This window comes from Ananas comosus, linkage group 20 (genome assembly GCF_001540865.1).
Source record: "Ananas comosus cultivar F153 linkage group 20, ASM154086v1, whole genome shotgun sequence".
NCBI classification, from domain to species: domain Eukaryota; kingdom Viridiplantae; phylum Streptophyta; class Magnoliopsida; order Poales; family Bromeliaceae; genus Ananas; species Ananas comosus.
In genome coordinates, this window is record NC_033640.1 from 3,499,194 (window position 1) to 3,571,282 (window position 72,089).

At 39.0% G+C, this 72,089-nt stretch overlaps 2 protein-coding genes and 2 long non-coding RNA genes across 7 annotated transcripts; 1 reads left to right on the forward strand and 3 right to left on the reverse strand.

Annotated features, from left to right (window-relative positions):
• LOC109725462 lies at nt 15,538-23,505 on the reverse strand. 2 transcript variants are annotated; one of them, XM_020254656.1, is made up of 4 exons: nt 23,164-23,505; nt 16,519-17,063; nt 16,209-16,431; nt 15,538-16,105 (listed from the first exon to the last, which is right to left on the reverse strand). In XM_020254656.1, the coding sequence occupies exons 2-4, from the start codon at nt 17,050-17,052 to the stop codon at nt 16,020-16,022; spliced, it is 843 nt and encodes a 280-aa protein (XP_020110245.1). In that variant the 5' UTR covers nt 17,053-17,063; nt 23,164-23,505; the 3' UTR covers nt 15,538-16,019. The 2 variants fall into 2 exon arrangements, with proteins under 2 accessions (XP_020110245.1, XP_020110243.1); XM_020254654.1 differs by lacking the exon at nt 23,164-23,505 and adding an exon at nt 17,418-17,574.
• Nucleotides 33,968-41,948, forward strand: LOC109725978. The gene is made up of 5 exons (XM_020255392.1): nt 33,968-34,108; nt 38,439-38,692; nt 39,237-39,448; nt 40,470-40,734; nt 41,479-41,948. Exons 1-5 carry the CDS (start codon nt 34,027-34,029, stop codon nt 41,770-41,772), a joined length of 1,107 nt encoding a protein of 368 aa, XP_020110981.1. The 5' UTR covers nt 33,968-34,026; the 3' UTR covers nt 41,773-41,948.
• Nucleotides 57,283-58,414, reverse strand: LOC109725955. 3 transcript variants are annotated; one of them, XR_002220386.1, is made up of 5 exons: nt 58,244-58,414; nt 58,071-58,164; nt 57,733-57,813; nt 57,550-57,644; nt 57,283-57,467 (listed from the first exon to the last, which is right to left on the reverse strand). It is a non-coding gene; the product is annotated as an uncharacterized LOC109725955 (long non-coding RNA). The 3 variants fall into 3 exon arrangements; XR_002220385.1 differs by having other exon boundaries at nt 57,550-57,647; XR_002220387.1 differs by having other exon boundaries at nt 57,550-57,647; nt 57,733-57,816.
• Nucleotides 67,229-67,513, reverse strand: LOC109726080. The gene is made up of 2 exons (XR_002220414.1): nt 67,464-67,513; nt 67,229-67,371 (listed from the first exon to the last, which is right to left on the reverse strand). It is a non-coding gene; the product is annotated as an uncharacterized LOC109726080 (long non-coding RNA).

Here is a 72,089-nt window from a genome sequence, read left to right on the forward strand (position 1 = left end):
TTATACATAAAAATTGTGAAACTTATTAAAAACTAATTGAAAATATAAAGATATTATTAAAATATAGCAAAACTAAGTGAAAATATTAATTTTAAAAATAAATAAACTATAAGTAGTATATATAAAAAAGATAAATAAATTGTAGTGTTATTATCTATGCAAATAATTAATTTTTTAAATTAATCAAAAAGTAATTGTAAACATAAAGGAGAAAAAATAAATAAAATAAATCTAACGCAGAAGTAATAAAAAAACTTGCAGAACTTTGTAAAATTTAAAACAGCTAAGAAGTAGAAGGAGTCGCATAACTGGAAGCAGAAAGAAAATTGAATATTAATTAAAAGGAGCTGATGCTTCACCATAAAATTGGTAGCAGTAACAATAATTATAATATATTTTTTTTTACTTTGTATTATCATACTCACATTTACTTTTGTATAGTCTCAATAATTTTGAAAGTTAATCCAATGTGGCGAAGGGAGATGAAACCATAATGAATTAAAACCATTTTTCAGTCTGTAGGTGGATCAACCGATGGAAATGAAGCAGCACTAATGGAAAGAGCGAGGAAGGAAGAAGGATTGGCGTCGCACCTTCAATTTTTGTTTATTAGAAAAGTCATGCTGGCTGTTGAAGCGACGACAAAGAAAGAAGCGAGCTGGCGAACCGGTTCAAAGCTGAGAAAAGGATCCAGATTTTTAGATATCTCAAAAACCGGTTCAAAGCTGTGACCTTCTGTAATCTTTTGGCTCAGAGAAAAGTATGTGGAAGTTCTTCTAAGAAGCGGAGATGTCGTAGGATGCAGAGCAAAAGATAGCGTATGACCATTATATAGGCATTGAGAGATATGGGAGAAGCCGGACAACCCTTCGGCGCTAATGGAAACGGCGTGAAGGGAAACAGGATCGATGTCGTATGTGGCCCAATTTTTCATCCATAGAAGAGGAACGACGGTTTTTGAAGATATGGAAGTTCTTCTTAGAAGCGGAGATGTCGCTGGATGCAGAACAAAAGATAGCGGATGACCATTATATAGGCACTGAGAGGTATGAGAAAAGATGGACAACCCTTCGGCGCTAATGAAAACGGCGCGAAGGGAAGCAGGATTGATGTCGCATGTGGCCCAATATTTCGTCCATAGAAGAGAAACAATGGTTTTCGAAGCGACGACAAAGAAGGGAACGAACCGGCGAACCGATCCGATGCGGCGTTGGAAAACGAAGCGATAATGAATCGAGACCATTTTAGAGTCGAGAGAGGAATCATTCAATGGGAATGAAGCTGCGCCAATGGAAACGGTAGGGAGGGTGTACTGTTCCAAAGGTTTGGATAGGATTGGCTACAATATTGGTGACTGGTCGACACATCTCGAGAGTGTTGGACTGAGTCGGTGTCGTTTCTGCACGAAATGGATGCAAAAATGGACTTGACGCACTCAAATAAGCAAAGCTGGAGTTTTGCCAGTTTCGGGCACGCAGAACTGGTTTGGGTCGCCCAGAACTCGAGTGCTGATTCGGATCCTAGTTTTGGGCGCCCGGTTGTGGGTCCAAAAATTTACCTCGTAAATATATCGTTTGAGCTGACATGTGGCAGGTGGTAGGTGGGGTCCGCCGGACCAGGATATGGGTGTAGTACGCCGTGGGCGGAGGAACCGAAGGGGAGAAATTGTGTAGCCTGGAGGTTTCGGACGCCCAGAAAGAGGTTTTGGGCGCCCGAAAGTGGCCGTTTCTGCAGGGTTATCAGGTTAGCAGCTTTTATTCCTGGGGCTTACTGGACCATTCTAACTCCCTATAAATAGATAGAACTCGACCCCTGTGAGCTCTTTTCCTCCCTTCTTCACAATGAACCCTTATTTTGTATTTCAGCCCCTGTAAACTTCCAAATTACTCCATTTCCACAATTTGAAGCTAGAGGACTGCAGTTTCAGCAGAATTCCAGCAGCGACCTTCGGCGTTTTGGCTCGTGTGTGACGTAGGAGGCTCCGTTTGCCACGAAATTTGGTTTGTTGGTTAGGAGATTTCTTGAAGATTTCGTGGAACCCTGTTTGATAGAAATTGATTGAGGTTTGTATAGTCAATTTCGTGTTTTACTGAGCTGCTGGTATTTTGGTCCTGAAATTGAGTTTTCTTTGATTGTTTATGGGCCAATTCTTGGAGAGAGCTAGATTTTCGACCAGAGGAAGTTGCTCCACCTTCCCCTACTAGTTTTGTGAATGTTCTTCACCAGAATTGTGGATTTGGGGATTGATAGGTGAGTTTTGATATTGTAGTTGTTGGATTTAAGCTTAAGTGCTAAAATTTGAGGGTGTTGATGCAATTTTAATATTTTTGTGTTTAGATCTTTGGAGGATATTGGGTTTTGGACCTGAGGGTGATACTCCATCATAGTTCACTGGTGTTGGGACCTTTTCTCACCTGATTTGGAGATCAGAAGGTGAAATCGACATTGAGATTGATGTGAATTTGAGCTTTAGTGCTGAATTTTGGATTATTGATGGATTTTGTTGTTTAAATCCTTAGAGAGGCTTGTTGCTGGTTGTGGCTGAGCTTGGTAGGGATTCCGGCGACTACCCGCTGCCGTGGATTAGTGCTAGAGGTGGGATAATATTATGCTTACGTATTTTGCGGAATTCCTCCTAAGTCCAGTTGTTGTCGACGTGTATTTCCTGTTTTGAATAACATGTTTAGTAGCTCGATTCATTGATTTGTTGCATTCTAAAATCTAAATTAGAACTTAGAATATTAGTTAAATAACACATGTTGGATTTGGATTTGACTTAGGAGAAAATTGGCGCTTTTACACTGTCATATGTTAAAACTACAAGATTTAGTTCTAGGAGCCGTAGTTGTTTGTATCACCACAGTTTGTGGGCGATGGATACCCAAGATAGTGTAGAATGTATTTACGCTCGTGCTGGGATGCCGAGCTTATTTTTACAGCAGTGTTTAGGCTGTTCCAGAATCCAGACTGTCGGGTGCCGTTGAGGTTGACGGTAGACCCAGATTGCTGTTTTTGCATTAGATTGTGCCGAGGGTACGTGAGTTTGGCTGTTAGACCAGTTGGACCCTGTTTACTTGACTATAGCTTATGAGAGTCTGATTGAGCTCGACAGAGACACGCTTGCATACTCGGTTGGGTAGCGCCGATGAGTGCCACTCCGGAGTCGGGCTTTGTGCGTTTGCGTTGGTGTCGTTTTGTCCTGGTTGGACTTGCTCTCCACTGACGACTAGTGATGTGGCTGTTATTGTAGCTTCGACAGGCAGGACGGGTGTATTCACAGTCCCTAGTGAGATTGGGTCAGAGACTGCATTATTATATAGATAGTAGTGTTGGATCATGATAGTATAGTGGCATGTAGCTGTAGATTGTTTCCAGTTCCTTTACTATCATTGAGCATATCATTTGTAGACTTAGTGGGTGAGTCGTTGAGGTCGGTAGCGGTACCCACTGAGGACTACTTTTTGCAGTAGTTCTCACGCCCAGTTGTGGATCTTTTGCAGAGCCTTCGGTTGCGGCTGCTGCTATTGCTCATACGGATTGTGGAAAGGGTGTTGCGAGTTAGAGCCCTTCCTGACGAGTCCCTGAGCTAGAGGAGTACCAGCTTCAGGTAGTTGTAGTTTTTGGTTTTTTACATACTGATGTTGTACCTCGTTGGAGCGAGTATTTTGTACCCGAATGTTATGTATGTATTGAACCACTGTTATGATATATGTTTTATTTTTCTAGCTGCTCTATACTACTAGTTGTAGTGTTGTATGATTACAGGTACAGCTTCGCTTCGTATACAGGAAAAATTTCTTTGTATACGGCGGATTTGTCGGCGTGCTCGGGGAAACGAGTAATCCGGGGCGTGACAAAGGGAAGCAAAATCGATGTCGCACTTCGCCCTATTTTCCGTTCATAGAAGAAAACGATGGCTTCCGAAGCGACAAAGCGAACCGGCAACGATGGCTTCTGGCAAACCGCTTCAGAAGTGGACCCATCTTTTCAAGATAAGGATCGGTTCCGAAGAGTATTTGCTCTCTAAACCCTAAAACCAATAGGTGGGCCCCACATACCATATTAATATTTAAAAAGAAACAAAAAAATGACAGGTAGGTCCCACATGCTTGAAGATAAGGATCCGGTTTAGAATAAGATATTTTCTCTAAACCCTAACATAACAGGTAGGTCCCACATGCCCTAAATTAAGCCAAACATACTATAATTGACAGATAGGTCCTACATGCACAAATTAAGGAAAACTTGTAAGGTAGACTTAAAATTGCGGGGATTAATATAGGGTATAGATAGTTTTACTTGTTTGAAGTGGGTCGCGGCGAGAGGAAGTTTTGCCTGTTTGAAGAAATTAAGCAAAACTTGTCAAGTGGACTTAAAATTACGGGGATTAATATAGGATATAGATAGGTTTACTTGTTTGATGTGGGTCACGGCGAGAGGAAGTTTTACCTGTTTGATGTGGGTCACCGCTGGTTTGGTCGGGGGAGGGAGACGAGGGTACTGCTGTTAACAGGCTAGGGTTTTGCAAAAACACTTTCTGCTCGCTCAAGTTTTGGTGCATAGAATTTGGTGCGTTGTTAATGCAGTTGAGATTAACTGCCCTATCGCAGACTTGGACTCGAAATCGAAATCGAAAAGGCAAAAACAAATCGGAACCAGCCTGAAACATAAGTATTCCCTGCGTTAAACCTCGACGAAAGCACTTCTCAACATATATGAGGGCTTGAAGCAGCTTCTCCCCTCCAAGCTAAGCTATCTCCAAATAATAGCCTCACAGGTCAACTTTGCTATAGAAGTTAGCTGGGATTCCAAGAAATACTTTAGAGAAAAAGGGAAGAAAGGGAGTAGAAGGAGCCTCTCTAATGCTAGGATTAGCAGATAAATCAAATAGGGTCGAAACGTATCCAGAAGAGTTGCAACAATTGCAACAGAAGTTCCCAAATAATTCAAAATCAGCGATATGGCCGATTCAGCAAAAGCTTCATGGACTAAAGCAGATAAGAAACGCAAATTCAAGGCAAATTTGTGAATAAAGAATCCCCAAGTTACATACCATGGGGATATAAATGAAATTCCAACACCCTCGAGTTTCATCAACAACAGTTTAATACCAACAGAAAGTTAAAATCAAAATTCTAAAATCTTAAGAATAAACAAAGTGTAGGAGAGCTGAAGTTGAGCTGCTTCTCTCATTCCTGTAACTTTGCCTTCCTCTCTAAGAACTCTTTATCCTCGTCCACTTCAGGAGCTCGCCTGCTTTCTCGGGCACGTCTGCTGCCGCCGATGCCGACGCCGTTTTGGGACTCGAAAACGGCGGTAGAGGCGGCGGTGTAGAGGGGGAAGAAGAAGACGACGGAGGAGGACAGGGGCGGCCCAGTGGATCTCCGCCGTCGATAGCGACGGGGACGGTGGAGAGGAGGCGAGGGGAGAAAAGAGTACTCATTGTCAAGGGCTAGGGTTTCCAACTCGTCCATGGTCGGCGACGGCTGTGGCGATGGAGGATCGAAGTAGACGTGGTTCACCGCCGCCATCATCGTTATCTCTCTGCGAATAAGTTAGAATAACGATGAAGGATCAAAGTAGACCGTGGTTCACCGCCGCCATCATTCTCTACGAATAAGTTAGGAGAAGAAACTCCGAAATATATTAATGGACAATAAAGGGGTTTGTTCAAAAGTAATTCTATAAAATTTAAAGTAGTGTTATCCATACATTTTATTTTCGAAATATAAATTGTACGCTAATAGGCTTTAATTGGGATTTTACCAATCATTAGTCTCGACACTTGGGAGCAGTTGTCACGACTTAGAAATTTTCTTCGAGATTTTCCTTTGCAATCACCCAAACTCTAAAGCGGATATTTGTCGGAGGTTTTGCCTGGAATCTTCTAGAAGCTTCTCTTCGTTCCTCGAGACTGATGGCGCAGGAACCGAAGAGTCACTTAGAGTTTCTATGAGTCACTTAGAGTTTCTATGCTCATTTATTAGGACTCTTGGGAGACCGCGTGACCTCTCCTTTTGGCTTATAGTTTTGTGCCACTTGGCATCTTATCATTTGCTTTATGGGCGGCGAGTGGCCTTTAAATAGTTGTGGCCTCCACCCCTCTCATTTCAGAATCCTCATTTGTATTCTCAAGTTCAAAGTAATAGAAGAGCTTTCTTCATCTCTCTCTCTTGTATTTAGTCTAGGGCAAGTAGGTCCTAACTTATTAAGTAGAGAGGTAGGCTTGCTCACTTCACGAAGGAAGGCGAGTGCCGCACGGATTTTGCGAACCAAACCGTTAAGTCCGTGACAGTTGGTATCAGAGCCGGTTCGAGAAGGAGCCATGTCGTCATCCGATGCCGGAGTTGTCAACGCTGGGGGTGATCCCCCAAAGCAACCCTCCAAGCGGAACAACCCTCCAAGCGGAGCAAGGGCAAGGACACGCGAATCACGAAGGATTCCGCGTCGGTGGAGGACTGCCTTGCACTGTTGGAGGACATACTATCCAAGGTGGGTGAAAGGTACACCGAAATGGCCGATACCTTTAACTCCTTTAATGATGATGTATGTAGCATGGAGGAGAGCGTCGTCACTGCCATGGCGACCTTTCGAGGCGAGCTCGAGAAGCTTCAGAGCAACATCGTCCGTCGTGACGAGGAGCGGACGAGCTTGATCGAGGAGCTCGTTACTCGAGTCGACGAGGTCGAGGACCTCAAGACGAGAGTGACTATCCTTGAGAAGGCGGTGGCTCGAGGCGTCGAGACGCAGATGGAGCACACCCCAAAGGTCCGCGTCCCTGAACCCCAATGCTTCAAGGGGACGCGCGACGAGAAGGAGATAGACAATTTTCTTTGGCACATGGAGCGCTATCTCAAGGCGCTGCGGATGGAGGACGAGGATGACAAGGTCCAAACCGCTTCCATGTATCTCATCGACGAAGCGATGCTGTGGTGGCGACGGCGTTCTACAGAGGCTGAGAAGGGCCAATGCGAACTAAATACTTGGGAGGACTTCGTGCGCGAACTGAAGGCACAGTTCTACCCCGAGCACGTCGAGTACTTGGCGCGGAGGCAGCTTCGACGGCTCAAGCACACAGGATCCCTCAAGGAGTATGTCAAGGAGTACTTCAAGCTGATGCTTGCCATCACTAGCATGGCTGAGGAGGACAGACTATTCTTCTTCCTCGACGGTCTCCAACCATGGGCTAACAAGGAGCTCGTAGCGAGAGACGTCAAGGACGTAAGCTCCGCTATTGCTCAGGCAGAGAAGCTATTGGAGTATGACAAGCCGGACTTCTCTCGTGGCAAACCACCTAAGGCGGGCAAGGCCAAGGGTGGGGGAGACCACTGCGAGCAGTGTGATCACAAGGGCCAAGAGCGAAAGGGCCCTCCGCAGAAGAAGAAGACGATCTCTTGCTATGTTTGCCGAGGCGATCACTGGGCGAGAGATTTCCAAAAGAAGAAAACTGTCAACACCATCCAAGCCGAGGAGGGCCAGGATCAAGCGGAGACAAAGATGGGCACGCTGTGACTCATTAGCGCGATCTAGGGGCAAGCGAACAGCAGCAAGTCACTCAAGAAAGAGCTTCTGTTCGTGGATGTCACCCTCAACGGGAGGGCCACCCGAGCGCTCGTGGACACTGGAGCGACCCACAACTTCATCACCGAGTCTGAGGCCAAACGGCTGGGCCTCGCACTCAAGAAGGACACGAGCAAGATCAAGGTTGTCAACTCGGTGGCACAGCCTGTCGCGGGAGTAGCCAAAGGGGTGACGATCGCTGTAGGACCCTGGTCGGGTACAGCGAACTTCACCGCCGCGACCATCGACGACTTCAAAGTCATTCTCGGCATCGACTTTCTCGCTTCATCGAAGGTGGTCCCGATGCCGCACCTCGGGGCCTTGAGCATCATGGAGGAGGCAGCCTCGTGCATGGTCTTGGCGAGCCGCAGTGAGCCAGCGGCAACCCATGCCCTCTTCGCTCTGCAACTGCGGAAGGGGGTGAAGCGCGGCGAAATCACTTACCTTGCGGCCATCAGCGAGGTGAGCGGAAAGGACCTCGAGGAGAAGGGCCCTCCAGCGGTGATCGATGCAGTCCTGGGGGAGTTCAAGGACGTCATGCCCTAGGAGTTGCCCAGGAGACTTCCATCCAGGCGGGCGGTAGACCATGCGATCAAGCTCGAGCCAGGAGCAAAGCCACCAGCAAAGGCAGCATACCGCATGGCCCTGCCAGAGCTCGAGGAGTTGCAACGTCAACTGAAGGACCTCCTCGATGCGGGTTTCATCAGGCCGTCGAAAGCACCCTACGGAGCACCAGTCTTGTTCCAAAGAAAGAGCGACGAAAGCCTGCGGCTTTGTATTGACTACAGAGCGCTCAACAAAGTAACGGTAAAGAACAAATACCCTATTCCCTTAGTTGCTGATTTGTTTGACCAGCTTGGCGGAGCGAAATTATTCACCAAATTGAACCTTCGCTCGGGGTACTACCAAGTCAGGATCGCGGAGGGCGATGAGGAGAAAACGGCTTGCGTGACGAGGTATGGAGCCTACAAGTTCCTCGTCATGCCATTCGACCTGACGAATGCGCCGGCGACCTTCTGCACCCTGATGAACAAGCTATTCCACCCCTACCTCGATCGCTTCGTAGTAGTGTACCTCGACGACATAGTCGTGTACAGCAACACTTTGGAGGAGCACGTCGAGCACCTGCGGACGATCTTCCAAGTGCTGCGGGAGAACCAACTCTACGTCAAGAGGGAGAAGTGCTCCTTTGCGAAGGAGGAGGTGCACTTCCTTGGCCATTGGATCGGCCGAGGACAACTTTACATGGACTAACAGAAAGTGTGGGCGATCTGCGAGTGGGAGGCGCCCACGACGGTGTCCGACTGTGATCCGTTCTCGGACTCGTCAACTACTACCGCCGTTTCATCGTGGGCTACTCCGTTCGAGCAGCCCCATTGACGGATTTGCTGAAGAAGACCCAGTCATGGGACTGGACCCCTCGGTGCGCGGAGGCATTCGAGGACTTGAAACAGGCGATGACGGAGGATCCGGTGTTGCGTCTTCCCGACTGCAGCCATCCATTCGAGGTACATACTGACGCCTCGGACTTTGCTATTGGTGGTGTTCTCGTGCAGGATGGACACCCCATCGCCTACAAGAGCCGCAAGCTCAATGACACTGAGTGGCGGTATATGGTGCAAGAGAAGGAGATGACCGCCGTGGTGCACTGTCTCAGGACTTGACGGCACTATCTCCTTGGAAGCAAGTTTGTTGTGTGGACGGACAATGTCGCGACGAGCTACTTCCTAACTCAGAAGAAGCTGTCACCCAAGCAGGCGAGGTGGCAGGACTTTCTGGTGGAGTTCGACATGGAGTTCATGTACAAACCCGGGAAGGAGAACCAAGTGGCTGACGCACTCAGCCCCATGGCTGAGTTGGCAGCGGTGTGCTAGCTCCAAGGCGCGATAAGGGAACAAATCCGCGAAGGGACTTGCGAAGACCCTGTGGCCCAAGGACTCGTCCGACTTGTCAAGGAGGGCAAGGCGCAACGGTTCTAGCTTAGCGATGGGCTACTCCTCACCAAGGGGCGTCGCGTCTATGTGCCCAGGTGGAGCAATCTTCGTCGCGAGCTCATGAAGGAGTGTCATGACTCCAATTGGGCTGGACATCCGGGACAGAAGCGGACCATGGCGCTACTCGAGGCCGCCTACTATTGGCCTCGTATGCACGATGACGTGGAGGCATACGTGCGGACCTGTCTTGTGTGCCAGCAAGACAAGGTGGAGCGCCAGAAGCCTGGGGGCCTCCTCGAGCCCTTACCTACACCGACGCGTCCGTGGGAGAGCATTTCCATGGACTTCATCTCTGCCTTGCCCAAGGTGGGGACGTTGGGGTCCATCCTCATGGTGGTGGACCGATTCTCCAAGTACGGGACTTTCATTACAGCACTAGCGGATTGCACGGCGGAAGAAGCGGCGCGACTCTTCGTCAGCAATGTGGTGAAGCTTTGGGGCGTCCCCGAAAGCATTGTGAGTGACCGAGACCTTAGGTTCACAGGCAAGTTCTGGACAGAGGTGTTCCGGATCTTGGGGTCGGAGTTGCTCTTCTCACTAGCTTCTACCCGTAGACAGACAGCCAGACGGAGCGGGTGAATGCCTTACTGGAGGAGTACCTGCGGCACTATGTCAGTGCCAACCAGAAGGATTGGATGCATTATCTGAACGTGGCCCAGTTCTCCTACAATTTGCGGCGGAGTGAGTCAACAAACCTTAGCTCGTTCGAGCTTGCAACGGGGAGGCAACCACTCACTCTGCATTCTGTTACTGCGGGCGAGTAGGGCCGTAGCCCAATGGTTCTTCAATTCATTTCTCACTTGTAGGAGAAGGGGGACATTGCGAGAGCCTATCTCGAGAAGGCTGCCCGCCGAATGAAAAAGTAGGCCGATATAAAACGGCGACCCTTGGAGTTTGCTGAGGGAGATCGTGTTCTGATCAAACTGCAACCACAACAGTTCAAGACTTTTCGCAAAGTGCACCGTGGGCTTTTGCGAAAGTACGAAGGGCCTTTCACCATTATGAAGAGAGCGGGCAAGACAGCCTACAAACTGCAACTCTACGCCAACTTGAAAATCCATCATGTCTTTCATGCTAGTTGCCTGCGGCCCTACCATGAAGACGCTGAGGACCCAAGCAGTGGCGTGTCGCAGCACGCTCCCGCCACCATGACCACTGCCATCGACAAGGAGGTTGAAGCCTTACTGGACACTCGCACCATTCAACATCGCGGAGTCCCGAGGAGCGTCAAGTACCTTGTCAAGTGGAAGGATCTCCCGCATGGCGAAGCAAGCTAGGAGAAGGCCGACACTCTCTGGAAGTATCAGAAGCTGATCGATGACTTCCAACACCAGCGCGCGATGAGGGCGTCTGCGCAATAGGTGGGGGAGGTTGTCACGACTTAGAAATTTTCTCTGAGATTTTTCTTTGCATTCACCCAAACTCCAAAACGGATATCTGTCGAAGGTTTTGCCTGGAATCTTCTAGAAGCTTCTCTTCGTTCCTCGAGACTGATGGCGCAGGAACCGAAGAGTCACTTAGAGTTTCTGTGAGTCACTTAGAGTTTCTATGCTCATTTATTAGGACTCTTGGGAGACCGCGTGGCCTCCCCTTTGGCTTATAGTTTTGTGCCACTTGGCATCTTATCATTTGCTTTATGGGCGGTGAGTGGTCTTTAAATAGTTGTGGCCTCCACCCCTCTCATTTCAGAATCCTTATTTGTATTCTCAAGTTCAAAGTAATAGAAGAGCTTTCTTCATCTCTCTCTTTTGTATTTAGTCTAGGGCGAGTAGATCCTAACTTATCAAGTAGAGAGGCAAACTTGCTCACTTTGCGAAGAAAGGCGAGCGACGCACGGATTTTGCGAACCAAACCGTTAAGTCAGTGACAAGTGGTATTCTAAACCAAATTTTTTCTTAACTTAAGAATTATATAAATTTTATATTTTTCTGCTAAAAATATCAGTTTAAAATAAAAAATTTATATATTTAAGGAAAAAAAATTAAAAAGGTTGAAAAATTAGAGGGCTTACCTGCCCTCATCTACACCAACGCCTTGATCTGATTATAAAACAAAGAAAAACAAGATTATAAAACAAAGAACAAATATGGGTGGCCCAACTATGTCCTTTGGGTCAATATACGCTGCAGGGCCGAGACTTAAAATCCAACTTGACAGGCCTGCACGCATCAAATATTGATACTAAACTACTTACATAACCACAACTGCTGCTTACAAAAAAAAAAAAGAAGCAACAGTAGCATATATTGAAATTAGAAGAAGCAAATATAGTTTATCAAACTTCAAATGACTTCAAAGACCGAATGTCTACTTGAAACTGACATGTAGTGTCATAATATAACATAAACTAAATACCATAATAAAACATAAACCAAAATATTCTAAAATGAAAAACATCACACTAAGGTACCGTTTGGTTCGGGTATAAGATAGAACTGCTAGTTCCAGGGATAGGTATAAATATTGGAACTAGCTAGAACTAGTGTATTTTTGTGTTTGGTTGAGTATTAGATTTGTACCAGGTATAAGAAAAATAGTGTTTGGATGTATAAGATAGAATAAGAGGAATAAAGTATGAAAGGGATTAAAAATAGGTAACAAAAATTAATTAAATAAATAATGAATTACAATATTGTTAAAAAACATTACTAATTATTTAATGAATATTTTTTTGTCAACTTGCGCTCGTTAGAATTAAATTATACTTCTCGAAAAAATAATTTTAAACTTTCATACTGCAATAAGATTTATAACAAACTAACCAAATTAATAACTATAGTAAAATAAAGAAACATTCAAACCTTTTCATACACATGTTATATACAATTTGTTACAAACACTGTCTTTCCACCTTTTACATACATTTCAATCCATATTGCAAACAACATATTAATAATTTATCCAGAAAATACCAAGTAATATTTGCCTGCGAATATAGTCGAGAAATACAAGTTCGCAAATTTAAATATAAGATCATTCAAAAGTAACATGTATTATAATATTTNTGATAAAACTTTGAGAGCCAAATTATTAAGATTAAAAGTTCATATTGTGGAAATATTAAATTGTTAAAAAAATACTATTTATATATTCTAAAAATAATGTGTATTATAGAGTCGGATTATAATATTTTTAATAGTACCAAGTACTTTGGTGTTATCAAATTTTTTATTGACTTTAATTTTTTAATTATTTTTATCTGTTAGATCATAGTCATAAAAAATTACTATTATCCTAACCGCACGTTTCTTTATCGAAGGGCCAAAAATCTAATAGCACCAACTGTTTGGTGCTATTAGAAGCATTTCAATCTAATTCATATATAACGCTTTCATTCTAAGATTTAAAAATCTTTTGAGTTTTTAGGTTTTTTAAACAAAGTTGATAAAATAACGGCAAATAATGAGAGCCCTGAATTACCGCTCAAAGTAACCAATGATTGATTGGGTACCTTCTGGGGTACCCGTAGTATCGCCCAAAGAAGGGCCAATCCAACTTAAAAAAAAAAAAGAATTTGAAACAGAGATAACAATATATCGCGCACCCATGTGAGTGAGTAAGATTGCGGCATAGGAGGAGACGCACTTTCTTTTACCGCCCCATCGGATATTTCAGAGCACACATACATCACTTTTAAAAAAACCCTTTATTCACTATTCAGTATTCACCTTTCCCCTTCGCCATGGCTCCCTCTCTCCCCTCCTTCTTCTTCATCCTCCTCCTACGAACCCTAACAATGGCGTACGCCGCCACCTCCCCCGACGACATCGAAGCCCTAAGATCCTTCGTGGCCGCGGTGGAGCCCGCCTCCGTCCCCGCGGGGTCGTGCCTCAGCACCTGGGACTTGGCCCGCGACCCCTGCGACTCCGCGTTCGGCCCCTTCTTCACCTGCGGCCTCCTCTGCTCCGACCCCTCCCCCGCAGCCCCCCTCCGCCGCGTCACCGCCGTCGCCCTCGCCGGCTCCGCCTACTCCGGCGACGCCGCCGCGGCGGTCGCGGCCCTCCTCTCCCTCCCCTTCCTCTCCTCCCTCGACCTCTCCGACAAGCCGCTTCTCCGGGCCCCTCCCCGCCTCCCCCGACCGCTCTACCGCTACCCCCTCGCCTCCTCCGCCTCTCACCTCATCGCAACCCTCTCCGGCCCATCCCCTCCTCCTCTTCCCCCTTGTCGCCTGCCTCGCCGCTTGCGGGAGCTCTACCTCCGACGGGAACCCTCCTTCGCGCCCGATCCCCGCGAGCTCCATCGCTCCCTCCGCGCCCTCGCTACCGACCTCGATCTCCGATCCAACAACCTCTCGGGCCGTCTATCTCTCTCTCTGCCCCGTCCGGGGCTCCTCACTTGTCAGGCGAGCGACACTTCGAACGCGCTCTGGGCCCTTTCCGGCCCGGTGCGGCTCTCCCCGCGTCCGCTCCTCCCGCTCGCTCCGCGGCAACACGCCTCCGCGGCGGCTGACGGGCGCGTCCCTAGGGCGCTGCCCGCGTCAGTATCGCGTGCTGGCCTGGCCGGGAAGCGCTGGAGGCGGCGCCCCGGCGCGGCGTTCGCGCCGACACCGCCTGGAGCAAGCTTGAACGCTGGCGTCCGAAACCGGGCTGGGGGGGTCGAGGTGAGGAGCCCGACGGGCGTGGTCGACGAGCCGGCTGTGGCGGTGGAGCTGGGCGGAATACCGAACGGGGCGCGCTGCGGGCTTCTTTGGGATGATGCCGCGGCTGGCGGGCGGTGGTGCTGGAGGGGAACCGTTCGCGGGTCATCCCGCCGGCAGTACGCGCTGCGGTGCGGGCCTCTGGTCTGCGGGACATGGGCCCGTTCGGCAGCGGCGATGCTGGCGGGAAATACGCTGATTGGGACCGATACCGAGCCCGAATGGAGGGGTGAAGGATGGGATGCCGATGGGACGCTGGCGACAACTGGCATCCTCCGCTGCCGCCCCGCAGTGTACTTCTTCTCTCCAGGGCCTGCCCTCAGAAGCCGCGCCGCCACGTGTTCAGCGCCTTCAACCCCGCCAACCCCCTCACTTAAACTAAACTTCACTTTAATTTTTTGATTTATCGATGATGATGATGTGATTAGAGTGTGCTGTAAAAGACATATCATAAATATATATTAGATAATATAGGGAAAAAGAAAATGTAGGAAAAGAAAGGACTTGCAGGGCACGGTGTGTAAAACAAAAAAAATAACGATCCGCTGAATGTTGCGAAGAATGGTACGGACTGTAAAGAGTTTTTTTTTTAAAAAAATTAATGTAATAAATTAATTGTGTTTTTAAGGATATCGGAGCTTGAACTTGGGAAAGAAGAAGAGCTCAGTGGAAGGAAAGTACTTAATTAGGCGATATCAGCATTCCCTAGGTACCGTTTGGTTCGGGTATAAGATAGAACTGCTAGTTCCAGGGATAGGTATAAATGTTGGAACTAGCTAGAACTAGTGTATTTTTGTGTTTGGTTGAGTATTAGATTTGTACCAGGTATAAGAAAAATAGTGTTTGGATGTATAAGATAGAATAAGAGGAATAAAGTATGAAAGGAATTAAAAATAGGTAACAAAAATTAATTAAATAAATAATGAATTACAATATTGTTAAAAAACATTACTAATTATTTAATGAATATTTTTTTGTCAACTTGCGCTCGTTAGAATTAAATTATACTTCTCGAAAAAATAAATTTAAACTTTTATACTGCAATAAGATTTATAACAAACTTACCAAATTAATAACTATAGTAAAATAAAGAAACATTCAAACCTTTTCATACACATGTTATATACCATTTGTTACAAACACTGTCTTTCCACCTTTTACATACATTTCAATCCATATTGCATACAACATATTAATAATCATATAAGAATATTTCTAACCATCTTATTAAATATTTAACACAATATAGACTATGCTACAAACTTTACGAAACATTGACGATAAAACAATACAAAAGACAAACCATCCGTTAGCATACATTACAAAAGCGTAGCAGACATTAATAAGTATGCAATAAAAGCAAAATATGTCTACATATTTTATATAAACACATATAATTAGCACACATGAAAGCAAACTCATTTAATACAATCCAATGCAAACGACACTCCCAGATAATTAACTTCTACTATTCCATAACTGGTCTGTAATACTAGTGCGAATATCGTCGCCCCGATGTGACTCCGATGTGGCGGCAAAGCCGAAATCCCCAAGGTCTTCTTCGTCATCTTCAGGAGACGGTGGGTCAAGCTCTTCAGTAAAATATCTATCAGCTCCGTGATGTCGACGAATAAAGTTGTGTATGACACAACATGCCATAGCAATAAGACATTGAACTTTATAGGGAATGGAGTTGCAATATTTAGAATCTTGAAACGCTTCTTCAATATGCCGAAAGTCTTCTCTACTACATTTCGTAGTTGAGCATGCCGATGATTATACAAGTCTCGCGGATTGCGATGTGTGCGGCCACGGGTATTACCCTCAAATTAACTAATATGGTATCTCTCTCCGCGATATGGCGCAAGAAATTTATCAGTATTAGCATATCCAGAATCTACCAAGTAATATTTGCCTGCGAATATAGTCGAGAAATGCAAGTTCGCAAATTTAAATATAAGATCATTCAAAAGTAACATGCATTATAATATTTTAACAAGTAAATAACCGAATTATACCTTCGGGAATAGTAAACCCTCCACTTTCGCATGCCGATCTTAATACTCTCATATCAGCTGCTGAACCTTCCCATCCTGTGCATACAAATAGAAATATATGATCAAAGGATACAGCAGCCATCATATTCTGTGATGTAAATCCTTTGCGACACCTAAATCGTGGTTGCTTGCTCTTTCGGACAACCACGGGAATATGCGTACCGTCCAATGCACCTATTGCATTCTACAAATCACCAAAGCTCATATTATACAATTAATGCAAAATATAAAGTAACATATAAGGCTGGAAAATATATTAGTTATACTCAACCTTGAAAGGATGGAAATTCGGATTATCCCTAATTCTTGGATGTACTGTAGTATAACTCGGTGGCAGGGTTACATAATCATCTTTCAGCATAACAATTCCGCGAAGAACATTATTAAAATGTCGACTAATAGTTTCACCAGAATGTTGAAAAGTTTCTGCCAGTACCCTATTTGCAACTCCATGGCCTACGCAGAAAAGAAAAATTGCTAACTGTTCGTCAGCTGTCATATTTCTTGTGCTAGTTATCAGCCCTCTTCCAACAAGCTCATCACGAAGCGCAATGAATATAGTGGTCGTCATTCGAAAATGATTATACCCTCGATCAGGATGACCATTCAAAATATCACAAATGAATTGATGGCCAGTGAATGGCCTGGTACGACATTGTCGCTTTTGAGATGTATTACTATATGTCAAGTATCCTTGATTAATGAGCACTACAAATACTTGCTCCCAATAAGCATCCTCTTCGTCTAATATTGTCATCATATTGCTTATCACAGGTGAAGAAAACATAGTTGAATATAATGACATTGTGAGTACGGCTGCAAAAACATAATATTTAGTACCTCAGTTATGACATCATGTGAAAGATAAGCATTACATAATAGTAAAATCACGACTAAATCGTACGAGTACATAAAGTCAACAACAACATAAGATAAATGCAACGAGTAATGCAGGCATATCGAAATATGTTACCACTGCATCTAAAGCCTACTACGAGTACATAGAGTCAAGTATAATAAAACATACATGCAAAGAGAAATAGCAGCATCATGAAACATACAAACAACTGCGTCTAAACCGTACACGAGTACATAGAGTTCTAAAAAACATAAGAGGAAGAGCAAAGAGTAATCCTAACATAACCAAACATAAAGTCATCTCAATCGTACCACCAACAGTAAAGTCGTCTCCTACAAGTCTGGAAAATATTGCTTGTATATGTTATTTTGCGATGCAACTTGCCGGTCAATCCACATACATGCATGCTCATCCAGCATCGTCATAAACATTTGACGATTCTTATCCTCTTTTAACACATCAGCCGCTGTCATATAGATCTCTATCTGTCAATCCAGGTAGATGATAGAATCTGCCTATTGCATTTGTTTTTTCGATCTAGTTTGTATGTTTGATATCTGGCTAATTCCGCATCATCGCAAACCTCTCGAACTAAATCGTTCTGTGTTTCCCGCTTCGCTACCTTTAGCTTCGCTCACTTTGGATTCACTTGGTTTTTCAATTTATTTTGTTTCTGTCGTCCTCGACGAGTACATGCCTTTGTTCTGTGAGATTGTAGCTGTGAGAACGATCCGCCCTCTTTACTCGTCCCAGACGGAGTTCCAACATCTAGCATTTCCAGTCGTACACGAGTAGGGATTATCCAGTTGCTAGAAGAGCGTTGTTATTAGTACTCGCTTTACTGATTGGCATAAGAGCGCAGAGCCGTATGACCCTCCGTCTTTCGAAAGCCTTGTTACCATTGAATCAACATCTCTCATCCAATATCCCTTTCATCCTCAACCAGGAATAAATGAGAAACCTCTATCTTAGGCTAGCCATTCATTGTCGAGAAACATATCTCTGAAGTCCATGTTGAACGGGCTTTCAGCTAAGAACTCAATGGCCATTCATTTAGCTTGGAAATGGTTTACTCCTAACATCTTGCATACGCCGATTCTCCTAGAAACATCATTTAGTATTAAGTCATAATATGAATAAACTATATATCCATATTAATAAAAAGCATGAATATTGCTAGGTCGTTAAATTGTCAGGCCGGCAATTACAGTCCATACACTTCGACACCACAGCTGAATATTGCTAGGACACGTAATCCCATCTCCCATCCCCTCTATATAAGACAGTTGACAACATGAACATCTCTTTAGCACTCTTAGCCCGATATCGTTATTTGGCCCTTGTCAAGCATATTGGTCCTATTTGCTGAAACATATTATTCATCCAAGAACTTGTAGAATACCATTGTATCTTCACTAAAGCTCGCTTCTTCTAGTTAGACTACGCATAGGTCAATCATACTCATCAGCTCCATTTGAGTTCCGCCTTGCAAGATTAGGTATCGCAATCTCCTACTACTTCAACGTGTAATTTTGAAATGTGTGTGTTCAAAACACACACCTTTCTTAATAGTCAGATTAATGGATTCTGCGAGGCAGGCATCTGTGCAAACAAATAAGCAAATTCATTACGTAACTACATCTTGCATAATTCTGTTTGTCCACTTCACACTAACGACGGACAATATCATACTGCATTACGTCCAAGAATCTAAATAAAACGATACTGCAAAAATCTGAAAAATTAGCACTAACTAAGCATATATTCCACTTTATCCAAACAGATTGACGACTATTCAAAGAAACATAAGTTTTTTGAACGTATGAATGAACTACAACGAAGGCATTTGACAACTATAAACTGATATGAATCGAAAAGGATCTTGAAAAATTGTATAATGAATAGAAATCGCATCTTTTTGTGATATTCGGGTCATGTGACAAAATTCTTTCAAGGAGCATGGGGGCATTGATTTGTAGAATCACTCGCCATCCATCCTAAGCAACTTAAAACCGTCATCATCGCCAATACAATCTTCCGCATGCTCATTAAATCAAACACTGTAATCATATTCCAACAAGCATCATTCATTCCGGCAAACAAGCAACATAATCATTTTACAACATAGCTCGCACACAGTTTACTTCTCTAACCTGACGGGCATAAACTCAGCATATACTGCATAATCCGAATATATGAATATTTAGATGCTAGCTGCGATTTGATGAACTGGTTACTCATAGACTAATATCCTCTAATCATACAAAAAGTTAGACAAACTTGATGTAGCAAGAAATTGTAAAAGAACAACCAAACTTAACGCCAACACGGTTAAATCAAACAGGGATCGCACAAAGCAGCGGATATCAACACCCCCCACGTCTGCCTCGGCAATAAATACATGCAAAGTGAAAAAAAAAAAGGTTCGGCATAAAAGATCTACATAGATCATCAGCAGCTCGGCGGTATCGAGCTAGGACTGAATAACCGAGTGTACACACTATCCAATTAGCAATACGCATGCAGAGGGGATAGCTACAATGAAGAGAGAACACCCTACAGACCGAAATACGATGCCTACGACCGCGTCGACCAAAGCCACAAAAGCATATCAAAGAGGAAAACACAATAAAAATTTTTTTGGGAATATAATACTAGATTCTAGTAAACTCTCTGTTAGGTCACATCCAATAGGCCAAAATCAGAACACGATCTCTCGGCGTCGGCCACGCGAGAGTAAATCGAAGCGCGCCGCAGATCGAGTGAGGCAACGAGGTGCGGAGGAGGAAGCGGATCTTCTCGATCGGCGACGCACAGTAAATCGCGGAGGGAAGAGGGCTAGGAAAGGGGATCAACGACTTCGGAGAGTCACACGGTGCAGAGGAGTCAGATGAGGTAGCCGGCCGAGCTCCGGTGGCACCATATATGTCGCCGATCAAAGCCGATCAAAACCGATCAAAGCCGCACAGTGAACCAGAGGAAAGAGGAAGCGGAAAGAGGATCAACGGCTTCGGAGAGACAGATGGCGCTGAGGACGAAGATGAGGTAGCAGTCCGAGCTCCGGTGGCACCAGATCTGTCGAAGAAGGGACGGGGATCGCCGATCGAAGCCGCACAGTAAACTGGAGGAAAGAGGAAGCGGAAAGGGGTTCAAGGGCTTCGGAGAGACAGATGGCGCCGAGGAGGAAGGTGAGGTAGCCGTCCGAGGTCCGGCGCCACCAGATCTGTCTCGAGGAACGGACGGAGATCGCCGAGAACGAAGCCGCACAGTAAACCGGAGGAAAGAGGAAAGAGGGAGAGGAAAGGGGATCGAAAAAATCGGAGAGAGAAAGAGAGAGAGAAGGGGAACAGCGGTCGTATTCCACCCTCGGGTGGGAACAACTGTTCCCACCCGTTAGCGGGTTATCCTTGGATAACCCGCTAAGGTGGGAACAGCTGTTCCCACCTTAGCCTATTTGTGTTTGGGAAACTAGGGGGAATTAACCCCTTATTCACCCCCTAGTTCCCCAACCAAACGGTACCATAGAAACCAGCTAGAAATTAAATCGTTTGATTAGTAAACAAGTCGGACACGAGCTGCTTGCTCGTGTTCAACTTGATAACAGCACTAATATATATATATTATATTTATATAATTTTATATTTTATATTTTATATCTATATATATAAATAAATAATTATATATAATATATATTTTTATTATCTAATTTTTAATCTAATTTAAATATAAAGCTCAATTTAATTATAAAAAAATTTATTTATAGGAACAAAATTTAATAAATAAAATCTCATAAATTTATTTTTTATATATATTTTTAAAATTTTGTTTAATTTGTTATATTTCCTGAGTCTGCTCGTCCGGAGACTGATAATAAATAAGTCGAATATGAATTGAACTTTTCAACTAAGATACTTTACGCTAGTGTTCCGCTCGACGGCACTAGGGGTGTAAANTATGAATGGTGAATGTATGAATGTATGGTAATTTCTATATTCATATAGTTGTGGTTGTATCCTGTTTGTACTGTTGTACTTGTGCGACGCCGTGCAAATACAGGGGAGACTCTGTCCGTGTGAACAGTGGAATCTCTGTATTTGTGGCGGGTCTGGCATACTCTGGGGTCAGGATTTCAAAAAAAAAAAAAAATTCAGACGCTTTCCCGCTATCTTTTAAGCTCAAAGGGACCCCGGGGCGTGACAGCTTCGAAAGGCGTTGGTTGAAGATTGAATGCAGACATTCTCTCTCCAATTATCCCTTCTTCCTCACCAGGAGATGATGAGGAAGAGCTATCTATCGTAGGCGCTGAGGCCATTCTTGTCGAGAAACTATATCTTCCTGTAGCCGTAGTCTTTGCAGTAAGAAACTCAATGGCATCATAGGCTGGAAATGGTTTATCCCTACACTTCGCATACGCCGGATTCTCCTGAACACAATTTAAGGTAAATATTATTAAATAAGTATTATTCTACTGTAATAAGAAGTTGAAATGAAAGTCGTTAAATTGTACCGCAATTATTGCATCCCAGTCACTTTCATCACCAGCCGTGGGAATGTTCTGGACAGTATCCCATCCCCATCCACTCTTATTTGCAAGACAGTTGTACAACATGAACATTCTCTTTAGCACTTTTAGCCGATTCTTTATTTGGTCCCTTGTCAAGGTCATATTGGTCCTATTGTTGAAATCAATTATTATTCTAATATACACAACGTTTGTGAATGACCCATTGGTGTAGTTTCCTAAAGCGTGTTCTTCTGTCAGTAGACTAAGCATGGTTGCATCCATACTATCGGTCCAATTTGGAGTTCGCTTCCACGATTGGTTATGCAATCTGCTACTACCTTCCACGTGTACATTTTGGAAATGTGTGGTTTCAAACACCACACCTATCTTATGAGCAGACTTAGATGGTTTCTTGAGAGGAGGCTTCTGTGGTTCAAATAAATAGCAATTCATTGCCATACCATTCATGTGGTTTGACACAATTCTGTTTGTCCACTTTCACAACGAGGACAATATCATACATGCATTACGGTCAAGAAGCTAATAAAGATAGTGAGAAATCTATAAAAATTGCACTAGCTAAGCATATTTATGTTCCACTATATCCAAACATATTGAAGACTATTCAAGAAACTGAAGTATTTAAAAGTTATTATAATAAAATACAAGTGAAGGCAGTTGACAACTATAAACTGATTATAATGAAAGGATGCAGTTGAAAGATTGTATAATGAAATAGAATCGGTATCTTATGGTGTGATATTGGGTCATGTGGCTCAAAATGATTTTCAAGGAGCATGGGGGTGCATTGATTTGTAGAATCATGCCATCCATCTAATGCAACTTGAAACTGTCATCATCGCCAATACAATCTTTCGCATCCTTCATGTAAATTTAAACAACTGTAATTATATTCCCACTATATCATGCATTCCGGCAAACAAAGCAACATAATCATTTTACATACATGCTGCCACAGGGTTCTCTTCTCTACCGACGGCATAGACTCATCATAAATGAATATCACATATGGATAGAATTTTAGCATGCATAGCAGTAAATCATATATCCTCTAATTATACAAAAGCTTAGAGCAAACTTGGATGTTAGGGCAATGAAATCTTGGTAAGACCAAACCTTATCGTACCACGGGTTCAGAATGAACAGGGGATGCACAAAAAGAGGATTTCAACACCAAGCGGCGTCGCCGTGCATAGAAAATACCTGCAAAAGTGGAAGATAAATGGCTCGGGTATAATTAGATCTACAAGATCTGCATGCAAGGCTCGGCCTTATCGAGCTAGGGACTGAGGAGGACAGTCGTACAACACTCCTAGCTGCAGCAACAAGCAATGAGAGAAGGGGGATAGGTACAGATGACCGGAGAGAAGCGAGACCACAGACCGGAATATGCGCTACTGGCGGGCGTCGAGCGAAAGCCACAAAAGCATACAGAGAGGGGAAAAAGCACAGAAGAGGAATTTTTGTGTAATACAATACTAGATCTAGTAGTTCTCTTCTGTAGGGTCGAGTCCAAAGGCGTAAAATCATACCGATCGCCGGCGTCGGCCAACCCGAGGAGTAAGACGAAGGCGCGCGCGGAGGAGGTGAGGCAACGAGGTGCGGAGGAGGAAGCGGATCTTCTCGATCGGCGACGCACAGTAAATCGCGGAGGGAAGAGGGCTAGGAAAGGGGATCAACGGCTTCGGAGAGTCAAACGGTGCCGAGGAGTCAGATAAGGTAGCCGTCCGAGCTCCGGTGGCACCAGATCTGTCGAAGAAGGGACGGAGATCGCCGATCCAAGCCGCACAGTAAATCGGAGGAAAGAAGAAGAGGAAAGGGGATCAACGGCTTCGGAGAGACAGATGGTGCCGAGGAGGAAGATGAGGTAGCCGTCTGCGTTCCGGTGGCACCAGATCTGTCGAAGAATGTCCGGAGATCGCCGAACGAAGCCGCACAGTAAACCGGAGGAAAGAGGAAGAGGAAAGGTGATCGACGGCTTCGGAGAGACAGATGGTGCCGAGGAGGAAGATGAGGTAGCCGGGGGCGCTTCGGTGGCACCAGATCTGTCGAAGAAGGGATGGAGATCGCCGAACGAAGCCGCACAGTAAACCGGAGGATTATAGGGGAATAAGCGTAGTTCCTGCCTCGGGTGGGAACAGCACCACCCGTTAGCGTGTTATCCTTGGATAACCCGCTAAGGTGGGAACAGATGTTCCCACCAAACCCAATTTCTGTTTGGGGAACAAGGGAGGATTAACCCCTTATGCACCCCCTAGTTTCCCAACCAAACACTGCCTTATTACTTTTTCTCTCTCCTTTTTTTTCTCTCGTTCTTTTTTTTCTCTCTCCGAAGAAAGCAGCGGAGGCGGAGGTGAAGGCGAAGGCGGAAATAGCCCATCTCGCCTCTGCCCCGCACGCCTTCGCCCGTGCACTCCAGCCCTCCTCGCCTTCGACCCTGCTGAGGCCACGTGGCCACCCTTCTTCTCCACTAGGGCATGGCGACGTTGAGACGCAGGCTCTTCTGCTCGACGTCGTCGGAAGCGGCGAGATCGCCTCCGACGACGTCACAATAGTTGCGATAGAAAGAAGGGAGAGGTGGCGACAAAAAAAAAATTATAGAAAAAAATATGAATAATAAAAAATTAAAAAATTTATTTTTTTCCTACAGAAAAAATTAAAAAATATAGGAGAAGAAAAAAATGATGAAATTGCACTCTTAAAAAAATTACACTGTTTTTAAAAAAAAAATTTGCACTGTTTTAACGAAAATTGCACAATTTCATATAGAAATTACACTCTTTTAAAATAGACTATACACTCTTTAGGCCAAGATTTCACCATTTACGAAAATTTTACACTATTTCTTTTTTTATATTTTTTTTTCTTTTTTCTTCTAATCCAAAACTCAAATTCAACTAAAAATCCAGCATAAATAGGAAGAAAATTAACCGCTAATCCCAATTCCACTCCGAGCAAATAAAGAAAACAAAAAGAGGATCACGTACTCGGCGAGATCCCCGAGCTGGTGCAAGATCCCAACGAGCCCCGCGACGGCGGCCCTATCGAGAAGCTCTTTTGGCTTCTCCCGCTTCGCGGTCCCTCTGTAGAGCTCCCGATCTCCCAACCCTTACTCGTTCCGCACCTCAAACCGCACCGGAGGCATCTTCCCCCTTCCCCTCTCCCCTTCACCGCGGAGCTCGAGGAGACGCCGATCGCGATCCGGATGGGCCGAGAGCTCACGCCAGGGCTCCCATGGCGGAGGCCCGCGCTGTTATAGGAAGAAGACTCGGCTGGCGACGGCGATAGCGACGGAGACGGTGACGGCGACGGCGATGGCGCAACCTTCGCACGAGCGCGCGAGCACCGCACTAGTTGAGAAATCCCATGTACTCATGCTTCTTGATNCACGAGCGCGAGAGCGCCGCACTATGTGAGCTTTTTTGTTTTTTCTCACTTTTGGGTCACTCTCCAGAGTCTGGGAGTATCGTTGTCAAAGAAGAAAAAGAAGAAGAAGAAGAAGAGAAAGAGAAACAAAAAAAAAAAAGAAAAGAAATAGTGCAATATTTTCGTAAATGGTGCAATCTTGGCCTAAAGAGTGTAAAGTCTATTTTAAAAGAGTGTAATTTCTATATGAAATAGTGCAATTTTTATTAAAACAGTGCAAATTTTTTTTTAAAACAGTATAATTTTTTTTTAAGTGTGCAATTTCATCATCTTCTTTCTTCTCCTATATTTTTTGATTTTTCTGTAGGAAAAAAATATTCTTTTTTTTTTTATTATTCATATTTTTTTCTATAAATTTTTTTTTTGTCACCGCCTTCGACCACGTCTTGGCATTCTGATGCACGGTGGAGGAGAAGAGTCTGCGTCTCGATGTCGCCGTGCTCTAGTGAAGAAGAAGGGTGGCGACGTGGCCTCAGCAGGGTCGGAGGCGAGGAGGGCTGGAGTGCACGGGCGAGGGCGTGAACTGCGGAGGCGAGGCGGGCTGTTTCCGCCTTCACCTCCGCTGCCTTCTTTGGAGAGAGAAAAAAAAAGAGCAAGAGAAAACAAAAGAGGAGAGAGAAAAAGTAATAAGAGTATTTTGATCAGTTTGCTGAAATTTCGGCCCGAATCTTCAAAATCGAAAAAAGTTGTCCACTTTTGCAAAAGCCCAAAATTAGTGAATTTTTTATGCAAATTGGCCAATTTATATTAGTTTAAATTTTATCCTATTATAATTTTATCCATTTATAATTGTATCCAATTTCCAGTTTGCTTTTTTTTAATACCAAATTATTAAATATAAATATCACTCATCAAATTACTATAAATATATAACAATCAAATATTATCTAACCAATCTATTGTATTAAAAAACTAATTACGTTTAAAATATTCAATTAAATTTAGAATATAATAAAAATATTAAACTTAGCTTTTATATTTTATAATAACAATATATTATATTATTTTGTAGAGATTGGGAATTTTGTGGGACGGGGAGTACGATCCCTATCCCGCTCCGTCTCCGCGAGTGAAAGGGGAATTTTTCTCCGGATAAACTTCAAATACCACTCATGTGGTTTCGCACTTTTTTACTCTAATATCATGTGGTTTAAAGCGTATTAATTTAGTATCATATAGTTTTATTTTTCACTTTTTTTCAGTTCATCCATTAATATTTTGTTAAATTATATACAAAAAATTTCAGATATCCATCTAGATTTATCGAATATTTACTTTAGTACCTTCTAATTTTAACTTTGTTACTGATTTAACGAAAAAAAAATAGTGAAAGAGATAATAAAACAAATAAAATTACAAAATATTAAATTAATACACTTTGAATTATAGAGTACTTAAATAAAAAAAAGAAAAATAAAACCACAAGAATGGTATTTAAAACTTTTCCTTTTTTCTCCCTCCCAGTTCCCACGGGACAAAATTCTCTCCATTCCTGTCCGAAGCGGAGTCTGGAAATATTACCATTCCTACAACTGGGTAGTGCATACAGCTTAAAAAAAAAAAAAATGTAAATATTATCTTCTTAATATTCTTATTTAATATTAGAGAAATACTTTAATTTGAGTTCCCTATTTTGGCATTTACATGTAAAAGGTGAAAGAGTTATAATAGAGTTTAGAGTTTAGGGTATAATGATATTGTTTAGGATTTAATAATGTGTTTGGAACTCAGTAATTAATATTTAGGATCCGTTTAGTTCGGGAATAACGAACATTAAGATAAATATTTTTTACTTCTGGGATAACTTGCTTTTTCAGCAAGGAATAAGAGTAAAATTGTATCATTATTAATATTGTAGGGTATCTTTTTATGTTATTATGTTGTTCATTATTTGTTTGTTACATGATATAACAAGGCGTTATGGACACGGATACGGACATAAGACACGGGACAAGAGACACAGCAAGTCAGGAGCTTCTAAAAAATTAAGACATGAATACAATATGGAAATCTCTAACAAAATATAGTATTATTAATATAATAATATACATTTATTCTATATAAAATAATAATTTTGCTAAAATATTATTATATTTCTCATACAAATAAAAATTAAAAAAATTCTTATTAATAATTCATATATTTGAAGAAAAAACTTTGCCATCATGCATAATTTGTTTATATTGTTCAAAAGAATTTGTATGTATTAATAGAAAAGCAAAAAATATTTATCATCTTATTAATAATTCATATATTTGAAGAAAAAATTTCGCCATCATGCATAATTTGTTTATATTGTTCAAAAGAATTTGTATGAGAAATATAATAANTCTTATTAATAATTCATATATTTGAAGAAAAAATTTCGCCATCATGCATAATTTGTTTATATTGTTCAAAAGAATTTGTATGTATTAATAGAAAAGCAAAAAATATTTATCATCTTACATTATAGCCCAATTTACATAAAAATTTACTAATTTTGAGATATGCAAAAGTAGGCCGTTTTTATGGATTTTGCAGATTCAGATCGAATTTTACAAAAACTGACCAAAATATCTTTATTCTCTTTTCTCTCTCTTTTTTTCTCTCTCGTTCTCTTTTTTCTTTCTGACTCTCCTCCACCGCCTTCGCGGCTCTCCATGACGGTAATGAGCGCAACGCCGCATCCTCTTTCTCCGTCACCGCCTTCGCAGCCCTGTGCGACTATGAGAGAGCAACGCCACATCCTCTTCCTCCGTCTTTACCAGCGCAAGCATCGACACCGGCGCCGGAGGAAGAGGATTCTGAGAGCGCGCGGGTGAGAGTGGAGCTGACGGACGCGATGAGATCGTGGACAAGGCAGTGCTCGTTGTCACCCATGAGGGTGAGGATGAAGACGTGCCTGTATTCTCCAAGAAGCGCTTTCGGCAAGGGCAGTGGCTGCGGTAGAGGGCTAAGGAGAGTTCGCAATAGTAAAAAAAAGATGCAAATGATAGAAAAAAAAGAAATAATAAAGAATAAAAAAATAAAAAAATTCTACAAAAAAGACGAGAATTAGAGGAAAAAAGAAAAAGATGAAGTTGCACTGTTTCAGAAGAGCGTTGCACTATTTTAGATAAAAATTAAACTCTTTGAGACAAAAACTATACTCTTTGAGATGAAAATTGCACTCTTTAAGTGAAAGTTATACTATTTTTCTTCCTCCTCCTTCCTTTTCGCTTCCTCGTGCTTCTTCTGCGCTTATCTCATTTTCGTCCTCCACCTCCACCTCCACCACAGCAGATCCGCCACCCATCAAACCCACCTCTGAGAACCTGCCATTGCCACCTCCGCCGCCAACGACGAAAAGGACGTGTTTCTCGGCGCCGAGAAGCTCGTCGGCAAGGAAAGGGAGACACGGCCCATTGCGCCCACTCGAGGACAGCAACACACGAGGTGGAGACGAAGGAGAGCGCAACGACATTGGAGAAGAGAGCAGGCGAGGAGGGTGAGGTCTCCGCTTCGGCCCGCCCTCTTCTCCGACATCGTCATGCTCTTCTCTGTCTCCACCATGCTCGTCGCCATCCTCGGGTGCACTGAGAAGCTCATCGGCAAGGAAAGGGAGACACGGCCCACTGCGCCTACTCGGGGACGACGACGCATGAGGTGGAGACGTAGGAGAGCACGGCGACACTGGAGAAGAGTGCCGGCGAGAAGACTGAGGTGTCCGCTTCGGCCCGCCCTCTTCTCCGGCATCATCATGCTCTCCTCTGTCTCCACCACGCTCGTCGCCATCCCCGGGTGGAGCCGTGGGCCACATGCCCCCTCCTTTGCCGGCGAGCTTCTCAGTTTCGCGAAGCGCTTCCTCTTCATTGTTATTGGTGGTGGCGGGGACGGCATATTCCCATAAGTGGGTTTGGTGGGTGGCCAATCTGTTGCGGTGGAGGTGGAGAGCGAAGAGGAGATGGGCCCATAAGAAGCATGAGGAAGCGAGAGGGAAGGAGGAGAGGGAAAATAGTATAACTTTCACCTGAAGAGTACAACTTTCATCTAAAAAGTATAACTTCATCTAAAGGAGTATAATTTTTGTCTCAAAGAATATAATTTTTTGTTTACAACAGTGCAACATTACTATGAAATAGTGCAATTTCATCTTGACAGTGCAACTTCATCTTTTTCTTCTTTTCTCTGTTTCTTTACTTTTTTATAGAAATAATATTTCTTTTAGATTTTTATTCTTTATTCTTCTTCTTTTTTTTCCTACTCTCTGTATTTTTTTTCGCTATCGCAATCTCTCCCTCTCCCTCTACTGCAACCACCGCCCTTGTCTGTAGCGCTCCTTAGAAAAGCGCAGGCGCGTCTTCGTCTTCACCCTCAGGAGCGACAACGAGTACTGCCTTGGCTACGACCTCATTGCTTTTGTCTGCTCCGCTCTCAGCCGCGCTCGCTCTGAGTCCTCCAACTTCGGCGTCGGCATCAATACCGGCACCGATGAAGACAGAGGAAAAGGACGCGGCGCTACCCTCGTTACCATCGTGAAGGGCCTGGAGGCGGTAGAGGAGGTTCAGAGAAAAAAAAAGAGAAAAAAGAAAAAACCTAGAGAAAAAAAAAAGGAAGAGAGAATAAGGAATAAGGATAATTTGGTTAGTTTTTTAAAATTCAGTCCGAATCTATAAAATTAAAAAAGACAGCCTATTTTTACAAAATCTCAAAATTAGTGAATTTTTTAGACAAATTAGCCTACATTATATATGCATAGAAAAAAAAATAAAAAAAAAATTCTTTTTTTAATAGTGGCTTTGCTCTCGTATCACCATCAACAATAGAAATGAACCCAGAATTTTAAATATGCTGTTTGGTTAACGTCGCTTAGGAGTTTTCTACATTTGATACCATGTAAAATCACTCCAACAAAGAGGCCAAACATCAATCTTCAAAGGCTTAATTACATTGTACTAATTAAAGTCATATTTTTATTTTCTACACCGTACTTTTTTTTTCAAAAATGCCACTAAATTATTTTTTTGGTCAATCTTTACTGCAAATAAGTAATAAATCTCTACTTTTAGATAGAACTCAACAGTTTTGTTAGAAAAATGACCTATTTATTTCCGTGTAGTATTTTTCAAACATCGCAATGAGTCGACTACGATATATTTTTTGTAATTCCACCAAAAAAGAATAAACATATTCATATACAATTTTATCCCAATTCTATTTTGGCCACTTTCTAGTCCCATTGGAGAACGTAAAGTACTAAAGTAGAAGCATAAATGTATATGCTAATTTTATTCCTACTTCGTTTTGTCAAATAATAATCGATGATCCTCCATAACAAAAGAGCTCTAAAAAGATTGCTATTTGCCCAATTACATAATAAATCAATCAACTATACTTTGGGGTGCATTTATAAATTCAATAATCTAGTTCGCAAACTTTTGTACTGGAATTGAGCTAGAATCAATAATTATTGAAGTATGAGTGCTCTCAATATTTTCACGTTATTTTGAACAATTAGGTATTCATATCAATAATTGTCACCATTAAATATGGTTTATAACTTGTGAACTTTCTATATATAAATCAAATTTTCATTGAAGTTTGTTGACTTTCAGACCACCTGATTAATAGATAAATGGTATCGAAAAATCACGCAATTTGATTTGTGAAAAATTAACGAGTAAATCATATTGAATTGTGGCGATTGCTGATCCGGATATTGCATTATCGAAAAATGGCATAAAAATTAGTTGTGACCTGAGAAGATATAATTCTGCCTCTAGAAATGACATCTTAATCCTATATGAAGTTAAAATAAAATTAGTGAGTGATAAAATAGTCATCTGAAAAAGAAAATTTGGATAATTAGAATAACAATTCGGCCAACAAATGCTAATAACTTTACCGTTATACACGGGGTGTTTGATTCCACGTAAAAGTGTGAAAATTTATTTTTAGTGGGAAATAATTTCCGATGAAAAAGTAATATTATATTTTGTGGTGTTTGGTTAGCAAAAAGTTAAAAACTAATTTTCAATCATACTTAACTATCTGGTTTACCAAAAAAATCAAGAATGCATTCGTTATGTTACCAATGTGGCGTAAACAACCAATCAAATTGTTTTGCTTGGTTCACCCGTTTTATTATGATTATTAAAAATATATTCCTATTGTACTTTTTACTCAAAATAAAAAATATAATTAATTATTGATAGATAATATGATGTGACTGATGCTTAGTAGATTTTTTTTTCCGGTTTACAGGAAAACAAATTAGAAAAGCTATTTCCCTTTTTTATTTTCTGTTTTTAATTTGATGGGATAATTTATGATCCAAGAATCTCTTGTTAGAAGTGTGAGTGAGATCACCACCCATTAAGTCAGGGGCCGAGCCATTGTGGTGCCCACAGTTGCCATGGTCTCTCCTAAATGTTTTAAAATTACAAAAAAGTCATTTATAATAAAAATTAAAATATTATAAATTTTAATTTTAGGGGGTCAAATTAATTTTTTTAATAAAATTTGTGTTTTAATTTCTTTTCGAATTTCTTGACCCTTTTCCGTCAACTCTTAGAGTCTTGTTTCTTTTTTAGCATATTATTGTTATTGTTGCTAGTAATAACTAGTCAGTGAATCCAACAAATTTTTTTTTTACTATCCAAGTTCGAATTTTTTTCCTATCAAATCTATATCTTGACCCCCTCGAATCTTAATTTCTGACTTCTCGCTGCATTAAGTCAATGCGTGAAACATGCAAACGTATGTTGAGAATTTTAATCATAATAAAATAGCTATCAGGTTCTAATAATAAAATTTTGCCTATTATTAAAAAAAAATATATGCTCTAGCCCAATATCCAGTAATATCACAATATTAATATTAGTTTAATAATAAATAAATTCAGGGGCAGAGAACCGTCTAAAATAACCAAATCATACAGTAAAATACAATATGATATAATTGTTTAATAATTATTTTAAAAATTAATTAATACAAATTTGTACTTATCAAACCAACATATATATTGGTTATTAATTATTATATTCTAATTCCATGTTAAATAAAAGGTAATACTAGTTAACGGTTTCATTATTACGGTGGTATTATATTATTTTTTATATATTATATTTGTTAGATGTCTAGTATTATTGTAATGTTATTATTCTATGATTCGAAAAATATAAAGAAATTAATACTTTCGATGTTTTGATTTTTGAATCAAGAATTATGAAGTTAGAATGATAATAATCCTTGATGATTCTCTTATTAAAATTTAGTAATCCTCCTCTGCAGTAATAATATTAATTAAATGACTAAAAAATTTAAAATATAAATTCAAAACATCGAAAGTTCTCTTTCCCGTGGCGTGGGCCCCACTCAAGTGAACTTTTCGTTTTCTGTGTACAATCACAGGAAAGATCGTTCCTCTCAAATAAATTATTATTCTTATTAAAAAAGAATTTTGAAAATCAATTTGTAAGTTACAGTCAAACCAAATAGGTATTTAACCGGCTTAAACTATTGACTCAAAATTCTTCAATAAGTGCTTAGCTCTGATACATCACTGAGTAATGTTTTCTCCTTTTTTTTTTTCCCTTTTTTTTGAATACAATTAATATAAAACAACTGAAATATTATTATTACAGTTAAAAGACTTAAATAAACTCTTTTTGTTCATAACTAGATTTTCTTTACCGTCCTCAAATACACATACTTGTCGTCCTCAAATAGTATCGTAATATTTTTTTGTTTCTTTACCGTCCTTGCAGTTTTCTTCCATTCTACTAATTCCAGAAAGCTTCCCAATGACATCTGAGATAATATAATAATAAAATATAAGAATCAATATAATAGATACACATATTAAAAATTAAATTTTAAAAATTAAATATTTGATGCATGTAATAATTCTTACCTACTAAATATTTGTCATCAGCGACATTACCAAGTATTTGACCGTTAGATTATTGATTTCGGAAGCAATAATTTTAAATAATCAATTATCTGGCAATACGAAATTTGAGTTTGACCCTTTTTTCGCAGCTAACCATTTCAAATAATTCGCAACAGATCATTGCTTATTTCGCAACCAATAATTTTAAATAATTAATTATCTGTCAATACGAAATTTGAGTTTGCAACAGATTATTTCCACTGCGAAAAAATAATTCGCAATAGATTATTGCGTATTTCGCAACCAATAATTTTAAATAATTAATTAAACCAATAATTTTAAATAATTCGTAACCAAATATCCATATTTGAGCTTGACACGTGACATGCAAGCATATAGAAAGCCACGTGTCAGCTTCTCACATAGGATTCATTAAGGGTTCTACTTTTATATATAGTAATAGAAGAGATTTTAAAAATATTATAATTTTATAAACAATTTTTTAAATATTAGGCCTAATTATGCCACACAGGTAAGACAAATAATTTACCGTTTTATTCAAAATATTAAAAGTATGAGCAATACAAGTCATACACTCTAACCCATCTAAGTTGGGAATTTTTTTCACTAGTTATATCAATGTGACTAGTAAAATTTATTTCACCGTAAAAATAGGATGTATATCATACAGTACTCCGTTTGAAGATTTTCATAAAAACGATGAATCTTTTATCGTTTTTAGAAATAGTGTATGTCTACTGAGCTTGAACTTAGAGAATTAATATTTTATATAATACAATAAATGATTTACAATTTTTAGAATAGATAAAAGTATAATTTTAGGGAGAAGAAAAGTTTTATTGGCTTATATTTTTACTTAAAAATATCTGTACACTTGGTTATCAAAAATGTGTGACGGAAACATTCACAGGGACGGAGTCGTGATATTGAGATACTTGAGGGACTATCAATGCATTTCACCATCGTTTTTATATAAGAGTTAGTTTCCATGGAATAAGGAGTCGTGCATCCTCTCTGTAAGCTCGCCTCGCGGGCATTTGTTTCCATCTCTCTCTCTCTCTCTCTCTCTCTCTCTTCATCCAGAAGCGTAGCAATGACGGTGGCGACGAAGAAGGTTTCGGCGGCCTCCGCTAGGGCTCACACGCGCAAGCACACGCCCTCCTCTTCTTCCTCCGGTAACTCTCTCTCTCTCTCTCTCTCTCTCTCTGTGGGGTGTTGATAGGTGTTGAGGGCATGATACATCCGATCGATTCGATTCGATCCATGTCCATTTGTGATGTGTTTGTTTGTTCGTTTCGTTGTTTCCTCGTTTGATGCGATGCGGAGTGATTTGAAAGCGATCGTCGTGATCTCGTCGTTTCGTGAAGAAGTGCTCCTGTTCGATTTGACTTTTTTCGATTTTTCTTTTCCCTTTTTTTTTTTTGATGAGTTCGAAATCTTCGCGTCGGATTTGCTTTGGACGGAGGTCTCAAGGGCGTTTGATTTTTCTAAGTTTTTTTTTTTGTAACTTTTTTTTTGGGTTTGGTTTGATCGATGTAGATGATTTTTACCTGATATGATAGGTAGTTTCCATTCGATGTGTGTTTTTTTTAAATATACTTTTATTTTGTTCCCCTTTTTCTTCGTTGGATTTTGGATAGTAATTAATGTTAGCAACATTTATTAATGTCTAAAATTCGTCATGTAGATGATCCGTCCAGAGTTTAGAGCGTATTTGACGGTTGAAGACCAAACAGTGGATTGAGAAAATTTGTGGGATCCTTTTTCCCCAGGCTGTGGGCACCTGAATGATTATTTGTTCTTTTTTTTTATATTTTGCGTGTGTTGTAGCACTTTATCATCTGCATATAGTTTGATTTAGATAGTTTTTTTTTTTTTGTTGTGTGTTTTTTTTTGTTAAATTAGATTTAGGTGATTTGGATCACGGTTTGTGTTACTTTCACCCCGTGTTTACAGTAAAAAAAAATATATATATTTCTTTATGAAAGTCTATTTATAGGTTCAACGATTGGTCTTCTTCCGACTTGGCGAGGTTTTTTAACTCCCCGAAGAGCTAAAGTAATTTATTTATTATATGTAGCATGTTCAGTTCAGATACAATAACGTGCTAGTGCCTGATGAATGACCTATTATAATTATTAATTATAATTATTATTTTTTAAATCTGCTATGTAGTGTTTGACTTTCCTCTTTTTTTTTTGGTTTTTTTTTTTATCAAGTACTAGAAATGGTTGATGCGTGATTATAATTACTTTGACAAACTGTTTCGATTGTAGAGTTGACTAAAAAATTTTGATTTTATTTTAAGAATTTGCTGATAAATTTGGACTTAGTAATCTGCCATGAATTTTTCTTTTTTTTTTTTATTTTTTCCTTTTTTTTGTCACGTGACAATCGTGGGAGAGAATGAGTGAATTATTGGGATTGATTCTCTGACCACTGCAGTTGCAAACTCCGCTGAGGGTCCACAGATGTTGGCCACTTTTTTTGGGAACTCCCTAATAAAAGAATACTTAACACATGCTCTCCTTACACCCTCTTAATTTCAATTTCTTGTTTAGTCCTGCTTTTCTGCTCCTGTAGCTCCTTCCCTTTTAGCTTCTTGCTCTTTCTCTTTTTCCTTTTTCTTTTTTTCTTTTTTTTTTTTTTCTTTTTGTGGATTTAGATGTAGATGCCCTTTCTCCATTCTTTAGTGCCCTTTTTTTGGTACCTAGGGTCCTATTGAATAGGATAGGATACAGCAATAATAGGGGAGGGGAGAAGGTATTGTGGCTTGTGAGTTTGGGATGATTGAATCCGGTCATATTAATTAATCCTGTCGAGATGGGATTATTGAATACTACCTGAGATGTTGGAATTGGACAGGAGCGGGTTTTAGAAAAGTTTAGTTGTATATACCACCAGATCCACCCCGTACTCATCATGGTCACTGACACCTCCGAGTCGTTAAACCCTCCCTCTTCTACAATACCTCTCTCCCTTTTGCTCATCCAATCCATTCCTCGGTGCCAAAGGTAGGCTTGAGGTTTTGCAGGTAGAATTCATTTTATTGATGATGGACAAAATTTTAAGCCTGCTTGTTCTAACATGAGTTGGCGGTGAACTTGCCTTAGGAAAACAATAGAAACAAAATACAAAGTGTTTTTCCTGGAATTTTAGGAAAACAATAGAAACAAAATACAAAGTGTTTTTCTTGGAATTTTATAAGGAACTTAAAACACTAAGGGAGTCAAGTTCTACTAGCATTCTTTGATGAAAATTGATGAATTTCAAAAGTTTGAAACTTATGCAGCTTGAAATTTGGATCCATGAGATGAATGATCGGGTGTCATTCATAGTTAATTCTGTCAATTCTTAGAGTAATTATGCTGTGGTTGTCATCTTATTGACTACCAATTGTATTGAGAATATATTTTTGGGGTGTGTTTGGTTCGAAGTCGGAATCGGTATCGGAATCGGAATGAGAATAAGTTGGAATCGGAATCGAAATGATTCATTGTCTCTTTTTGTTTGATTCGCCATCTGAATCAAAATCGGAATCAACCATTCCTATTGTCGGTGTTTGGTCTAGATAGATATTAGAAACGTAATCAAATTAATATGTTAATTTTATCTTTATAATCTATTAGTTCAAATTCAAACTGAAAATTAAATATTAAAAATTTGCATCAAAATTTTAAAATGATGTCAAAATTTTAAATATAATTTTTTAAAAAAATTAAAATTTGAAATTGAACAAATAATTCAAAATATAAAACTAAATTTCGATTTGTTCAAATTCAAACTTAAAATTATAATTTAAATTTTAATGTGAATCTATAAATTTAATTTAAACTTTAAATAAAATTTGAATAAAACTTTAGATTTTAAATTAAATTTAAATTTAAATTTAAATTCAAATTAAAATTAACATTTATAAATATAATTTTTAAACTTAAACTTATATTTTAATTAAAAAATAAACTTAAAAAAGTTAAATTTAATCTGAACAAATCCATTCCGCCCGGATTCAATTTTCAATCCGGCCTTTTAGTCCAGATTAGAAAAGGGGGTAATTGGGGGATTCCCATTCACCCGGAAATCGGAATCGAAATGAAAATTCCGCATATCAAATACGGACAAACGGATTCGTCCATTCCGATTCTAATTTTAGGATAAAAAAGGACAAACAAAACACGCCCTTTATTTCTTGTAAAGCGACCAGTGAAAAGGAATATAAGAATTCTTGATCTCGCAATTATTACTGCCCCTGTCATTATTATTGTTGTTGGACTGTAGTTAATAGCAATTTTGTAGTCTTTGTAATCTTTTCATAGAGAGAACAATAAAATAATCCGTAATTATCTCCATGCTTTTCGTTGTGTGGCCTATATCATGGGCCCAAAGTGCACCACTCCTGTACCTTGTTTTACTTCCAATATACTAGAACCATTTAGGTTTGCACCTCGTGGAACTCAGAAAACGTAATAGAGAAATTATAAAAAAGAACTAGTAAGGCTCGATTGTTGCTATTTTTGGGCTATTTTTGGGCTGTAGAAAAATAAATAGGGATGTTGTTTTGAAATGGTTTAGAAATTTATTTGGTTATTTATTTCTTCTTTATCATTCTTCTCCCTCTTTTTTCCTCCCATCTTTGAATGTTCAGAAGGAAAAGCTGCTGTGAAATAATCCAGCTGTTTATCCATTTATTTTTGCAGAGTTGATCCATGTTGGATTTGATTAAAATTCCCTTTTTTCCCTGCTAGATTTTAACATTTAGAGTCAGATCTGAATAATTATGTTCGCTCCTGTATTGACCCCACTATACATTGGTTAGGACCTCTTTTTTAGCAGGGCTACATCAAAATTGGTGTCTAAGCAAAACTTTAGTGCGAGCAATGAAATCGCACTTCAAAGATTATGAAACAATGATGTCAAACTGTCAATTCTATCATGACACATTTCAATTATTTTAAGCGGCAGAGTTTGTGATTATATAAGGATGTCATGTGTTAAGATTAATATCATAAAACCCTAAGCAACCGAAAAGCCTAGGAAACTTCAATTTATATGATATAGAGCATATGGTACAAAATTATATGATACAAATAAACACCCATGTACATGTGTGCATATGTGCAGGTTATGTAGGTTAACATCAAGAATAATCACTCGGAATTACTATGAGGAAGCTGGATTGCAGTTTACGGAGTGCAAAAAATAGTTTCTTTGTGCAGCTTTTGATCAGACAATATGTGTTAATGATCTTATCAGATTAAAGTTATAGCAGTGACTGCATGAGATTCTGTGCAGCAGCAGTAAACAGAGGAGAAAATATGATGAATTTAGAATTTAGAATTTAGAAGTTGTTGAATTTAGAAATGCCTGACTGCTTCTTTTAACAAATGAAAACGGAACGATAAAAACAGCAACTGATGAGAAGGATCTTGTAACGTTGTTTGGCAATACTTTAATCAATCTTGTCCTTCAAGATTTTGATTTTCTTTTTTCCCTTTTATTTTTCAGGGACGTTTAAAAAGCTTTCATTGGTTCTATTGGTGGCCTCAGCAGCATTAACCTATCAAGCAATTCAGCCACCACCACCAAGGATCTGTGGATCACCAAATGGCCCTCCTATTGCATCAACGAGAATCAAGCTCAAGGACGGAAGGCATTTGGCTTACTTGGAATCTGGTGTGCCAAAGGAACAAGCAAAACATAAGATTATTTTTATTCATGGCTTCGACTCTTGCAGATATGATGCAATGCAAATTTCCTCGGTGTTGAATTGCTCCCCCTCTCTTTTCTTGGAGAAATTATTGCCTGCACTTGGTGCGCAATGTCATCTCGTGCACTGCCTAGTGATCCGCCCTTTGTCCCTTCTCATACTGCGATCCCAACCGTCTAATGTATTACGGCCTTTTCTTAATTTTTCTTTTAGGCAGTGAAAATGTTCGCACACTGCCTAAACTATAGTGTATTTCGAAATGGATGCCTCAACTTTGAAACTTTTAATTCAGTCGCTAACCTTTCATTATTTTGGGTCTCGAATCGTCTCCGTCAGAACCTGCATAACTTAATGGTTTTGATAAAAAATGTCACAGAAAATTTCATTGAGTAACATAATAATGAGCTAGATGCTGCCGTTACATTTTTTTTTTTTCTAAGTTGTTGGATAAAAAGTATGAGATGCAATGGAGGGCGGACCGTTGGGTAGTGCATCGGCTGAAGTGGGGCACCTCATGCAGGCAATAGTTCTTTCGTTCCTCAAGTTCTGACTCTATATTTTACGTAAGTTAATATGAAATCACATTATAATTTCAGCAAGTGCTTGAAGAGTTCGGGATCTACTATCTCTCCTTTGATAGACCTGGGTATGGGGAGAGTGATCCTCACCCGAAGAAGTCAGCCAAGAGCATTGCTTTTGATATTGAAGAACTTGCTGATCAATTGGGACTAGGACCCAAGTTCTATGTTGTTGGATTTTCTATGGGAGGAGAAATTGTTTGGAGCTGTCTGAAGTACATTCCTCATAGGTATGTCTGCATCAATCTTTCCGCCTTCAGTAATAGTCTCTCTCTTGCACCATATATTTATTCTGTGAATCCTAATTTCAGTTTGTACATTATAAGAAGTCTTCAGTTAGAACTTAGGACAGTTTCTAACCTCTACGGATCTAAATGGCATTCTCTTTCCTTTTCTTGTCTGACTAGATTGTTATGAATCTGTTTTAAGAAAGATGTATTTTATAGGATTTTTGCATTTATACCTCTCAAAATGTGTATCTGCTTGTATACTGCTCAAAATGTTGTGATTTGTGCCGATAACCTCAGAAATATCCCTTATTTAAATGTATAACCTCCAAAGTTAAGAGTTACACTCTTACCCTTAATAATAGACCGAGTTTTCTTTTCCTGAGAGCTTTGCACTTGAAAACCTTGCATTTCACGTAATGAAAAGGGGCCATCAAATAAGTCCGACAAGTGGGCAATGTTGGGGTGAACTAAAAAAGTTTGGATAACAATGCCATCTATAAATCAAATTATTTCGTTGATTGGGTTTCACTTGACTCTCTATGGCTCCCGAGAGTAGCTCTGCTCACTGGAACACTTAGAGGAGCTGACCAATGGTCAGAATTTCTTTGAATATGTCCTTGAGTATATTCGAGACTTGAGCAAAACCCAGATTGGTTGCCAGAGTTTCACCCTAGAACTAAGATACTTTGTGTAAAAGCTCTCAAGCTATGGCAAATACATGCAAATATGGAGTATTTCAGAGGTTATACGTGCACGTCACAGCTTTTGAGGGGTATATATGCAAATATAGCCTGCGTTGACAGGGTATAGATGCCAACCTTAAATCTGAAGGTTATGTATGCAAGCATCTGTATCCAGACCAGTATGTATCCTAAAATCCCTACATGACGGATGTGAATGCACTTCTATCTGCTTTCCTTTTGGTCCGATCGAGTACTTCTATTTTTTTTGTCTTTTTTTTTTTTTNCTATTTATATTAAAGAGATGGGGAGAATTTTTTTTTTTTTTTTTACTTTTACAGGCTTGCTGGTGCTGCATTACTAGCTCCTGTTGCTAACTATTGGTGGGATGGTTTTCCTTCCAATTTATCTAAGGAAGCTTATAATCAGCAACTTCCACAAGATAAATGGGCAGTTGGAGTTGCTCACTACGCCCCTTGGTTGACTTATTGGTGGAATACCCGAAAGTGGTTCCCTGGTTCGAGTGTTATAGCTGTTCGATTCGATATCTTCTCTGACGAAGATAAGAAGATTTTACCCAAGTTAGCTGCTAGAGGCCCTTATATGGTACGGTGTTGTAATCTTTTACTCCATGTTATTTTCTTTTTGTCAGTTCCGAATTTAATGGATAAATATCTAGGCAAAAAGCACTGGTGAGAAGATAGTAATTCAATTCTTTTAGGCTTAAAGCCATGAATACATTATCTTTATTTTATATTACTATAGAAGCTCTCCGTGCTTTACGGAAGATAACACTTTAGGCTCCTATCTTTCACATGTATGATTTAGAATCACAAATCAGAAGAATGAGACGTAAAAAAATTTAAGAAAATTAACTTGGTTCATGCTTTACCCAGCGTTCACATTCTCGTTCCCCTTCATCGAGTTCATTTTTAGCGTGCAATGATCTTTGTTCCTTGAGAAACATCTGTCAATGTGCATGCATTATGTTGATTTTGCTGAAATAGTTCTGTTTGGGAGAGAAACGACTACAGTTCCAAGATTTATATTACTGATTTAAACAGATTCCTAACCATGAAAGTTTCCTCAGGTAATATCAAACAAATATGGTTAAATCCAAATAGTTTTAGCTTCTGGTTTCTTACTAGAACTGACCTAGGAAAAGATTCTGTCAGAAGGGCATACAGTTAGTTGCATTCATTAAACTATTTCTATATGCTATCTCGCCACTCGATACGATCCATTTTAAGTAACCACTTTTGGCCCTATGTGTGATTGGGGTACTCAAAAACATATAACCATGATCTTTTTTTCTTTTTTTTCTTTTTTTCCTTTGTGCATTCTTTCCAGGCACAAATAAGGCAACAAGGAGAATTTGAATCGCTTCACCGTGACATGATGGTGGGCTTTGGGAGCTGGGACTTCAGCCCAATGAACCTAACCAACCCGTTTCCGAACAATGAGGGCTCGATCCATCTATGGCACGGTGCGCGGGATTTGATCGTGCCGGTTAGCTTATCGCGTTACATTTGTGAGAAGCTACCGTGGGTCCATTACCACGAACTCCCGACGGCCGGCCACATGTTCCCTGCGGCAGATGGAATGGCTGATGTTATTGTGAAGGAACTTCTGACCAAAGATTAAGTAGTATACTTTGTTTCCCTCTTTTATCTTTCTTATTAGCTTTTTTTATATTTTTTTAGCTTCATGCTTAAATAATAGGTGAATGTTCATAAATTTGCTTAAATAATAGGTGAATGTTCATAAATTGACTAATAATGTCCTTTTGAATTTCTCCCTTTTTTTTTTGGGTTTTGAAATCATCACTCTTTCAGATCGAATGTGTTTAATGTTGAACCTTTCTTATGTGAGTTTTACAGGGCACAATGGATCATCATGGTTTTCAGGAAAACAAGTTCCTGTTAGTAATTTCACAATGTGATGATTCTGTTTGGGTTGTGGTAGATTGATTAGATCCCTTTAGTTTTTTTTTATTCAATTTGTGTCATAAAACTGAATCAGTAGCATAGAACTATAGCATATTAAAGCAGGATAGTAACATTGTGGGGTAAATTGCAATACTAGTCTCTAAACTATAGTCAACTTTACCTCAAACTTCCAAGAGTATTTTACTCGATCTTTTTACAATGTTTCAATTTAACCGTTGTCCGATTTGTTGGCTTAAAGAGGCTAACATTCTGATTTGTAGTGGAAGGTCAGGTTGTGCCGAGTCATGTTTGAAATGTAGGGAAACCGGATTGGGCCAAGTCATGTTAAAAAGTGGCGGGAGGCCCGATAAGGCCGAGTCACAATTGAAATTCATAGGTGCTATATATGTATATATGTATGTTTTAAGAGGTTGTTTGGTTGTATATAGTTGCAACCACACTACAATTATAACGGCATGCAAATTCAAATCCAACATTTGGCTCGATGCTTTTGAACCCAACTGCTGCAATCGGATAGCAGATGGAATTGTGCCCAAATTTGCTGCAGTTCTAACTACAGCAATTAGAGAGAGTAACTTTCAATAAGATGTAAACTTACCTCCTTAATTGCTTTTTAAATAATTTTTTTCTTTTTTATATTGAGGGCACGTTTGGTTCGAGTTATGTAGCATTACAGATTATCTCGACATAACTAGATATCTAAGATTTCTAAATCAAATTACTAGTAATATTGAATTACCGCATTTGGTTTAATAAAGTAATATAATGTTGGATTACAATGTATATTGAATTACTATGTTTGGTTCAGTTTATAAAATTTAGTAATCCTGATAGTAAACTATAGTCTATTCTAAAATTGCCTTTGGAGTCATATTTGATTTTTTGTACTAAACTATAAGTTAATATAATTTGCACTTGAATTAATTATATTAATAAGCAATATAAATAAAAAAAACCGTACATGAAAATAATTTATAAAACCAAAAATTAATTTTAAGAATAAATAAAAAAAGACCATCCATACAAATATATAAATTGGTATTTTTTTAGATACACGTGGCGCTTCCACCTTGTTTCAGTATTTTTTATTTTGAATTTCATGATTATATTAACTCGGTAAAGTTTCAAATCTGGATTTCATAATTACACCTCGAGAAGGTACCAAATCTTTTCAAATCCAACCTCGGGAAGTGACAAGATCCTCACCTTTAAATTGGTAGTTTTTTAGATACACGCGTGGCTTCCACATTTTTTCAGTATTTTTTATTTTGAATTTCATGATTACCTTACCTCGATAAAGTACCAAATCTGGACTTTATGATTACACTTCGAGAAGGTACCAAATTTTTTCAAATCCACCTCGTGAAAGTACCAAATCTATCCAAATTCAACCTTGGAAGGGACAAAATCCTCACCTTGATTCACGTGCATATATAGGAGAACGTGTACTCAGAAAGGACAAAATTCTTACCTTGATTCGCGTGTGTATATAGGAGAACATGTACTCATGAGGTTGGAACCTTGAAAATTTCCTCATTTCCTTACCTCGAGAAGGGATAAAATCTCCACCTTGATTCGGGTGTGTATATAGGAGAACGTGTACTCATAAGGTTGGCTTTTTCCTCCTCTCTCCCTCATGCACTGAACTTCACCTCTCTTTACACTGAGTTTTATATTTTTTTATATTTTTTGCTGGATTTCTGAGAGCTACTTGGGTTCGTGTTGCACCATCCTGAAAACGTGCCGACGGGGTGGAAGGTGGTCGTTGTATCGCTAGGAGTGATTGTCGGAGCCTTGCACGTGGAGGGGCAATTTCGCTTCTAGGACAATGCTTTCGTAAACCTCGACTCACAGACCTCATCTAAACCTCTTTTCTCTATAATATTTTCTACGTAATATGTCCTTATAATTTTTTGAAAACGAAAGTTAAAATTATTTTCTTTTAGAATTATTTAAAAAGTAAATTGTTCAAACTAAATATATATTTGCATATTACATAATTACATATTTTATTGTCAATCCAAATTACTTATATATTAAAATAATTAGTAATTATTCAAGCTAAATATATGTTTTGCATAGTTCATAATTACATATTTTGTTGTCATTCTATTTTATTTTTTCATGGCAAATCATTCTTGGCTACTATTCTTTTGCCTTCTCTTACACACATATGTGTCGATATTTTAATTCCGTTCTTTTCCTCATTTTTTGTAATTATTAAAACTGTTCGTAGTAAAACGCAGGTTCAACACTAGTATTACATAATCATACGATCATTCAAGAACAAATAGATTTCAATTTAGAAACTCATTTATAAGCAATATCATTAACCAAACATTACATAAAGGCACATTAACAGTATAATATCAAATATTGTTTTTCTTGCCTAAAATCAAGTAGAAAGGATGGCGGCCGCGATGTCGGCGGCAGAGAGACAACAGAGAAGGTGGCGGCGGTGACGTTGGCGACGACTTTGCGGTGATGTTGGCGACAGAGACGTGGCAGAGAGCAACCTTAGCGGCGATGTCAGCAGCAGAAGTAGCAGGAGCCAGCACTTGGCCGAGATTGGTAGTGGGGAAGGGTTCGTGCGAATAGGAATAGAGAAGAGAGAGAGAGTAAGGGCGTGTTTGGTTCAAAGTCGGAATCGGAATCGGAATTGGAATCAAAATAAGCTGGAATCGGAATCGGAATGACTCATTACCTAATTCTGTTTGGTTCATCACCTGAATCGGAATCGGAATAAATTATTCCCATTGTCGGTGTTTGGTTCATGTGGATATAAAAAACGTAATCAAATTAATATACTAACATTATATTTATAATATATTAATTTAAATTCAAATTAAAAATTAAATATTAAAAATTTACATCAAAATTTTGAAATAATGTCAAAATTTTAAATCTATTTTTTTTAAAAAAAAAATAAACTTTGAAGTTAAGTGGATAATTCAAAATATGAAACTAAATTTTTGATTTATTCAAATTCAAACTTAAAATTACAATTTAAATTTTAATTTGAATCCATAAATTTAATTTAAGTTTGAAATAAAATTTGAATAAAACTTTATATAAATTAAAATTTAATTTAAATTCAAATTCATAAGTTAGATTCGAAATACTTGATTAAATTTTAATTTTTAATTTAAGTTCAAATTAAAATTTAAAATTATATATTTAATTTTTAAATTTTAATTCATATTTTAATTAAAAAAGTTGAAAAAATAAATTTAATCCGAATAAATATCAATTCCGTCCGGATTCAACTTCCAATCCGGCCTCCTAGGCCGGATTGAAAAAAGAGGTGATTGGGGGATTCCTATTCCACTCAGGAATCGGAATTGGAATGGGACTCCCGCGTACCAAACACCCACAAACGGATTTACCCATTCCAATTCCGATTCCAGGGTGAAAAAGAAGCGAACCAAACACGCTCTAAGAGAGAGGGGATAAAATTTATGTACCCATCTTCCCCACCCCTGTGCTCGATAATATTTTCAGAGTAACTTGCACCATTTGTAATACTACATTATTGACTAGATTACAAATTGTATGAATCAAAAACAATAATCCTGACAAGATTGTCTGTAATCTTAGCAGGATAATTCGAACCAAACGCGCCGATAATCTTACCACCATTAGGGCTAGAAATCTAGCTCGTTATTCACCAAGTCAACTCGTGTTTAGTCGAAAATGAGCGTGAGATTGAGAGCTTGTTTAAGAAACGAGTCAAACATGAGCTTAATTTTTTAGCCCAAAATCTTAACGAGCTAAACACGAGCTAGGATCAGCTCATTCATGTTCGGCTTGATATGGCTCAAATATATATAAATATATATAACTGAGCTAGAATGCTTCTAAAAGCACCAAAAAAATTTTAGCCTTTGAAACTATCCTTTTAGTTATTGGATCAAAAGTTAATAATATTGATTACTTGAAGGTCCTACCGTTGTGTATGATCCAAAAATTATTAGGGTTGATTCAATGGTTAAAAAATGTTATAACATCAACACCTTAATGTTTTCAAAAGCAATCGAGCCGGACTGAGATTCCGACTATGGTGCTTTTAAAAGCAAAATATTTGGTGATTGTAAGTTTTCGCTGTTACATCTATCCCTTTGACCATTTCCACCCATTAAATCATACTATTCAACCAACCACCTACTCAACCCTAGGAAACCACTATTATCCTAACTGTACATCCTTTAATCCAATAGTCGAAAACCTACAAGCACCAAGGGTACTTTTAAAAGCGTAGGTGTCACGCCCCGAGCCCGATCCTTTTGGCCAATTCGAGAGCGTCGAACAGATGCCGAACGGACAGAGCCTCCCCTATCCGCCCAAGGCTCAACAACAAGTATCATGATTAATTTTAAATCACATACATGTATACTACTTATCAAGTTCTATTACAGCTCTTTCATCATTTCTTTATACATCTCATATCTCCAAAATATAACATTGATATTAAATAAATTTTTTTACATCATTCACGTCCTTTCACTTAACAACTATAATCATTGAAATACAAAAGATGATATATCAAAAGAGTATGCAACTATGAAATAAAACGTCTCGGGCGGTCTCTATCTAGGGCGCGATGCCCTTACCGCGGTCGTCTGCCGGCTCGCTCGGTCCCGGCTCTGTGGAAATAGGGGTGTGAGAACTACAACAAAGTTTCCAATAGGTTCGGCAACCAACCACGCCGACTATCCCACTAGGTCTAATCAGGCATAATAGAATAGAGGAAAGAAAGTAACCAACTAACAAATGCAACTAATATGCCTGAACAATATAACATGCGATGCTCGATATAATGCTCATGATGAATGCAGGATCACAATTTCTTTACCCAATCTCTTGGCTAACCCGTAGGTTTCGTCCTCAACAAACTCACTAACNCAATCTCTCTCCAAAAGGCCAAAATGATGCACAATTACATAAGAAACATGTATTTTCAGATTTTCTCGAAAACCGTGCGTCAGATCTAAAATCTGTCAGTGCCATTGGTTCCAAAATAGCTGAACCATTCAAAACGAGCTATTGGATCGCTATGAACGGAGTCTGATACACGCCGAAAGCCAACTCTACTCCGTGGCTTCTCCGGAAAACCGGAGTTACTATTCACTTAAGTGAAAACTAATAATCGCGTAACTTCTCTATTTTAGCTCATTTTCTCCTGAAACTTGACGAGTACTTATGTAATTAAATTACACACATAAACATCATCAACAGAGAGTTTAGTTGCACTGTAAAAATCTCAGTCCTTATATTTTCTAAGTGTTATGTTCTTGACTCATGCCACACTTGTTTTCTAAGTTTTCGAGACTCATCAATGTCACTCACTAGATTTATGTCCATGTGTCACTTTTATTCACTAACCCTTCTAGGTTCTTGTCACTTGTCATGATAAATAGGGTTTACAATTCTCACATTCTTACAAATATTTCATACGAAATTAAATTTACAATCATGCCATAAAAGCTCACAACTAACCCTACTATGCAACATGCTCAATATATACATATATGTTCAAACATGACACTTTAGACATAAAGAGATTTCCGAGGCCCTTGGAATGCACCACCCACGTTAGAAAGTTGAGAGGTTGCTACGGTGAATTTCTTGGAATTTTTGAAGCTTTACTTTCTCGCATGCGGAAAAACGAAGCCGAATTAGGCTTTTTATCAATAACTCCATCTAAACCTTTTCATAACGTTAAACAAAGTTGTCCCACGCGTCGAGGACACCCCCAATTAGGTTTCTACGGGATCAATTCGCCCCCGAAAAATCCTAGGACAAAAACCCCAAATTTGAGCCCTAATAATGCCTTATGCAATTTTCTTCTAGATTGATCTCATCTCTAAGCAAATAATAGCTTAGAATCATCTAGGAAGCTCTCTAATACCATTTCCAAGCTATTGGAACCATTCCTAGGGCATCTATTGTGAACCCTAGATGTTCACCATGTAAGCACCTCAAGAAAACCATGGTTTCATGGTGTTCAAGGCTCCATTAATTACTCTTCTAAAGGCTCTAAAGAGATCAAAACTCCAAAACCTAAGGTTAAAATCCAAACCCTAGAGCCCTACATGCTCAAAACTTACCTTGGTCCAAGTTCTAGCAAGCTTCTTCTTGTTGGAGAGTTTCTAGAACCACCAAACCTCCAAAATCCACCTTCTCCTAGCTTTTCTCCACCTTCTCCTTGCCTTGGAGCTTGGGTTCTAGAAAGAGAGAGAGAGAAGGGGAGTGAGTTAGGGAGGTGAAAATGGCTGTGGGAGTGAGGGGTGTAGGGTTATATCATGTTGTAACAATTACAACAAGGCCCTCCCACTTCTACTTTTCAAATCAGCCCTCACTGGGCATTTTTCGCAGTGAGGGACAGGTCTCCCCGACCTGGGACCGGTCCCTGAGAGCTTCTCCCGCGGACTGCGCAGGCTGCGCGCAATGCAACCGGTCTCTGCCCATGGCAACCGGTCTCTGGGGACCGGTCTCTCCTCGCGAGGATCGGTTCCCGAGAGCTGGTTTTTCAGGCCTTAGCCGATTTCTCAGCCTTCTTGCTGCCTACGCGTTCGGGGACCGGTCTCTCCCACCAGGGACCGGTCCCCGAGAGCACAAAACCTACAGTTTGCAGATTTTGATTTCCAAAAGCTCTCGAAGATCCCCAGTAATGCATTTTCGCATTATTTGACGCCTTCGGCCTGTCCGAAGTGTACCAACCTTGCACTTTGGTCAATTTGACCAAGGTTTGAATTTAATTACTGAGGTTTCGGTATGTTACAGTAGGAGCTTAATTATATAGTATAATATTATATATATTATATATATAGGAATATAATATATATAATATATGTATATGTATATATGTATATGGTTATATATGTATATGTTATGATACATATATACATACCAATAACTTATACATACTATATATTTTAGTATATATATTATATGCAGTATGTTATAAGATTTAGAGAAGAGAAAGAGATGAAGAGAGTAGGGCTACTGTGTATTAGAGTTACAGCAGCCCTTGTGCTCCTAAATTAGAACTTTAACCACCCATCAATTTTGATGGGTGGTTAGAATAAGAGAGAAAGAGGAAATTGGAGAGAAATGAGACCACATTTCCTCCTTATTTTTTTCTCTCTGACCCTAACACCAATCAAAATTGATGGATGGTTAAAAAGTGGTAGGGAGATAAGGATTCCTGTAATATCTAATAAGAATTAATATATATTATATGTATGTATATATATTATATATATATTATATATATATATATATATATATATATTATTAGTATATTATATATTATACTATGTATATGTATATTGTACATATAATATAATATGTATATGTAATATACATATTATGTATATGTATATGTTATATGTAGTATATGTAATTATTATACATATACAGTTATACATATGTCTATGTCATTATACATATATATGTATATGTATATGCTATATATATGTATATGTTAATATACATATATATACTATATATGTATATGTACATATACATATGTATATGTATATGTATTATATATACATATTACATTAATTATACATATAATACTACATGTATATGTAGTTATACATGTATATGTACATATACATGATATTGTACATGTTATGTTATATGTACTATTACTGTATATGTACAGTGGCATATGTATATGTACATATACATGTGATATGTACATAGACATGATTGTATAGTATATTTACTATACAGTATCATATGTATATACATATACAGCTATAATATGTATATGTATTAGTAATATGTATATGTACATGTACATGTACATGTACATGTACATGTAAATGTCATAAGTAATATACTATACATATACATATGATATATTATATTATTAGTATACATAAGAGTAGGGTTACTGTGCTTAGGAGCACAGGAGTCCTTGCTGCTTCCTAAGTTTTAAGCGCCATCCACTTTTGATGGTGTTGTAGTGAATGGGAGAGCGAAATTTGTGAGGAAATTCAAAGAGAGAGAATTGAGAAAGCTATTTCTCTTCTAATTACTCTTCTCTTTTCACCTAACCACCCAATCAAATTGAATGGAGCGGTTAAGACTTAGGAGCACAAGGGCTTGCTGTGCTCCTAATAGAAAGTAGCCCTATCATATACATACATATATATACATAATATTAATATATATATATGAATACATACTATTACTAAATATATATATGTATATGATATATACATATTATACCGGAACATAATAATATGTAGTAAATACATATACTATATATATGTAGAATGTATATTGTATGTATACAACATATATATAATGTTGTATAATATGTATAATATTATATGAGCTAAGGACTAGTTTTCGCCACCCCCGGGGTCCCTTTTAGTTTGAAAATACAGCGGAAGTGACTAGAAATTTTTCTTTTTTGAAAACCCGACCTGAGGGTATGCCAGATCCGCCACAAATACAGGGATTCCACTGTTCATACGGACAGAGTCTCCCCTGTATTTGCACGGCGTCGCACAAGTACAAGATGTAAAACAGGATGCAACCACAACTAAATAAATATACAAGTCATCATACATTCAATATCCATACACCATTTACCACAGGTTCATAAACAGAGATCTGAATATAAATCCACAACTATCAGTTAAAACATTTCCTACCCGGAAACTTATTTTAAAATACTAAGTCAAGAAAACTACGAGAAAACTCTTTTGAAAGCTGTTTTCCACACGGAAACCTTTTCTTTTGAAAACACGCTACCACGAGGGGTAGAAAACCTTTCCTTTTTACAAACATTCAGAAATCTTTATCTCATTCGGAAAACCAACTAAAATCTTGAATAATTAAACATAATGAAATACTGAATCATATAGATGTCTAAGTCATATCAACAGAAATAACAAAGGTAGTAACTAAACTACACAAACCGGGTCAGAAGTTCTATCGACAGCTATCCGCGTGTCTCACGTCTCGTCTCAATCTCACCGCCCGCAATACCTAAAAAATGGTGGGGAATGTGAGAACATGTAAACATGTCTCCCCTCCAAGTGGGTACCGCAAGCCGATAAAGGCGAGGAGTACTCACCGGATCAGGAAGAGATAAACAAGATAATAAGCAGATATACTGAATACAGTAGCAATAAACTGAAAGAAAGTAGGAACTATACTAAATAACGGCTACCGCTACTGTAACTAGAACAGAAAGCATACATGAATATCTACTATAGTAGCAAGACAACTGTAAAGTAAGAACTGTAAGTATGCATGCAACGACTGCTACTATAGACATATACGTCAACTGGATGTATTGACCAAATATACCCAATCTGAAATCTGCTACTCTGTTGGTCCGCACCTGAACCTCAAGCCTGTGCCCTGGAGGTCTGCACCGCAAACCTCCTGACAGTACCACTGCCACTCTACCATGAATATAACCTCTCTTGGGCTCACGAGTTGACACCGGCAACCACTTTTCCTGAAAAGAACACCCCTTGCGGTGGATCAGACTGCCGGTGTTCGTGAAATGTGAACGAGTCTCGAGCGGTCAATGCTGATATGCTCAAAGGTCAACCGTCGGCAACCAGCCGACAATCTTGCCCACATGGCTCACCGACCGTATAGGTCATCAACTGTAAGGAAGCACAAGAACCGACCGCTCAGGTCAACTAGGATGGAACGACTCTACATCCTCTCAAAAGTATGGAAATACTGCTCGATGGGTCAACTAAAGTATAGATGCAAGAACCAACAAATAGATCACAGGAATGTATCACTATAATCTGGAACTACCGTCAGCCACTAACCGACAATCCTACCCCTCAGGGTACACCGACCTCAACGGTCATCGGACAACAGAAGTCAAAGAACCGACCAACCAGGTCACTGATACGAAGTACAAGAAACCACCAACCAGGTCACCAATACGAAGTACGAGAATCGACCAATCAGGTCACTAATACGAAGTACAAGAAACCACCAACCAGGTCATAGGTATCACAAATAGATAGACTACTCTACTCCTACACCTGATACTAAGCATGGGAACATCTGAGTAGAGTGTAACGTAAACAATAGAGGTGCAAAGCTCAACATATAATATATACATGGATAATAACAAAAGAGCAAGGGTAAGAAACCATCACCGAGCGTGCACCACTGTACCAACGTCGGATCGAAGTACCCACCTGTAAGGATGTCGCGCCTATCTCCTGTCTGCGAAAGAATGACAACCGGACCTACGGAGGGTCCACCGGGTTAATATCTAACCCACAACTAAGAAATACTAAACACATAGCCCCACAAATAAACCCACGAAAATCGTTTGACTTATGGACATCTTACTAGTGATGCTTGGGTACATTCATATGAGACTAGCTTTTCTTACTTATGCTAAATCATGCTAAGTAGAGATATCATGTGGTAGCAAATATTCATGCTTATTTACTTGTCGTACATATCATATTTGTTTACATCTGCTTACTGACCCCTTTTTAGTTTGGGCCTAGTGGTGCATTTCACTGAAGCCAGTAATTGCCCACTCGGAACTATTATTCAATAGTTCTCACGCCCCCTGTTTTATGGTTTTATTTCATAGCCTTCGGCACCGGCGGAGGCACGGGATCGCAGCAAGGGAGTTGCATAGCTAGATAGCGGAGCTTGCTGTTACTCCTAGGTGGTCACTCTCTTCTTTTTGGTTTTTGTGAGAGAGAGAGAGTTTTGAGTACCATGTATAGAGAGACCACCTATATACTTATTTAGCTTTTGTATTGGGATTCCTATTGTATTCACTTTATGTTTTTACTTAGTGGATTTACTTTTATATTCCTCACCCTTATTGTAGCTTCTAGATATACCTTGCTCTGATGCTTCTAGATGTTCTTTTTATTGTCTTACTTATCGTTTTGTTTTAGACGCCTTGTACGTTTTAGATATACGGCGGGTCTGGGTACGCGCCGGGCGGGCTTCCGCTGGGTCCAAGGGCGTGACAGCTCTGTGTGGAAGGCTCTGAAAGGAAACAAGAAACGGGGGGCGTGAGAACTATAATTTATTGTTCCGAGTGGGCAATTACTGACCTCAGCGCAATGCACCACTAGGCCCCAAAAAGTAAGGGTAGATACGGGAAGTAATAATACTAAAAAAATAACTGCAGGTATAAAAGCATGAAATATGTGCTAAATCACTATGTTATAAGTAACAGGATGTCAACCTTTTGTACATTCACTCTATCATGATGAAGTAAGTCCAATACATGACTAATATGTCCCAACATAATAAGCAATAGGCATTATGATCCAATCTATCAATATATGATGGACATACTCTATCATGGCAACCAAGTATACTATGATGCAACAAGTGAAACTATCAAGTGTACTACATGTCCCAAAGCTATGCTATAAGCATGTCATAGCAATCCAACTACTATGCCTATCTAGTAGTGATTGTCATATCCTGGTTTAATGTCATTTTTCTATCATGTTCTAGGACCTATATAAGTGTGGTCCAGCTTGTGTTGCCTAAGTGTCGGTGGTAGCTCCAGCATTCCTACTCTAGGAATGAGTCTATCCCTCACGACCCTGTAGATTTCTCGATACCGCACGAGCGAGCATAAGTCGCGTAGGCCAACTCCGGAGTGCCGGCTTGTAGAGAGCGACCCTCACAAGCATGTGCGAATGAGCACAAATGACAAACAAGCGTAGTCAATAGCTCAAGTATCCAATCATCATGTCTTTAACATGGTATAAGCCATTAGCAACCCAACAGTCTAGTTCTATGTCTCGAGTGAAGTTCCAACATACACTATATTTAGTGCGTCTTTATGACACTTAAACATTTACATAACCCATGCACACTTCACATTCTATGCCTCTTTATGGCACTACTTTACTAGATTCACAAATAACCCGAGCTCAATGCCGCTTTATGACATTAGCTCCATAGTTCGTGAGTAGTGCAAGTTCCAAGCCTCTTTATGGCTTACTAAAATCCCTTATGTCTCATTTAGGCATAGGTTTAAATGCATAATTGTCATGCCCTGGACTTCAACGGAAGCCCACAGTAACGTGTACAGACCCGCCGTGCACACTAAACTACCACAATGTACACTAGGCGTCTACAACAAGAATCAACAAAGTAGTATCCACATCTTAATTGCACTAGATAATCAGAGCACAACTAAAAGTTTAAACTTATACAACTCAAAACTCTATTACAACAGATAAGGCTAAAGCACAATTTAGATGGCTTAATATACAATACTGAAGAAAACTGTATAAAGTTGTAAGGGTTGTCTATTTAACGTCAAGAAGGCTCTAGCTAGCCGCTGACTTCTCGCCGGGAACCCTAACCTTTCCCGCAATGGAAGGCTCTGTAAAAACAACAATAAAAAGGGTGTGAGAACTATTAAACAATAGTTCCCAGTGGGTAAGCCGCCGAGAGTGGCGAAGTACACCACTAGGTCAACTGTGGCATGAGTAAATGATATTAGATAAGCAAGTAAAAGCAACAGGTATTGAAATAAATCAAACATGACATTTATCTCAAAATATGCTTATTAATAAGTTCAATGTACTAGTTCACTGTGACCGGTTTTCCCAATCCTGCTAATTGACAGTTTAACTAGATATACGTTAGTTGTAGGTAAAATATTCTTACTGTCACTAAACTAGTTGGTGATATCATGTAATTAATTCCTACACTAGCAAGAGTGTAAACAAACTGTCACTATACTACCAACTAAACCGGATATTAACCTTTTAGTATGCTCATCATTAGGTTTATTTAATCAATGACATAAAGTAACCTTTACTACTATGTCCAGTTAAGGTTAAGATAGCTCATGATAACCCAATTCACAATAGACTTACCCATAGTAAAGTCATAGCCGTGCCGTGCTTAATGGCCCCATGGAAGTCAACACTACCCACGGCAATCCACTTCGGCGCTCAAATCGTACATAGGCGAGCAATCTGTCGCGAAGCCACTCCGGAGCGCTGGCTTGGGGGGCGCGACCCCCACAAGCGTGTGCAAATGAGCACAAGGGCATGCAAGCTGTAATCCATAGTACAAGTATCCCAGTTTCATCATGTCTCTAACATGGAATCTCAATTCGACGCAGGGTCGACGTAGTAGTACTAAATCATAAACCACTATCAACTATCTGTTGATATAATTCTTTCCATAACCAGTATAACTTGACAGTTAACCTTAATCTAATAATGGGCTATTCCCACACATACTCACATTAAGTCCTCTCACTACTCCCTATATGTAAGGGTAGTGGTCTTCTAAGGTTATGTCCAACGACTTGTGGCACATAATCTATAGTTCAGGATGATCCTTTACTACTTGAGGTAAACAGGAAATGTACAGTTATTTCTACTTGATCATGCAAGCAAATCCTCATATTTCTTTCTAGGTCTTACTAGATTACATTCAATAGAATAACATTCAAGTTATATCATAATGCCAACTTCTTATTACTTAACTAGATCATGTTCAGAACTCAAGTTCATACTAGTTCTAACAATATAAGTATGAAAAACAGCAACCAACTTGTCAACACAAGTATGTAAAACATGATCTAAGACACTCTTGTATGATTCTATATGGGTATATAAATAAGTTCCTTATACGAGATAAACTAACAGTTCTGACACCATGTCAGCAACATGAAATTGTATACTGGCACTTCAAATATAACCTTCCTTTGTAGTCCCATAAGACCAAATGATGTTAAGTCTTGTGTATTGGCAAGTTTCGTGAAGTGAGTCGGAGTCTTGAAGAACCGGTGCGTATCATCGAAGATCGAAGAATTCAAGATTTCGAAGAAGTCAGAAAATAACTCACGACGTGAATCACGATGCTCTGGTAAAGTTTTAATTCATGTTATGGTGATTCATACTTAGTTATAGACATTAGAATCATAAACTCAAAGTTTAATGGATTAGAAAGTGCCTCGGAACGTTGTGAAACCCGAAACAGTGAAAAAGCTGAAATTTTGCACTGTGTACGGGTACACATGAAAGTGTCACCGGTTACACACTGTGTACGGATACACATGAAAGTGTCACCGGTTACAGCATTACGCAGGTTTTTCGTTCCGTCATCGTGTAACCGGTGACAGCCTAAAGTGTACCGGTACACAGTGTAAAATCGTGAAAACTTTCTAATCCGACTCCAATTGATTCTAAAGTCTATAAATAAGCTATTGGGCTTCTCTAACACATCAAGCATCATAAGAATACATGTTTGAGAAACCCTAGAGGCTCGGATTTCATCTTAAACCTATTTTCTACAAAAAGCCTCTTTTAGATCAAATCGAGATATTGAAATTTGATATTAATATGTCGATTTGATCTCCGCTTCGCTTGGAGTTCTATTCCCTGGTTTTCTACGATACTCCTAAGCGAAGGATCACCATACACATGATGCTCTTCATGAACGGCGTCGTGGATTCGGCGTGAACGAAGACGGTTCGTGGATTCGGATCGTGAGCTCGTGGATTCGAGTGGGCGTCGTGGATTCGACGTGATCGAGGCTTCGTGGATTCGAAGTGGTGACGTTTCGTGGATTCGGGACGTGGCGTTCGTGGATTCGGACGTGGGGCGTGGACAACCCGTTGGTGTGCGCGAGATCCGGAGAAGATAGAAGAGAGGTTTGAGTCCGTGGATTCGGTAAATCACCTTGTAATCTTTTATTCTTAGTGGATTGTTATCGCGTGTTGGTCCCGTGGGTTTTTTACTCCGAGTTTGGAGTTTTCCCACGTAAATCTCGGTGTGCTTTTTATTTTCCGCATTTATTTTTATTACATCGAGATTTGTGGTTTTTTGGCCGTTCACCTATTCACCCCCCCTCTAGGTGATAGATACAATCTAGATAGATCCTTGGGCTACTCAAAACTTTCAAATGATACTTTCATGGTTAACAATTCCTCCCTCCTGAATGAAATCATGCTTAACTCATTTGTACAGGTTACTCATATCATGGATGCTGATTAATAAAACAAGAGATCTAACTAGAATAAACAATTCCATAATTCTTTCTCTACTACAAAGAAATACTACTATGCTTGATGTGATATCCACCTGAATACATATCTCAATTTCATCATATACACATACATTCACATAAATATGCAATCACTTTAACTCATATTGTCAATGGAGACATAGAGGAAATTCGTCCATTTCGGGAAGGTCCGACCCACCTAATTATCGAAGCTCACGTCGATTCTGCCAATGAAGGTAATCCGAAGCCTTTAGCACAGTATCAATGCTTAATTTCTCGTTTTGGTTCAGATTGGAGTATCAAATTCAGCCTTCGAAAGCTTCCAAAACTTAGTCAAATAAGATCAAATGGTTCACTGCGAACCTGCTGCAAGTATGCGGTAATTGCATGAAAACTGCATTAGAAGTACAACTAATCTTATCAACTAATGAGTTGGTAAGCAATTTACCTTCTAACCGATTTGGTTCAGTTCAACCCCTGGTTGAAACACCTCAAAACCAGCTCACAAAAGTCCCAACATTCAGCTCAAAAGGAATTCCAAGGCTGCTGAAAACATATATTGAAACAGCACCATTACTCTACTATTATACTTAATATAGTATCAATATAAGGTAATTAACTAGCTAATTACCTTTTCCAAATTTCAATTTCAGTTTTTCCTTAGCTCAGGGTTGAAGAATCACCTCCCAATTCTGCTTCAAAAGTCACTAACCTGCTGTAATTAGATTCCAAAACTGCATCACTACTTCACTTATACAATTAGTATAGGCTGAATTTACTTGCATAGATTCTCAACTTGAAATTACACTTCCCTCAAGTTGAAGTATATTCACAATCAGTTCACGAAAGCGTATTATTCAACTCAGAATGAATATTCTAACTGCCGAGAACATAGACCCCCAAAATCTGCAGTATTACCTCATTTTATATTTCATATAGCATCAATCATGTATTTAATCAATCAATTACCTTCTCACAGCTTCACTTTAGTTTTTCCCTAGGTATAAATAGAGGAATTACGGCAAAATTACCCCTCTCTAGCTGTTGAGACTATTTCCCAAACCTGCTAGTAATCAAGGAACCAAAACACATCAGCTTCACTCCCCTAGCTCAAAACATGAGGAGCAAATTGAATAACTTACCCCCTCAAACCTCAACCCAGCTTCTTACAGAGCTAGGGTCATGAAATACCTCTCCCTAAGCCTCATTTTTACTCCTTCACAGCTGATTCAGGCCCCCTTCTACAGCAACCCTCATAGAGCAAAGAGAAACAAGCTCAATTCCTTGCTTTCATCTTAGAGAGAGAAAACTCTAGAGAGAGAGAGTAAAAGAGATGCAAAACCCTCACCTCTGGACTCCAGCACCCTTTGGTGAACTGCTGGGGGCGGGCTGGGAAGATAAGGATAGGGATGGAGTGGAAAAAGACCAAATTGGCCTAGCTGCCACGTAGCTGCTGCTTCTGCTGCTACCTGTACCGGTACAACACTCACCCTGTATCGGTACAACAATGCAGAATGTGCAAGATGGCAGTAGCAATGCACTTCCTCGCTTCCCGTAGTCTAATCACTCTCCTACTTGTCCACCAACCTCTCTAAACCCTTTAGAGAATGTAGGATAATTCCACTTATCATTCCCACTCATCAGACTTCATAATCAGTCAAATTCAAAATATCACATTTGAACTTCGCACTTTTCCACGTCTACAGGGCAATGCACTTTTGATCTTCCGGCTGTTTGTTCACTCTTATAACCAGTCAAGGACCTCACTTCCACTCTTAAAAAGATGTGGGTTAGCTCCAGATACCAACCCGACATTCGAATTTTGCAATTGACCAAGTTCAACGTATTAGAGTTGATAGTGCAATTGCAATGCACTTTTCCGCTTCCGGCCACTTGCTGGCTTCCGTAACTTGCTGAAAACCTCTCACAATCCTTCAAAAGTCGTAGAATAGTTCCAATTACTATTCGAACACTCGAACTTCGCAATTTGCCAAAGTTCAGTGTACTACAATAATACAAATCTCATTTTCATCATAGGAAAATAAGGTTTCAAGTTCAACTAGAATGCCCGAACACATGCATGAATCCATTATGCAAGCTTTCTACTACATAGAGGTCCAAAATTTTATTGTACACAACATAGGGATTTTAAACATTCTAAAATTCATAAATAATGCATCTAACATGAATATGCATGATTTTTTATTTTACAATACTCAAATCATCATAAATGAGATTTTTTCATTATATGGCTAGGTCAAACCCACCGAACGGCGCGCAATCCTTCGTTTGCTCCAACGAAGGTGTCCACTAAGCTCCTAGCATCCTAAAAGCATAAAAAAGTGAGCTATAAAAAGCAAACGAATAAGTACTAGCTCAAACATTAACCTACTAGGCAAAATGGCCAAAAATCTCACCTATAGTGTAAAAATTCCTCTCCAAAGCTCAAATGGAAGTCAAATCCCTTCTAAAGCAACCTAAACCAAGGTTCTAATCCCATTAGATTAGTTCCAAAATTCTCTAATCAAAAAGCCCCAAATAAACCCTAGTTTTTCGATTTCCTAGGGTTCCATCTAGTTTCAAGCATCAAAACTAAAATCTAGAGGAAAGAAACTTGCTACCAACCTTTTAGAAGATTCGATCCAAGCTCAAGGCTCACCAAGTGTGGAGATCTCCCTCCTCTCAAGCTCCAAACCCAAGGTCCAAGCTTCTCCAAGGTGGAAAATACATCAAAAAGCACAAAGAAGAAATTAATCCTCTAAAAATCAAGCAAAATGGAGATCAAATCCAAAGAGGGGAAAAAGAGAGGCTCCCCTACCTTATCTCCTCAATCCTCAGCTCAGGGAAAGCCCTAAGGGGCGTGGGTGCTGATATAGAGAGGCTACAATCGCAAAAACACTCCTGCAGTTCGGCCAGATCAAATTCTGCCAAAGTGTACCGGTACACGGGCCCGTGTACCGGTACAAGCCCCACGAAATTGCAACCCGAGGCTCGGGTTGGCGGGGTAACTGGCCGTGTACCGGTACACGACCCCGTACCGGTACAACCATCAACCATGTACCGGTACAGCCATCAAGGCGTACCAGTACACCACCCTTGATATGTCAACCTGAGAGCAGCCTAAGTTCTCCATTTTGGCGACCTTAGCGCCACTTAAAATACTGTAATTCTCCGGGTACGAGCCATAGGTCGGACCACTGTCAACGACCCTACAGAATATCTGAAAAACTCGAAACACAGGGCAAACACTCGAACCTCGCAATTTGCAAAGATTCAGTGCGTTACAATACCGGTACACGATAAAGTGTACCGGTACAAATCTCGCGAAAATGCAAACCCGAGCCTCGGGTTGGCAGTTCACCACATTTGTACTAGTACAACCATCAAGATGTACCGGTACACTTTCTGTGCCGGTGCAACTATCAAGGCTGTACCGGTACATAGCCCTGCAGAGGCAACCCGAGAGCAGCCTAAGTCCACCTCTTTGGTGGCCTTAGCGCTACTTAACATACCATAAATCTTAGGATACGAGCTATAGGTCGGAACACTGTCAACAACCCTTCAGAATATCTGGAAAAACTTAGAACACAGATCAAACACTCGAATCTCGCCATTTGCAAAGGTCCAGTGTGTTACAAAGAGGGAGAGAAATGAGAGAGATATGTGTTCTCAGCTGGGAACAAGAGAAAAGAGAGGGTGGGGTACTTTATAGGTTGCTACAATAGCAATTAGACCCTCCCTTTCTTTCTATTTGCAGCAGACCAAAGTCTGCTGCGAGTGGCACTGCGTACGGGTACGCAGGATTTTGTCACCGGTTCAATGGTTACGCAACAGCCAAACTCAAGAGCTACCTTCTTGGGTAGCTGACCTGGTACCGGTACGCACCAGGGGTGTCACCGGTTTAACAGCCTTAAACACTCAAACCCGAGAGCTGCTGTTCTCGGATGCCTGCCTGGTTCCAGTACCGCTCCAATGCATTACCGGTTAATAATGCTCCAGACTTAAGTTTTGTATTGTTTCGACTCCAAATCGTGCCGAGCAATGCTAAAACCTTTCTAACTCTTTTGGAACTCAACTTTAACCCTTCCAACATTGTTGGAATGTTAAATGGACTTTGTCCAACTATTTCTCTCGGACACTTTGGTCAATTTGACTAAAGTTCGTATAGTCTACCGAAGTTTCAGTATATTACATACTCCCACTTACACTCCCATTATTTTGGGCTATAACTTCATATGGCCTTAGTGCCTCATTCTCGCCTAACAATGGGACATTTCCATTAGGTTCTTGCAACTCGTATAGTGCAAGGTCCTTTTTAATCTCACCAATGTCTGAAAAATCATGCTCAAGAAAATCCACATCGTGGGACTCTATCTCAGTCATTCCTCCATCCGGATGCTTGCCATACATCACATAGCCTTTCGAGCAATCAGAATATCTAATAAAAATTTGCTTATTTGCTCTGGAGCCTAAATTCCTATGTTTATGAAAAGTATTATGCACATATGCTACAGATCCTTATAGACGTAAGCCTTCCAAATTTGGCTTTATATTATACCATAGCTCATAGGGAGTTGAAAGAACTGACTTAGCGGGCACTGGGTTAAGTATATAGGCAGCAGTCAACAGCTCATCACCCCAAAAACTAATTGGGAGGTTGGTTTGCACTATCATTGACCTAACCATTTCCAAAAATGTCCTATTCCTCCTCTGTGCAACATTATTTTGTTGCGGAGTGTTGGGAATAGTTAACTATCTACGTATCCCTTTTTCCTCGCACAGTTTCTTGAACTGGTCCGATAAACACTCTCGTCCTCTATCAGTACGTAGAGCCTTTAGAGTTCTTTCTGTTTGATTCTCAACCTCCACCAAGAAGCGTTTAAAATAATCTGAAACTTCTGAATAGTGAGACAACATATATACCGAACTATAACGGGAGTAGTCATTGATGAAAGTGAGGAGAAATAGGACACACCATGGCGTGCTCTCACATTCATAGGTCCGCATATGTTAGAATGAACTAGCTCCAATGGATGAGTTGCCTTAAGTGCCTTACAAAAAAGTTTTCTATAGGCCTTTCGTGCTAAACATGGTTCGTAAGGAGATAGACTAAGCTTAGCGAGTGACCCCAACAGGCCTTCTCTAGCTAGTCTGGCCATTCTTTCTTGTCCAATGTGACCCAATCTCGCATGCCATTTGATAGAATCAGACATATTATCAAAAGAAACTAATAAAGTAGGATTATTATTGTTATTAATAGAATTCAAGTTCAAATCTAAGACAAAGAAATCATTCTTTAAACAACCATTACCACAAAAGTTCTTGCCCAAATAAATAGCTAACTGGGTATCCGTAAATTGAAATAAAAAAAACCTAATCTAAGTAACCTAAAACTGACAATAGATTACATCGGATGTTCGGTGCGTTCAGTACATCATGTAATATCAAATAATGAGCATTGTGCAATCTTCTTCTTCTTCTTTTTTTGAGAGATAGGTAGCATGCTACCCGCTTCGTTTATTTCATTTAGAAATAAACTTAGCTAGAAATATGAATCAACTAGAATTCTAACTTCAGACCTCGAGTACCAACTATCAAGCCCTTTGCCACTTGCGCTAGAGACAGTCGATACAATTGCGCAATCTAAGTTGGTATACGGCAATACCAAGGACTTCTTCCTCAGTGTCGTTTCCCATCATGACATAATGGCTGCCAGCAGACACCCGACGATAATCCACATATCCTGCTCAATCTCTGGTTACATGCTTTGTTGCTCCTATGTCTACAATCCAATCAGAGAGAGCGTGAGCAACAAAAACATGTGAACATACATAAATAAAAGAGTCAGGATTGGGATTTACCTTTTTCGACTCAATACAATCACGAGCGAAGTGTCCCATGTTTCCACAGTTATAGCATTTCACTTTATTTAAGTTTTTCTTTCCACGCCTGCTTTTGTGGCGCTTATCAATTCCACCCTTACTTTGCACATGGTTCCCAGTCTTTTCATATTTATTTACTCCATTTCAGTGCTTGTGCTTAGGCCACTTGCCTCTACGTTGTCCACCGTGGGCAAGGAGTACATTAGTACAGTTCGCCTCTCTGCGCTCCGCTTCCAACTCAAGATGCCGAGCTATATCATTGAAGGTTTTAATACCCTCACTGTGAGTTAGCACAACCTTGGCTTGATCCCAAGATGAATCTGGTAAGAACCTTATAATTGATTGAACCTGCTATTCATCAGTGAGCTCGCAACCGGCTGCTTTAAGTTCTCTTATCATAGCAAACATCACCCTTAAATGCTCTGCCATAGAATGCTTTAGATCTAGTATATATTGATTGAATTTGAGATTTAAGGCACGGAGCCTTGCAGTCGATGTGCTACCATATTTCACTTTGAGTTGCTCCCACATATTTGTAGCAGTCTTATAATTCTCAAATTTCTTAGTCAAGTCATTGTGCATACAACTCAGTATCATATAGCGTGCACTTCGATCTTTGTCAAGCTACTCATTATAGGCGTGCAAATCACGACGATGCTGAGTCGTCGTGCCTTCTTCAGGCTAAACCTTACTGTTGGTTAAATAGTTAAGTACTCCTTTCTCATTAAGGAGATATTCAATTTTTCTATACTACATATCATAATTCATTACATCAAGTCTATCTTGATTTAGCTAATCCGCGATGGAAAAAATTTTGGAAGCCATATATCACTATAATAATGCATATAATTTTAAATTTGGCACAAATATCCACAATATTATTCTCAATCTAGTTTGATAATAAAATTTTTCAATGCATCTTCAAATCAAAAATTTCGCCTTTAAAAAAAACTAAAAATCATCTCATCCAACGCAGATTAAAATAATATATCAAATTGATCAAGAATAAATCCATGTCACAAATTAATTAAAAACACATTGCAATTTTGACTAGCTATAACATATATAAGATGGCAAGAAATAATATATAATTAAGTGGCATACATAATATTTTATGAGTAAGAGTTGGTATGGATGGTTAGAGGAAGCAAGCTATAAAAACAATGTTTCATGTTTCATGAAGGTTGTGGGTTTAAGTCCTGCTTCCAACAAATTATTTGATTCCTTATTTTTTTATTAATTGGATTAAGGGACTGCAAGTGGGCCAGACCGTGGGTTGGGCCCAAGCGGAGGGCAGCAATCGGGTCACATGTGGGCCAGGCTGTTGTGCTCGGCCCATGGCATGCCTTAGTTGGACCTACACTCGGTTGGGCTCCATAGGCCCAACATGCAGGTAGCCCAATAACTGGGCGGGCCACCCAAGGCCTGCTATGCATATAGCCCTCGTAGTACTTGCATGCCAACAGGCTCTTGCGTAACACGCGGGCCCGACCTCCTATAAGTCTAGCATGCGGGTAGGGATGTAAAACGGGCCGGACGGCACGTGGGCTGCCCGGCCCGGCATGGCCTCTGTCCGGGCTATAGCACGGCACGGGCACTGTAGCACCCGTGCCGGGCCGGCCCGGCTCGAGCCTCTGGGTCTTGCTGGGCCGCTCCTATGTGGCACGACGGCACAGCCCGGCTCGGCCCGAAACGGGACTGGGCCGTGCTAGGCCGAGGAGAGGCGGGCGGCCCGGCACGGCGTGCCAGCTGGGCCAGTCAGCCCGGAACCCCCAAGGCCCAAGGGCCTTGCCCACCTACTCCTCCCAAGGTCAGACCTTGGAAGGAGCAAGCGCCCATGGCGCCTCCCACGGCACCCACGCCTGCGGCCCCGGCGCCAGCAGCGAGACCCCCATGCCACCTCCCATGGCTCCTGCGCCGCCCCTGTGGCCCCCGCTCCACCCCCCGTGGCCCTCGCTTCGGCACCCAAATCCAACGGCTCTACCCCATCCGGCCCCTCTCCACCTTCCCGACCACCTCCCCCCGACGCCGCCTTCTCCGAGACCCTTTCCTCGCCGGAAACCCCCACATCCCCCGGAAACGCCAGCGGCCACGTTGAAAATTTTTTTTCCAAAAAAATAATACAAATTTATTTTATGTTTTAAAAAATTAACAATTTATTATATTATAATTATTACATTTATAATTTTTTAGTGATTTAATCAAATTTAAACTAATTTTTTAAAAAAATTTTAAAAATAAATATTTTAAAAAGCCAACCAGAAGCACGGCCTGGCCCGTGTCTTCCAGGTCGAAGGGCCGTGCCGGGCCGGAAGCTAGGCAGCTTGGGCCAGGCCCGCACAGCCCGAAATTGAATCCTGGCCGGGCTGGGCCAGCCACTAGCCGGTTTCGGCCCGAAAAATGTGGGCCGTGCCGGCTCGACACGGCCCACATTACACCCCTACATGCGGGTTAGCATCGGGTAGCTTCATATGCAAGTGCAAACTCATACGCAATCCTTCGTGCTTCAACCGAGCATGCTATTCACTCGCAACCCAATGTGAATTTTTTTTATTTTAATTTATTTATACAAATTGGTTGCAAATTTATTGTAAAAAAAAAAGGGCTAAATTACAGAAAACCCCCCTGTAATAACCCGCTTTTTCACTTTTCCCCCCTGACATTTAAAAACCTACATTTTGCCCCCTCCTAATTACGAAATTGTGCACAGGCCCCCCTGCCGTCACGGTTCCGTGAGTGTTCTGTTTGCTTTTTCGAAATTTATTAGTGGAGATACCCAAACTACCCTTTAAAATGGCGGGAGACTATAAAAAACCCATTCTTTTCCCTCCAGAGCCTTCTCTCTACTTCTTCTCCACTCTTTCACCCTTTCAACCACTTAAGCCATCTAACCCATCTTCTCTCCTCCTCCCAGCAGCATCACGGTGCACCCTTTCAACCAATCTTCCCCTTGTAGCCTCCAAAATTATCAAAAAGGTATGATTTTTCTTCCTTAACCATACATGTTTGTATATATATATATATATAGTTTTCTCTAAATGAACCAATTTTTATTTTCTTAATACACTGTGAGAATAGAAATTTTAATCTCTTGTTATACTTATTAACTCACATTCTCATTTTATATTTGTTTTCGTCGCCTTTTGCTACAGCAAAATGTCAGCATCTTCATCTTCATCTAGTGGTTGTACTGCTGGCCAACTCAATGTGGACAATCCTATTTGTTTCTGTGGGCTAAAGGCTCCTCAGAGAACATCACTAACGTTCGATAATCCAGGAAGACGATTTTATGGCTGCATAAATTACAAAAGAAATGGTTGTGGTTTTTTTCGTTGGCGTGATCCAGAGATATGTGAACGAGGAAAGGAATACATCATCGAACTCCTCGAACAAATTGGCCGTTTGAAGAAGAAAGTAATAGCATTGGAAAATGAAGTATCAACAACTGCTGAAGATAACTATATTCTTAGTAAGAAGTTGACAGATGTTGAAAATTCGAGGAAGGCACTTCGAGAGGAAATGGATAGGCTAATTGCCAAAATGGCATTGATCCAGATGAAGCTAAAGGAGAAGGACAATAAGTGGATTGACAAATACTATATGCTTATTATCTGTATAGTGCTAACTATTTTATTATGGTATCTACTAATCTGAATGTACTCATATTATTCATATTTGGTATTTTGGACTCTTGTTATGTATGCCATCTTATTTTGTTTCCAAGTGAGTGGCCTATTATGTAATATGATGATATGAAATATATCATGCAAACTATTTAAGTTTAAGTTATGTGTATTTTACATGGATCTATATAGTATTGGTATGAGCTTTGTAGTTACCTACATGTGAGATGTGCTTAACAACAACTATACATTACCTAGTTCACTGCATACATGAACAAGAGAACCAACAATAAAAGTAGCATTCTCAATAAGTTAAATGAGAACCAGATGAACCAAGATTACTGCATACATGAACCAACAAGGGTGGAGCAAGGGATGAACCAACAAGTTCTCTACATACATGAACAAAAGAACAAAAGGATCAATAAGAAGTTCACTGCAGATTCCATACATGAACAAGAGAACAAGAGAACAAGTTCACTGCATACATGAACAAGAGAACAAGAGAACAAGAGAAAAAGAGAACCAACAAAAACACTGCAGATTCCATACACAAGCTAGAGAACCAACAAGTTCTCTGCATACATGAACAAAAGAACAAGAACAACATGAACAAGAGATATATATGAAAAAGTTCACTGTGTATCTTACAAGATATAGTTATGGTTAGATCCAAATACAGAATAAGTATCTTACAACTTGCTGAACAAATGAAACCAAAATACAAAATGAGTATATAAAAAAAACATCAGTTGTGAGTTGTCCCTGGCAGATATATAGTTATGGTTAGATCCAAATACAAAAGGATCTAACTTAAGTTATAGATAGTAATATAAGATATCCTACAACTTGCTGACCTAAGTTGGTTTACTGGTAGATTCTTGAGTTGTTGCTGGCCTAAGTTGCTNCCAAGCTATTTAGGTGACACTATAGAATACTCAAGCTTTAAGCCATTAGATATATCTCCAATAGGCATAGTGTAGTATATCATTGATTCTTTTGGTAATCCAAGGCCCTGAAGCATCCCATAATTCAATAATCGACATCAAGTCCGGATCAACATTATCGGCATATGATATTTTCCCTCCATAGTATTCTGATATAGGATCTCCTTTAAAAAATCCACCATAGTGAATTTCAAGAGTCCTCAGCTCCATCTATATGTACAATAATTAGAATAAAAAGAAGAATAATAATTAAAGCAAGCTATGGAAAAGCAGTGGAACCCCAAACAATACACCTCAAATAAAACAAAAATATAAATGCATCACATACAAAAACATAAAGCAAAGTGGGACCAAAAGCTCAGATAATATCAAACCAACCTTCAACACTAAAGCTTAATTATACCTCAGCATAGGAACATCAGGGACCATATGTACTAAAATAAGGAATAAAATAATGCAAAACTACAAAACCCAAAGGAATTTCTTCAACCACAGAAACATTAGGGACCACATGTACTAAATTAACATTTCAACACTAAAGCTTATAATTATACCTCAGCATAGTAAGAGGGTCCTCGTTCAAGCACGATCACTGTCCCTATGTCGATTCGCTCGCCTTTCTCCTTGGTTCGAAAGCTAGCGCTTGCCTTTCGCCTACGCCTAGGGTTCGAATCGCCTCGTCCTCCTCGCAGGATCGAGCCCTAGATTTTTTTCTCCAACGACGAAACGAATGACATTCCACTTTCTCTCTCTCCCCTCTCTCTCCCCGTCAAGTAAAAGGTAAGGGCATTATCGTCATTTCACACTTTCCGTTAACGCCGTAGCCCCCTGTGCACAATTTCGTAATTAGGAGGGGGCAAAATGTAGGTTTTTAAATGTCAGGGGGGGAAAGTGAAAAAGCGGGTTATTACAGGGGGGTTTTCTGTAATTTAGCCAAAAAAAAAAGAACAATTAAAGATCTACCCATATTAAAAACGGATTATCGAGCGAAAACAAGCACTTTAATGCTCTTTGATACTACTGTTGGAAAGAATTAATATCCAAAATAAAACGCAAAAATCACATATATTTTTACATACCTCTTTATAGCGGAATTTACGTTGCAATTAACAGGATCCGATCTCGTCTTGTTTTACGAACTTCTTGATCCACCAACAATCTGTCTCAATTTCTTACACGTTGATCTTTCTCATTGCAAACCGGCTATCCGAGTTGATCGCAGCACACTGCCCAAATCCCTAGGGTTTCTGATGGTGCCCTTAAGCGAATCCAAGAGAGAGAGAATATTGTGGAGAGATTATATTAATTTTTCTTTATGTTTTTCGTGTGTTGTATGTGGCCAATACCTCATATATTAATAGGCCATAAGGAAGACGTTAATTTTAATCCTGTTCTAACTAAATATCACATAAATAGAGATTTAAACATATTAGAATCTATCTTTTAAATTTATTCATGATCCCAAACTAGAAATATTTTAGATAAGTTTCAATATTTATTCCTTATCCCATATGGATTATGAATATTTTAGATAAGTCCTAATGTAGACGAATTCTAACATGACAAAATCTAACAACTTTATTAAGAAGCACCAGTTAAAAATATTGTAGAAAAAATATAAACTGAATTTTTATGATAAGCTCACTAAAAACTTCTATCAAATTATTTTTAATTGTTTATATGTTATTTTTTATACATTTTGTTATTTTTAAGTCATAATGAGCTGAATATACACTTCACTTCTAACCAATATTTTTTAATAATTTTTATATAAAATTATAGGTTTATTGCTTACTGTGGGTAGGGATTGGAAGAATATGATAGTTGAGTGGTGCTTTTGAAAAAAAAAAAAATAGTACAGTATATAAAGTGAAAAGAAAATTTGTAATAGCATGTTTGCTTGCCTGAAAGTGGCTGAAATGAAAAAAAAAAATTACTTTTATAAAATCAAATTTTATAAAAGTAACTTTTAAGTTTAGAGTAATGTTTCTATACTTTTTTTTTTTCTGTTACCGTTCATTCACTCCCATTCAACGGTTTAGATTTAATTTTCTTAAAATTGTGACCTGCAATAGCAGGTCACTTTGGGAGAGGCACCGGTTACCAGATACCTCAAAAAGGATATTTTTGTCTTTTAATACATGAGCAATTTAGTCATTTTATCTCAACTATATGATCAAAATTTTTATTCTTTCTTTATTTTTTTTTTCCTCTCTATCTTTCCTCTCATATTTTGGCATTTCATATAAGAAAAGTTTCAAATTATTTGACAATAAGAATGTGAAATTATTTTGTGGACCAATTATGGATTTTGTCTATATCCATCTTGAATCCGACCCGAATCATATATAAAGTTTCATATTATATTCAAATTTATATTTTAAAAATTTAAATTAAATATAAAATATTTTGAAATATGGTAAAGAGAAATAACTGTTCCGAGTTCCGGTCTTCGGGTCTGGGTTCTGTTTTCGGTTTCAAAAAATTGGTCAGTTTCAAGTTTAGATATGGATTTTTGAAATCCGTCAAGTTCAGAAATAAGTTTTGTGATTATTAGTCGGGTTCGAATTCAAATTCCTAACCCTTTTTTCTAAACAATAATCCTAATCTTTTTAATTTTTATATTTAAAATTATGTTTAAATTATTATTAGCTTTAACCGTTATCATTCTGTTTAAACCATTTATTATTTTTAACGGTTCCACTTTGTTCTTAATCTTATTCAGTTTAATAGGTTGAAATTAGATCTTTGATAGAATAGTTTAAAACCTGATCAATCAAATCAATCAGTTCAATCTGGTTTTTAAATCATTGATACTAATTTAATTAAAATGAATAATAAATGTTAAGAAGCTAATTGTAAACCAAAAGGTAACAAACTAAAAGTTTAAAAATCAACTAAAAATTAAAAAATTTTAAAGATAAGAGTCAAAATCAATTTAATAAATCAAATTAATTGGAATGATCAAATTAATAAAATATACAAATAGCCTAGATTTGTTCAATATAAATTTATTTAATTTATCTACATTTCTAATTTTATTTACTCTAGTATAACTCTAGAGATTTATTATAAGTTTATAATTTAAATTATACAGTCTAAATCTATTTATTGGTAAATTTAAATTGTAGTATATGCTATTCATTTATTGGGGTTTCTATTTACCTTTTAGGTTCAAACTTCAAATTTTATTTGTTTTCAGCTTATATTTTAAATTACAATATATGATCTTATTATTTTAAAAGATTTACTATTAAAATTTGAATATAATTTTGCCATACAACTCTATTCTAAGAATATTTGAATTATACCCATTATTTCTAATCAATTATCCACATTAAATTTTTTAAATAGTGAGAAAGAACTAATATCTAAATTAGAAAAATTCTTAGATTTTTTAAACATATTAAATATGTTGAATTTAAATATTTGCCCACATTCAATTTTTTAAAATTAGTAATAAAAAATTAATGTCTAAGATGAATTCACAATTTTGTTAAACATTAAAATATGTTAATTTAAATATTTACCAAAATTACAAATTTTTTAAATAATGATACAAAAATAATGTCTAAGTAGAACAATCTAAGTTTTTTTAACATATTAAAATACATTAATTTATAATTTTTTTACCTACATTCAAATTTTTTAAATAAGTGATACAAAATTAATGTCTAAACAAAGGAATTTAGAAATTTCTTAAACGTATAAGTGTGTTGAATTAAAATATTTATCAACATTACAAATTTTTTAAATAGTAATACAAAATTCCTCTAACTTAAATTTTAATTTTTTAATTTTAAATATTTAATATTTAATATTTAAATTCAATGTATTTAGAAACAGAACTATTTCTAAAATTTCTATAATTTAAATTAATGTCTAAATTTTAGAATCACTAAAATTTATAAAGTAAATGCGTAAATTAATGCCTAAATTAAGGTAATAAATCAATTTCCCAAATTAATGCAAATTAGTGCATAAATTTAGGATATCAATTAAAAGTTTTTTTAAATGTTGCATAGTTTAATTACCAAAATAACCTCGCATGATGTAAACCTTTTACCCGCTAAATGTTAAAATTACATCCTTACCCTCTATTAATTAACGGTTAAGATCTATTTTATTTTTTTAATAATAAAGTACCGTATCATTTCTCGCCATAAATAAAAAATAGAAAAGTATAGTTTTGATTATACACAAAGAAGTAAAAATATAAACAAACGACAGAGTTGAATTCAAAAATAAATTTTAAATTTTAAACTTCAACTTTAAACTTCATCTGAGTTGATTTATAATTAAAATTTAAATAGTAAAATTTATTATTTAGATTTAAAGTTTTAAGTATAGTATTAATATATTATTAAACCTCCTTCTAATGATGATATATATATATATAGGTATAGATTAGTCGCTTTCCAACTTAAAAGGCTTAAGATGGGATTTTCATTTCAGTTATATACAGTTAATGTACGGAGTCTCTACTCATACTTAGCAATTATTATTATGAGAATGAGGATCATTGATTTCCAAAAG

Coding starts and splice junctions, on each gene's coding strand:
- LOC109725462 (XM_020254656.1), bottom strand. CDS start 17,052: ATGTCATTATATTCAACTATGTTTTCTTCACCTGTGATAAGCAATATG. Junction 16,432..16,518: donor CGAATTTCCATCCTTTCAAG/GTTGAGTATAAC, acceptor GGTGATTTGTAG/AATGCAATAGGTGCATTGGA. Junction 16,106..16,208: donor AGGGTTTACTATTCCCGAAG/GTATAATTCGGT, acceptor CTATATTCGCAG/GCAAATATTACTTGGTAGAT.
- LOC109725978 (XM_020255392.1), top strand. CDS start 34,027: ATGACGGTGGCGACGAAGAAGGTTTCGGCGGCCTCCGCTAGGGCTCAC. Junction 34,109..38,438: donor GCCCTCCTCTTCTTCCTCCG/GTAACTCTCTCT, acceptor TTTATTTTTCAG/GGACGTTTAAAAAGCTTTCA. Junction 39,449..40,469: donor CTGAAGTACATTCCTCATAG/GTATGTCTGCAT, acceptor TTACTTTTACAG/GCTTGCTGGTGCTGCATTAC.